Below are 72,089 nucleotides of genomic sequence, written 5' to 3'. Positions count from 1 at the left end.
CAGAGAAAACAGATGAGGATTAACTCGCATGAAGAATTTGGGGTTGAAGAATTTCAGAGAAAGTCTTCAGCAAATTCTTCAAACAATGACAGTAAAAATCATCAACACGCAATCTGAGGAATATAAAGAGTTGAAGAAATAGAACCCGCTTCACAGTGAAGACAATGGTTGATGACCCAGTTCAAACTGCTGTGACAGTTGTACATCTGGTTTGGAGTGGCTTGGTATTGAGACGAAAGGATACACAGTCCCGGGACACACTGTCTCTACCGTCTTCTCCTTGGGCTAAGAACACACAGTCCTCGCCCAACACTTGTGGTATGTATTCAGTGCAGACTTCCAAACCCTCACAAACTTGGTCACCTGGCGATCCACAATTGACTATTGGATTGCTCTAGACCATGACGCCTAACCGTCTGGAGGATGCACAGTCCTTAAAGGTAAAAGGCTTCAGTCCCACACAGGAATAACTTCTTCAGTGATGCTCAATCACTTGGTTTTCGGTTTGTGGTTTGGTATATTTCCTCACTGATGAATTACTCTCGAAGACTTTGAGGAATTTGGGTTGCTCTCATGACAAGTGTCAGTTTCTAATGGAGCAGCCAACCAGCTAATGGTTGTGGGGGGCGGCTATTTATAGCCTAGGAGCATCTCGACATGATTTGACATTAATGCCCTTAAATAATATGACCGTTGGTGTGGATAAGACCAATGATGTGGCGCGACTTTCCATAACGGTCGGTACCCTTCAACTGTGAGAGTCCTCATGTCTCTCATATTCCTCACTTGAGGCTTTTGGTAGGATTAGGCTTGGGTTGAGCATCATGAGGAAATTCATTCCAACGTGTTACTTTGACCCCCTTTAACAGTATGGTGTTCCTATGACTCAAAAGTGAAGAAAATAAAACAGACAGAATAAATCTTCATGCTTCAAATTCTTCAGATTGTTTTTCTTCAGGACACACCGAATTCCTCATCTTCAATTTCTTCATGAGGAATATCAATTTCATCACAATTTCTTTGCGATTCAGTTCTTCAGCTTCAGGCCAATTTCTTCAGCCGAAGATATACATTTTTAGGGGTCGATATTCATCGAATATTTCAAACTCCTCATAGACTTATAGATCCTCTGTACACTAAAGATCACATTAGATACTTAACCTATAAGTCTTCAAACCACCAAAATCACTAAGGGGCACTAGATGCACTTACACCAACAAACACACCGAACAAAAGAATTACAACATATGGATCAAAGCAAAGATGCGATGATCATTGTATTAAAGATCAAGAGAGAGAGAGAGATTGCCATCTAGGTACTACCTACAAACCTAGAGGTTTGTGGTGAACTACTCACACATCCTCATGAGGGCAGCAAGGTTGATGATGAGTCCCCCGTGATCGATACCCCCTCTGATGGGATGCCAGAAAAGAGCTCTAGATGGGCTCCTGTCGGAACAGATACTTGCGGCTACGTAAAAAGTGTTTTGGGACCTCCCTTATAGGTTTTGGAACATTAAAGAATTTATAGTCCAGAGAGTGGCGTCTAGAGAGCCATGAGGGGGCCAACACACATCAGGGCGTGCCCCCCTCGGGCGTGCCCTATTGCGTGCTGGTGCCCTTGTGTGGTTCTGGGCCTCTGTCCAAAGCTTCCAGGTCTTATTTTGGTCTAGAAAAAATCATCAAAACGTTTCACGCAATTGGACTTCGTTTGGTACTGCAAACTTGAAAAGTGAAAACATGCAGAAAAAAACAACTAGCACTAGGCCCTGGGTCAATAGGTTAGTGCTAAAAAGTACTATAAATTGGTAAATAAATGCCCAAAAAGTATCATAGAATGATAATACATCAGTATGGAATAATCAAAAATTATAGATACATTGGAGACGTATCAACCATTGCTGAGAAATTCATCCAATAACGTGAAAGATTCTCCATGAAAAGGCCCTCTTCAAGAAACATGTTGATAGACTGGCGTCAAGGAAATTCAAGGCTATGAAAAGATGAGGGATGACTTGAAGGCTGAATGACAAAAGCATCGTGAAGACGTTCACGAAACCCTTGTGCATCTTAAAAACAAGATTGAACTGATGGCAGAAGCCCACAATGCCAAGCTGAAGAGGAAAGCACTTGGCCAACCTGCTCTTGACCCAAAGTATCTACCAAAGTTAAAGGAGGCTTCAATGTCTTCAAGCGAGACCACCCCCGCAAGCCAAGATATACCAAAGATTATCTTCCCATCTAGCTAGCTCTATAATTCTAGCTCCTTCCTTGGTTGCTTGCAGTAAGAAGACAAAGATGGCCAAGGCCAAAGCTAGAAAGTGCAAAACTTTGCAATCTGATTTGGCCCCACCTTCCAAGAAGACGAAGGCAAAGAAAGCAAAGTCTTTGGGCTAGGCCCATGTGCCTCCAGTTCAATCCGTCGTGACTCCGTCTGGTTAGGAGGAGACCATATTTTTGATGCCAATCTTAGCGAATCCTCCAGCATGAACAAAATTTGAGAGACATGTTAGTCTCCATGAGCCTGCTTTCACACAGGCTCACACAACTAAAGATATCCCAACTGCTGACTTCACCACAAATGAAGACATTGCTCATGACGGAGTTGTTCATGAAGATGATGTAGAACTTGATCCTGAGCCAGCACCACAAATTACTATCTCAATGGTATCATCGCCTCCTCGAGAGGCTAGTGAAAATGTGGATACTAGCTCACCAGCTATGCCAATAGTCTCGGATGAATTTTGGGAAAAGCCGATCCAAACTCACCGCTCCATGAATTCATGCCCCATACTCCTCCCCCCTCTATTTCCACACCATTACTGGAATCACCAGGTTCTCCTCTTGAAGATATGGACGTTGACACTACTAAAGAGGTGCCACCTCTCAAAAGGATGCACGAAGCCCCTAGGACCTCAGCCTTCTCCATGACATGCATTCCAAAGCAGGAAGTACATGCTAAACCGACAACATTAGTCGTTGACACACCTATGGCTAAAGACCTTTCAAGCAAACATGCAGATTCCGAAGCCAAATCTGCGGAATATACTCATGCTGCAATAGTTGATGTCCCATTAAACCCCAACACACTGAAGATAATGGGAGTGAAGCCAATGCTCAATCACCGGATGTCCCTCCTGTCACGACCTCACCATCCATCGATGACAATGCTGATAACATTATGGCTGCTCACAACTGTGAAGGTCAAATGGTGTCTGTCAAGTGGCCAAGGCTTGTTCCTCCACCATGAATGGAACCCCAATATGAGTTCAACATTCATCATTGAACCATGGTTCTTAACCCTTTGCCCAGTCTTCCTTGTGTTCGCAATCAAGGTCAAATGAACCACATGGTCTTCAATATGAAAGGCTTCAGGATGGATAATGCTTTCTTCGATTCTCACCGATACCCATATGATGGGTAGAAGGTTTAATCAAATCACTTTTGGAGCCCAGAATAATGAACTTATTACATGTATGTGCCGTATAGCCAGAACCGGATCTTCCTGCATATGTGCCTCAGCCTGGAAGCCATGAGTGGTCTGCTTTGCTTCGATCAAGCTTTGGATTGTCTTTGGGGTGTTGGATTGCTTCCCTTTGTCGACGACAAGGAAGATTGGAACAAAGAACTCATTATTCACTTTTATGCAACCCTCCATATCTCATGCTATATATAGCAGAGATCTAAAGACATGGGCATTGGACATCATGGTCAGGGATGAACACATCAAGGCCCCTGCTAGTGAACTCTTTGCAACCACACCACTTGCTGCATCCGGAGAAGAGTTCCATCCCAAATTTGCTTCTTATGCTGAAGCCACCAAGAGCACATTCCATGCTGAGACTTATGAAGTCAATGGATCCTGATGCCCCTGTCCCACACATTTTTTGTTGAGGACCTCTAGTATTTGCCGAAGACTATCTATCATATTCTTCGCTACACTCTATGGCCTAACAAGGGACATACATCTTCAAGCAAGCTTGTTGGCGCTCTGAAGACAATGGTCTATAATGTTGTCTATGACATAAGGTTCAATCTTCAAAACTTCTTTCTGCGCCAGCTTGCCGCATCAAGCATGTATATTTTTGAACCAAAGGTATATGATCTCTGGGTCATGCATGTTATTAAGAGAAGATCCAACACTCAATACCCGTCCTCTGCTTGCAACCACATTATTTTTCTTCCTGAGGTCGAAGTCATTCATGAAGACATATATCCCTCCAAAGGCAACATTGAATGACTTCACATTCCAAATGATCCAGATCACGCCAGATTCATTGGTACTATTTGATGACCACAACCAAGGACCACTACTTCCGAAGCCACTGCTAGCACTATGCCTCAACAGCCTCTGCCTAGCTGGGTTCGTGTCATGACAAATAGAGAGCTTCTAGTATCTCTTCACCGAAAGTAGGATCAACACCTTGAATGGACCAAGAGGCAGATGCAGTACCTCGTGTCCAATGTCAATTGCATTCGCAACCTATCCACAAAGGATGCCTTCGTGGCCCAAGAAACATGCAAGCGCATTTGGAATCCATTGACACTTATGGACCATGTAGAAGATCTTCATGAGAATGGCTTCAGAAGGACATTTAAGTTGTGCACTCCTCCAGCCTCCATAGAGCAGTGGTGTAAGATGCCATCTCTTGAAGAAAATGACTATTCATATTCAGCACAAATAGTTCATGCCAACCCCACAGATGATGAATCCAAAGATGTCACTTTTCCACCAGCGCCTGCTCTACACACTCACACTGCATGAGGCCCACCTACACGTGATACGGGGCAAACTCTAGGGTGTTGATATTTTCACACTTGAAGGGAAAATGAGAGAAATCAAATAAACACTCAAGACAATCTTTGATCACACATCCGCTAAATCCATGAAACACTAGAGTGCACAATGATTCGAGTTCAACACAGGATACAACTAAAGGTGATAGTTCCTCCCACTCAAAGATATCGTGCCTTGAATCCGTAGAGGATATTCCCTATAAGAGGGGCCTTGATATCCACTTGGTTCTTCTCACAAAAAGGACATATCCATGGATAAGGAGGAAGCGGAATGATCAATGCTCGACTAACTAAGAGCTAAACATATGTTAACTATAATTCGTCCAAGGGGAAAGGTATATATAGTCTATGACGAGATGTGTGGGAGAGAGGGGTACATGGGCCTCAGGCCCGAGTGACTGCGCGCATGCAGGCTATAATTTCAGGGCTAGGCCAGAAGGTCCGGATAGGTTCCGGTCGGGGTTCACGTTGAACAGAGAGTTTGCATGCCTGGGTACACCCAAGGACAAAAGTTATGAGACAATGTTCGGGAAGGTTCTGGGCTGAACAGAGAGTTTGCAAGCTCCAGGTTCAATCCTATACACCTGGGAGGCCGTATTTTCTAGGCTGGCAGGAAATTCTGAGTTGGCTGATGTCTACTACACAGCCTTCTTCTTGTAGACTTGTGTTGGGCCTCCAAGCGCAGAGTTTTGTAGGACAGTACCAAATTTCCCTCAAGTGGATGACCTAAGGTTTATCAATCCGTGGGAGGCGTAGGATGAAGATGGTCTCTCTCAAGCAACTCTGCAAACAAATAACAAAGGGTCTCTTGTGTCCCCAACACACCCAATACAATGGTAAATTGTATAGGTGCACTAGTTCGGCGAAGAAATGGTGATACAAGTGTAATATGGATGGTAGATATAGGTTTTTGTAATCTGAAAATATAAAAACAGCAAGGTAACAAATGGTAAAAGGGAGCACAAATGGTATTGCAATACTTAGAAACAAGGCCTAGGGTTCATACCTTCACTAGTGCAAGTTATATCAACAATACTAACATAGTTGAATCATATATAAATCCCTCACGTGCGACAAAGAAGTCACTCCAAAGTCACAAATAGCGAAGAACAAACGAAGAAATTATTGTAGGGCATGAAATCACCTCAAAGTTATCTTTTCTGACCAATCTTATGAGCTATCCCTATAAGTGTCACAAACAACCCTAAAGTTCGTACTAAAATAACACCTTAAGATACACATCAACCAGAACCCTAATGTTACTTAGATACCCCAATGTCACCTCGAGTACCCGGAGGCTTGATTATACGATATGCATCACATAATTTTAGATTCAGCATGTTCAATCCAACACAAAGAACTTCAAAGAGTGCCCCAAAGTTTCTACCGGAGAGTCAAGACGAAAACATGTGCCAACCCCTATGCTTAGATTCCCAAGGTCACGGAACCCGCAATTTGATCACCAAAATATACATCAAGTGCATCAACATAACACCCCATTGTCACCACGGATATCCCATCGCAAGACATACATCAAGTGTTCTCAAATCCTTAAAGACTCAATCCGATAAGAAAACTTCAAAGGGAAAACTCAATTCATCACAATAAGACAGAGGGGGGAAAACTCCATATGATTCATCTATATTAATAAAGCTTGCGATACATCAAGATTGTGCCATCTCAAGAACACGAGAGAGAGAGAGAGAGATCAAACACATAGCTACTAGTACATACCCTCATCCCGGAGGGTGAGCTACTCCCTCCTCGTCATGGAGACCGCCGGGATGATGAAGACGGCCTCCCGTGATGGTTTCCCCCTATGGCATGGTGCCGGAACGGGCTCCCGATTGTTTTTTCATGGCTCTAGAGGCTTGCGCCGGTGGAACTCCTGAGCTAGGTTTCTTTCGGGGGTTTCTATATTTATAGGAATTTTTGGCGTCGGTCTCACGCCGAGAAGGTTTGTGAGGAAGTCACAAGCCAGGGGGCACGACCTAGGGGGGTCGTGCCCTGCAGGTTTGTGGCCTCCTCATCCACTTCCTGGCCTAGCTCTGGTGCTTTAGGGGTCTCTTTTGGTCCACTAAAAATCACCATAAATTTTCAGCCCATTCCGAGAACTTATATTTCTGCAAAAAAAACGACACCATGGTAGTTCTGCTGAAAACAACGCCAGTCCGGGTTAGTTCTAATAAAATCATACCAAAATCATATAGAATCATTGTAAACATGGCATGAATACTTCATAAATTATAGATACGTTGGATACATATCATCATCCCCAAGCTTAATTCCTGCTCGTCCTCGAGTAGGTAAATGATAAAATAAATAATTTATGAAGTGTGAATGCTAGCATAGTGCATAAAAATGATCAATGATAGTTCCAAACACTTTTGCTAGCATAATTTTATATCATAAACAGTAGCTCATCTCATAAGACTTTTCATGATGAAGTAACAAGCTATTCACGTGTTAAAGTGTAGACAATAAAGTAACAAACTATGCTTTCGGTCACCAAACAATTGCAATTCATCTTATTTTTAGGAAGGGCTATGTAAGAGCTTCGATTTAGCAAATTCCACATACTCAACTATCATATAGTCTTCCATGATTGCTAACACTCAAAGCATATTTTTAGAGCAAATGGCATCCATCGAACATAGAGAAAGATAGTGGCTTAATATTTTGCCTCCCAACTTATTTATCATGTAGATAATTTTCAACAATAATAATTCATGATCAAATATATTTGTGTGGATATATATGTTTGGATCTTTCCCTACCATATGATGCTTGCCGACTAATACATTGAGGTTGGAATAAGAATTAGACTTAACAAGAATAGTAAATAGACTGGCCCTTCGGAGAGGGAGGTACTGATTTGCATATGTGCCAGAGCTTGAGCTTTTAAAACACAAATGAATCATAATTTTGAGTGGTATGCTTTCATTGTGAACATAAAAACCAAGAGATCTTGGTATCTTCCATGCAAGATACATTATAGGTGGTTCCCAAATAGGATGGTAAAGTTTTTAATCCCCTCCACCAATCAATCACACTCCACTGCGAGCCGAATCCACGAGTACCGTCCATACAAACAACATTCCTGGGGGAGTTTCATTTAATTATTTGCATTTTTTGGGATTTGGAATCCGTAATATGACCCACTTTCTCGTGAATGATAGTGAATCAATACATATCGTGAGAATAATCCACCTAGCATGGAAGATACTGACAACCTCTAGTTACTACATGAGCGATTCAGGCATACAAAACATAATATTATTTGAAGCTTTAGAGTTTGGCACATGCAAATTTACTTGGAACGACAGGTAAATACCGCATATAGTTAGATATAGTGGACTCTGATGGCAAGAAATTGGGTTTAAGGGTTTTTGGATGCACAAGTAGTATCTCTACTTAGTACAAAGTGTTGGCTAGCAAAAGGTTCTAAACAAGCACCACATGTTGGAGGATCCATAACAATATAACTTCTATGCAAATATACCCGAACATAACTCATTAAGTTGTCTTCCTGGTACAACTTCAACTAATTTTCTCAAGTTTGAAAAAAATTAATGGGGCTCACAATCATAGAAGATGTACAAGATAGTATATTTATATGTGGAATCTCTCTTCCTTCAATATTCTTTCATGAATTGTTCAAGTGACAAATGCGGTGTTTGCTAGCTTTCAATAAATTTTACCACCTATACTTATTATATGTGAAGTCGTTACTCCCCATGGAATAAGAATATAAAATATATATAATTTCATGTTTATGATATTCAATTCATTCAACTATTTACTCATAGGATATAAGTGAAGCACGAGAGTAAAAGACAAAACTACTCCAAAACATATAAGTGAAGATCAATGAGTAGTCAAACAATTAAGTAGCTATGTGAGCACTTTATCTCTCTCTCTAAACAAAGATTTTTAGATCTGAGTACTTTATTTAAACAACAAGCAAAAGAAAAAAATTGCTCCAAGAATATCACGCATCATGTGAACGAATAAAAATTTAGGCTCAACATAGGCTAACCTATAGTTGACGAAGAGAGGTGGGATGCATAGCATCCCCAAGCTTAGATGCTTGAGATTTCTTGAAATATTTACTTCGGGTGCCTTGGGCATCCCCAAGATTGAGCTTTTTTATCTTGTTCGATCCTCTCGTATCCCGGTTTCACCTATTCTCAAAAGCTTCATCCACACAAAACTTGAAAATAACTTGTGAGATAGGTTAGTGCACATAATAATAAATCAACTCTTTATGTACTGCCAAGACAAGTTGTATAATATTTGTCAAACATCATCTACTGTTTACTATCATTTCCATAATATATGTTGGGGAACGTTGCATGGGAAACAAAAAATTTCCGACGCACGCGAAGACCTATCATGGTGATGATCATCTACGAGAGAGAGATGGGATCCACAAACCCTTGTAGATTGCTAAGCGGGAAGCATTAAGAAACGCGGTTGATGTAGTGGAACGTCTTCGTGATTCAAATCACCGTCGTCCCACGTTCCGTCCTGATCTAGTACCGAACGGACGACACCTCTGCGTTCAGCACACGTACATCTCGATGACGATCTCCGCCTTCTTGATCCAGCAAGAGAGACAGGGAAATAGATGAGTTCGCCGATAGCGTGATGGCGCGCCGGTGGTGGTGGTGAATCTATTTCTGCAGGACTTCGCCTAAGCACCGCAGAAAACCGATCTAGAGGAGAAACTGTGATCTAGAGTTGAGGTAACACGTGGCCGCAAAATTGTCTCTCAAAAAACCCCCAAACCTCTAGTATATATAGGAGGAGAGGAGGGAGGCGGTGATGTCAACTGTTCTTCCCCTTGCAACGGCACCAGAAGAATGCTGCTAGCACTCTCCGGCAATCAAAATTAGAAGAATGTTGTTGATGGCCCACCACCGTGTGGGATCGTAGCAGTTTTCGAGGGTAGAGTATTCGACCCAAACTTGTTGGTTAGCCAGACAGGAGGTGAGAGGATACTCTCGAGTATTAGCAGCTGAATGCGTCAGATTCAACCACACCTGAAAAATTAGTATCTGCAAGCAAAGTAGTAACAACAAAGTAGAGCAAGACAAGTAACATCAGCAGTAGGACAAACTCGTAGGCAATGGGTCGGTGATTTGTTTGGATGATATTCATCATGCAACAGTTATAACACGGAGAGATATGTGGCTAGCTCCCGTTCGTCAATGTGATGTAGGCATGCATTTCGTGTGTCGTCATACGTGCTTAGGGAAAAGAACTTGCATGACATCTATTGTCCATCCCTCCCGTGGCAACGGGGTCCAGAAGGAAACTACGAGATATTAAGGTTGTCCTTTTAATAAAGAACCGGACCAACGCATTAGCACTTGGTGAACACATGAACTCCTCAAACTATGGTCATCACCGGGAGTGGTTCCGGTTATTGTCACTCCGGGGTTGCCGGATCATAACACATAGTAGGTAACTACAACTTGCAAGAACGGATCTAAAACACACATATATTGGTGACAACATAATAATTTCAGATCTGAAATCATGGCACTCGGACTCTACTGAAAAGCATTAAGCATGGCAAAGTAGTAGCAACATCAATCTCAGAACATAGTGGATACTAGGGATCAATCCCCATCAAAACTAACTCGATTACATGATAGATCTCATCCTACTCATCACCGCCGAGCGAGCCTACGAATAGATTACTCACGAACGACGAAGAGCTTCATGGAATTGGAGAGGGAAGAAGGTTGATGATGACGATGGTGACGATTTCCCCTCTCCAGAGCCCAAGACGGACTCCAGATCTGCCCTCCAGATGGTGGTGGCGCCTCCGTTTCGTAAACGTGACGAAAACTTCACTTTTTATTTTTTCTGGTACGAAAGGGAACTTATAGAGCTGGAGTTGGGGGCAGCAGAGCCGTGTGGGCCCCACAAGCCTGCCAACCGCCACCAGGGGTGTGGTGGCGGAGCCAGGTCTTGTGGCCCACTGGCCCACCCCCTCAGGTGGAACTTGGCGTAGATATTTTTCATATTTTCCAAAAATGCTCCCCGTAAATTTTCAGGACGTTTGGCGAACTTTGATTTTTGCACAAAAATAACACCAACGTAATTCTGCTGAAAACAACGTCAGTCTAGGTTAGTTCCATTCAAATCATGCAAATTAGAGTCCAAAACAAGGGCAAAAGAGTTTGAAAAAGTAGATACGATGGTTGTCCTCAAGCAACTCAGTTGACAAACTGAGAGAGAAAGAAAAACTTTGACAAACTCTGTTTGATCTTGTTGTTGCAACTATGTCTAACTCATAACCAGAATTTCAGCAAGATCACAAGTTAACCATATAAGCAAGTGACACAAAGGTCTCACAGTAAGCTAATATCAATGGCATAATCAGCTAACGAGCAAATAATAGTGAGTTTCAAATACCAACACTTCAACAAAACAAGCATGAAGCAATATGAATAGGTGGTATCTCGCTAGCTCTTTCTGAGACCGCAAAACGTAAGTGCAGAGCACTTTCAAAGATCAAGGGCTGACTAAACATTGTAATTCATAGCAACGAAGATCCATTCATAGTCATACAAATATCAATGAAAAGCAAAGCATAAAAATGACAGAGGTGCTCTACAATTGGTGCTTATATAAGAGGAGGATGACTCGACAGGAAAATAAATAGACGGGCCCTTCGCAGAGGGAAGCATTGATTTGTAGAGGTGCCAGAGCTCAAGCTTTGAAAACAGAGATAATAATTTTGGGTGGCATGCTTTTATTTTCAACGCAATGACCAAGAGTTCTCAATATCTTCCATGCTACTCATGCTATAGGCAGTTCCCAAACAGAAAAATAAAGTTTTAACTCCCCCACCACCAATCAATCGCACTCCACGGCTAGCCGAATCCTCGGGTACCGTCCATACTAACATCAATCCGGGGGGAGTCTTGTTTTATAGTTATGTTTTCGATTTAAGCGTGGAACTGGGCATTCCAATTACCGGCCCCTTTCTCGTGAATGACAGTGAATAAACATATGTCCAGGATAACACTCCTAGAGAATGGCACATGCAAATTTACTTGGAACGACAGGTAGATACCGCAAATATGTAGGTATGGTGGACTCTCCTGGAAAAACTTTTGGGTTTGTGGAAGTGGATGCACAAGCAGTATTCCGCTTATTACAAGTGAAGGCTGGCACAAGACTAGGAAGCGACCAACTAGAGAGCGACAACAGTCATCAAGATGCAATGAGTTTGACTAACATTAAATGCAACCATGAACAGGATATAAATCACCATGAACACGAACATCCTTGAGTCTATGTTGATTTTGTTTCAACTACATGCATGAACATGCGCCAAGTCAAGCCACTTGAAACATTCAAAGGAGAATACCATCCTATCTTACTACATCATAGTCATTTCAAAATCTATGTTGGCATTCAAGACAAACCATTATAGGCTCTCAGCTAAGTAAGCATGGCATCAGAAACTATGATTTCTAAGTTGTCATTGCAAACATGGTTCTCTCACAAAAAAGCTAAATTTGGGTCGACAAGCTAGTCATAATTACAAAAACAAAATAGGTAGAGTTCATACCAGCTTTTCAGTCTCAGTCACTTCATCATATATCATCATTGTTGCCTTTCATTTGCACGATCAACGATGTGAACAATAATAAGAGTGCTCGTGCATTGGACTAAGCTGAATATGCAGGCAAACACAAAGGAGAAGACAAAGTAATATGGCTCTTTGAAAGCTAAACACGTAAGCATGTAAGAACCAATAAACATTGTAACCAATATCTTCTACCTTGAGCCAAAGAAAAAGAAAACTATTTACACGAGAAAGCTCCCAACAAGCAAAAGAAGAAAGAAAAATCTTTTTTGGGTTTTCTCAGAGGACACAAAAGAAGAAAACAAGAAAACGAAAATAAACTAGCATGGATAATACAGTGGCAAAGTGTAAACACCGGCTAACAAAGCGAAAGCATAAGCATGAATGTAAAGTTGGTGAGAACACATACTCCCCCAAGCTTAGGATTTTGGCCTAACTTGGTCTACTCCCAAGGTGGGAAATAACCGGCTCCAGGATACTCCGGCGCAGACTATGGATGCCACTGCTGTGTGAGCTCCTCTGGCTCCCACTAATAAACTGGCGTCTGGTACTCGACTGGCGGCTCGGGTACGGGCGCCTGTGGTTGGGCCAAGCCCCGATATGCGTAGATGTCCGAGGGCATAGTAGTGTACCTGCCTGCATGAAGATCGAACAAAGAAGGAGCAGGCAAAGTAATAGTCTCTCGAGTACCCTCACTAAATACCAGGTTATAAATCATCCGTCTACTAGCATCTCTATCCAGAAAATCATGGCGAACCATGTTGTCATAATCTAGATATTTCTCAGGGAGAAGAATCTCTCCTTCCTCTCCCAGTCTAATAGGTATCTCATAGTGTCTGGCAAGACGGGTAGCATAGATACCTCCGTAGACAACACCTTTACAACGGTTCAGGTTCAACCGTTGAGCTACTATAGCGCCCAAGCTATAAGTCTTATCGTTATAAAGGCCTTCGTGCAAAACCGTAAGGTCTGGAGAACTAAGTGATCCGGCCTCCCCGCGGCCAATCAAACATTTTCCCACAAATAATGAGAAGTACCGAAGCATAGGAAAATGTATGCTAGCAATTCTTGCCCGAGACACTCCTCTCTCCTCTCCAACAGCAATAGTACCAATGAAATCCTCCAAGTCCCGTGGACGAGGGTCACGGATATCCCCAACATAAGGTAATTTGCATACATTGCAAAAATCCTGCAGCGTCATGCACTGGGGGACATGGGAGGATTCTTCCTTGGATAAAAGTTGAAGCTTTGAACGAAAATATTGGTGAGGAGGAGGTACTGTGAGCACTTATCTTCAACGAACGCAGTAAGACCTACGTTCTCCACCAAGTAATAGAAGTCCTCATAATGTCCGGCGGCGCACAAAAATTCATCACTTGGCCACTCGCACGCTCAAACTTCTGTGACTCGAGGGACTACGTACTTGGGGTGGTTCTTCTCATCCTCCTTGGGGTTACGGCTTGAAGAGCCTCTCAAGAACCTCCTCATCTTTTCCTTTTTCTAGCTCTGAAAAATTCTGAAATTTTTAGAGACTTCGAAAGAAAAGTGAACAAGGATCAACCCAACTTGTAGCAACTACTCCTACTAGTGCCTAGAGACCGTATCACGCGCTAAAACTACTTGGGACCAGCTAAAACCAACCTTTCTAGCTTAAGAACAGGGTCACCAAGGTGGCAAGAATACGCGAAGGATAAAGTACTAGAGCAAAAACTAATTAGACCAATGGAGGAGTCAGTTACCAAAGAGTAATTTCCCCAAAACGGTTCGAAGAATGGTGCTTTGAGCAAGGAGATCGAAAATGACAGCCAAATGAGCAAGAACACGGGTTTGAGCTGCGAAACAATTTTTTTTGGAGGTGGAAGAAGAGGCTGGGAGCTGGAATGAGTGGAGGGGGTCCCTGTGGGCCCCACAAGCTTGCACTCCGCCACCAGGGGGGTGGGTGGCGGTGGCAGGGCTTGTAGCCCACTAGTCTGCCCCCAGGCCAGCTCTCAGGAAGAGTAATTTTCAAAAATTCCAGAAAAAATCATACTAAATTTTCAGGACCATCGGAGAACTTTTATTTTCGAGGTATTTTTCTCCGGGACGCTAAAACAGAAAACAGGAAAAACTAAACTAATTCTATCATTTTTCTTCTAAGCAACAGAAAATGAAAGCTCAAAACAGAGGTATGTGACTCTTTGACTCATCTGCTTCATGGTCATTGAAAGAAATCCGTCAATGGGATTGATCAAGTCCTCATGACAAAACCTTCTCGAATCGCAAAAGAGAACGGAGAATTTTCGAATATCCACTAAGTCACCTCAATGGGGATATGTATCTCCCCAACAAGCAAATCATACTTCATCTTGACACGAGGAATAGGGCATTCAAAGCTCCCAATAAGAATCGATGAAGTCTTTCCGATAGCATTGATGCAATGTACTTGATATCGTTTCTTCGGAAAGTGCACTGTGTGCTCATTACCGTTGACGTGGAAAGTGACATTGCCTTTGTTGCAATCTATAACAGCCCCTGCAGTGTTTAAAAAGGGTCTTCCGAGGATGACAGCCATGGCATCGTCCTCGGGAATATCCAAGATAACAAAGTCCGTTAAGATAGTGGTGTTAGCAACCACAACACGCACATCCTCGGAAATGCCGATAGGGAAAGAAGTTGATTTGTCGGCCATTTGCAGAGAAATTTCAGTGGGTGTCAACTTATCCAACTCAAGTCTACGATAAAGAGAAAGCGGCATAACACTAACACCGGCTCCAAGGTCACATAAGGCAGTTCTTACGTAGTTTCCTTTAATAGAGCAAGGTATAGTGGGCACTCTGGGATCACCAAGTTTCTTAGGAGTTCCACCTTTAAAAGTGTAATTGGCAAGCATGGTGGAGATCTCAAGATCTGGTATCTTCCATTTATTAGTCACGATATCTTTCATGTACTTGGCATACGGAGGCATCTTGAGCATATCAGTTAACCGCATCTGCAGAAAGATGGGTCTTATCATCTCAACGAAGCGCTCAAAATCTTCATCATCCTTTTTCTTGGATGGCTTAGGAGGAAAGGGCATAGGTCTCTGAACCCATGGCTCTCTTTCTTTATCATGCTTCCTAGCAGTAAAGTTATTCTTATCGTATTTTTTAGGTTGTGGGTTATCAGGATTAACCGTAGGTTCAATCTCCACATCCTCATCATTGCTAGTTTGAGCATTATTATGAACATCACTGTCCATATTGTCACCAGGTTCATGTTCATCTCCAGATTGTGTTTCTGCATCAGACGCAGAAATATCATTAGATTCTTCCGGTGTGACAGTATTTGGTGAACTGGCATGCAGGCTTCTATCATCCTTCTTCTCTTTGGATGACTAGGTGTATCAGCATTGATTCCTTGAGAATCTTGATCAATTCTCTTGGGGTGGCCTTCTGGATACAAAGGTTCCTGAGTCATTTTGCCTCCTCTAGTAATGACTCTGACAGAGTTGTCATTTAATTCATTGAGCAAGTCATTCTGAGCTTTAAGTACTTGTTCTACCTGAGTAGTAATCATAGATGCACATTTACTCAGAAGCTTCAGATCATTGACATTTTTGTCTACGCAAGCACTTAAATGGCTAAGCATAAGAGTACTTTGTTCCAAATGTCTGCTAACATAATCATTCAAACTCTGTTGTTTGGCAACAAAGTTGTCAAATTCATCAAAGCATAGGCTAGCAGGTTTATCAAAAGGAATATCACTCTCATCAAAACTACGCAGAGAATTCACTTTTACTACCTGTATCGGGTTATCGAGACCATGGATCTCTTCGATAGGTGGTAGATTTTTGTCATCTTCAGATCTAATGCCTTTCTCTTGCATAGATTTCTTGGCTTCTTGCATATCTTCGAGACTGAGGAATAGAATACCTCTTTTCTTCGGAGTTGGCTTAGGAGGTGGTTCGGGAATAGTCCAAGCATTATCGTTGATCAGGATGTTATTCAGTAGAGTCTCAGCTTGTTCTACAGTTTGTTCCCTAAAAACACAACCGGCACAACTATCTAGGTGGTCTCTAGAGGCATCGGTAAGTCCGTTATAGAGGATATCAAGTATCTCGTTCTTCTTAAGAGGGTGATCAGGCAAAGCATTCTGTAGCTGGACGAGCCTCCCCCAAGCTTGTGGAAGACTCTCTTCTTGGAGTTGAGCAAAGTTGTATATTTCCTGCAAGGCAGCTTGCTTCTTATGAGCAGGGAAATATTTCTCACATAAGTAATAGACCATCTCCTGGGGACTAATCACACATCCAGGAGCAAGAGAGGTGAACCAGGCTTTAGCATCATCCTTTAGAGAGAAAGGAAACAGCTTAAGGATGTAGTAGTGGCGGATCTTCTCCTCATTAGTGAAAAGGGTGGCTATATCGTGTAGTTTGGCAAGATGGGCTACGACCATCTCAGACTCATAACCGTGAAAAGGATTAGATTCGACTAGAGAGATTATCTCAGGATCGACAGAGAATTCATAATCCTTATCGGTGATAAAGATAGGTGAAGTGGCAAACTTCGGGTCGTATTTCATCTTAGCTTTCAGAGATTTTTCCTTCCACTTGAGAAGTAATTTCTCAGCATCATAGGCATCCTTACACGCCAGAAAATCATCAGCTATCTCTCCCTCCATAACGTAACCCTCAGGTATATCAGGCAATTCATATCTAGGAGAGCTAGATCTAGCGGGAGCAAAAGCAGGTTCTATCTCAATAGTATCGGCAGTATCAGAAGCATCACGAGCATTGGTAGTAACTCTAGCAATATGAGCATCAAGGAATACCCCTAGTGGAACATCAGGCAAACTAGTATCTCTAGCAGTATCAAGCATAGCATCATCAAGCATAATAGCATCTCTAGCAGTATGAGGCATAGCATATCTAGCAGTATCAGGCATAGAATCAAACATAGTATCAAGCATAGTCTCATCATGCATAGTATCAAGCATAGCATCTCTAGCAGTAGCATCATAAGCATCATCAAGCACAGGCAACATATCAAGATTTCTAACAGGAGGTGATGTCGCAAACTTACTCATAACTGAAGGTGAATCAAGTGCAGAGCTAGATGGCAATTCCTTACCTCCCCTCGTAGTTGAGGGCAAGACTTTGGTCTTCGGATCCTTCAGATTCTTCATAGTGCTCAGCAGATTAAAATCCCAAGTGACTCAGAGAATATAGCAATACATCCCCGGCAACGGCGCCAAAAAAATGCTTGATGTCAACTGTTCTTCCCCTTGCAATGGCACCAGAAGAATGCTGCTAGCACTCTCCGGCAATCGAAACTAGAAGAATGTTGTTGACGGCCCACCAGCGCGTGGGATCATAGCAGTTTTCAAGGGTAGAGTATTCGACCCAAACTTGTTGGTTAGCCAGACAGGAGGTGAGAGGATACTCTCGAGTATTAGCAGCTGAATGAGTCAGATTCAACCACACCTGAAAGGTTAATATCTGCAAGCAAAGTAGTAACACCAAATAGAGCAAGACAAGTAACAGCAGCAGTAGGACAAACTCATAGGCAATGGGTCGGTGATTTGTTTGGATGATATTCATCATGCAACAGTTATAACACGGAGAGATATGTGGCTAGCTCCCATTCGTCAATGTGATGTAGGCATGCATTCCGTGTGTCGTCATACGTGCTTAGGGAAAAGAACGTGCATGACATCTATTGTCCATCCCTCCCGTGGCAGCGGGGTCCAAAAGGAAACTACGGGATATTAAGGTTTTCCTTTTAATAAAGAACCGGACCAACGCATTAGCACTTGGTGAACACATGAACTCCTCAAACTATGGTCATCACCGGGAGTGGTTCCGGTTATTGTCACTCCGGGGTTGCCGGATCATAACACATAGTAGGTAACTACAACTTGCAAGATCGGATCTAAAACACACATATATTGGTGACAACATAATAATTTCAGATCTGAAATCATGGCACTCGGGCTCTAGTGACAAGCATTAAGCATGGCAAAGTAGTAGCAACATCAATCTGAGAACATAGTGGATACTAGGGATCAATGCCCATCAAAACTAACTTGATTACATAATAGATCTCATCCTACTCATCACCGCCCAGCGAGCCTACGAATAGATTACTCATGAACGACGAAGAGCTTCATGGAATTGGAGAGGGAAGAAGGTTGATGATGACGATGGCGACGATTTCCCCTCTCCGGAGCCCAAGACGGACTCCAGATCTGCCCTCCAGATGAATAACAGGTGGTGGCGGCGCCTCCGTATCGTAAACGCGACGAAAACTTATCTTTTTATTTTTTCTGGGATGAAAGGGAACTTATAGAGCTGGAGTTGTGGGCGGCAGAGCCGTGTGGGCCCCACAAGCCTGCCCACCGCCACCAGGGGGGTGGTGGCGGAGCCAGGGCTTGTGCCCCACTGGCCCACCCCCTCAGGTCGAACTTGGCGCAGATATTTTTCATATTTTCCAAAAATGCTCCCCGTAAATTTTCAGGACGTTTGGAGAACTTTGATTTCTGCACAAAAATAACACCAAGGCAATTCTGCTGAAAACAGCGTTAGTCGAGGTTAGTTCCATTCAGATCATGCAAATTAGAGTCCAAAACAATGGCAAAAGAGTTTGGAAAAGTAGATACGATGGAGACATATCAGGTCGTCGGCCCTAGGGTTTCCCCTTTGGGTCGGCCGGCGTGGGAGGAGAGGATGATTCCTCCTCCAATCCTACTCCTAGTAGGATTCCCCTTCTCCCACTCGGAAACCTTCTCCACCTTGTGGTTTTTTTCCTTTATTCTTCATCCAGCCACATGGACCCTTAGAGGTGGCGTCGACTAGCCCACCAGGGGCTGGTTTGCCTTCTCTCTTGGTCCATGAACACCCTAGGGTCGTCACTCCCCTTCTGGTGGTCCCCCGGCACCCTCCCGGCTCTTCCGGTACACTACGAATGAGCCCGAAACCTTTCTGGTGACCAAAACAGGACGTCCTGTATATCAATCTTTACCTCCGGACCATTCCGAAGCTCCTTGGGATGTCCAGGATCTCATCCGGGACTCCGAACAACCTTCGGTTACCAGCACCTATAAATCAACTATACCGAAACGTCACCAAACCTTAAGTGTGTAGACCCTACGGGTTCGAGAACTATGCAGACATGACCTGAGACACTCTCCGGTCAATATCCAATAGTGGGATCTGGATGTCCATATTGGATCCTACTTATTCTACGAAGATCTTATCGGTTGAACCTCTATGTCAAGGATTCATATAATCCCGTATACCATTCCCTTTGTGCTTTCGTATGTTACTTGCCCGAGATTCGATCGTCGGTATCTTCATACCTATTTCAATCTCGTTACAGGCAAGTCTGTGTACTCGTTCCGTAATACAAGATCCCGTGGTTAAATCTTTAGTCACATTGCTTGCAAGGCCTATATGTGCTGTTGTATTACTGAGTGGGCCCCGAGATACCTCTCCCTCACACGGAGTGAAAATCCCAGTTTTGATCCATGCTAACTCAACGGACACCTTTCGAGATACCTGTAGAACACCTTTATAGTCACCCATTAACGTTGCGACATTTGTTACACATAAGGCATTCCACTGGTGTCAGTGAGTTACATGATATCATGGTCATAGGAATGAATACTTCACATGCAGAAAACAATAGCAACAAAATGACACGATCATATGCTTCGTCAACTAGAGCCTCACTAGGGATACAATTTTGTCTAGATATCCACACATGCATTTATGTTTCCATTCAATACAGCTATAGCAAGGATAATCAACGATTATCTTTGAAACATGAAATATAATAATAACTATTTTATTATTGCCTCTAGGGCATATTTCCAATAGTCTCCCACTTGCACTGGAATCAATAATCTAGTCTCACATCTTTATGTGATTTACAATGTAATGAATCTAACACCCATATAGTTTTGGTGTTGTTCATGCTTCGCTCGTGGTAGAGGTTTAGTTAGGGGATCTGCAACATTCAGATCCATGTGCACTTTGCAAAATTTACGTCCTCTCCTTCGACATATTCGCAGATGAGGTTGATGCGTCGTTTGATGTGTCAGGTCCTCTTGTGAAACCTTGGTTCCTTGGCCAGAGAAATCGCACGAATGTTGTCACAAAACAAAGTTATTGGATTTAGTGCACTCGGCACAACTCCAAGATCTATCATGAACTGCTTCATCCAGACACCCTCCTTAGCCGCCTCCGAGGCTGCTATGTACTCTGCTTCGCATGTAGAATCAACTACGACGCTTTGGTGGAACTGCACCAGCTTACCGCACCCCCATTAAGAACATATACGTATCCGGTTTGTGACTTAGAGTCATCCGGATCAGTGTCAAAGCTTGCATCGACGTAACCCCTTACGACGAGCTCTTCGTCACCCCCATAAACGAGAAACATTTCCTTAGTACTTTTTAGGTACTTCAGAATATTCTTGACCGCCGCCGAGTGTTCTACTCCTGGATCACTTTGAAAACCTGCCTGCCATACTTATGGCTAGGCTGACATCTGGTCTTGTGCACAACATTGCATACATGATAGACCCTATGGCTGAAGCATAGGGGACGACACTCATCTTTTCTCTATCTTCTGCAGTTACTGGACACTGAGTCTTACTCAACTTTATACCTTGTAACACATGCAAGAACCCCTTCTTCGATTGTTCCATTTTGAATTTCTTCAAAACTTTATCAAGGTATGTGCTTTGTGAAAGTCCTATTAGGCGCCCCGATCTATCTCTATAGATCTTAATGCCTAATATGTAAGCAGCTTCTCCTAGGTCTTTAATTGAAAAACTTTTGTTCAAGTAATCCTTTACGCTCTCCAAAAACTCCAGATTGTTTCCAATCAGCAATATGCCATCCACATATAATATTAGAAACGCTACAGAGCTCCCACTCACTTTCTTGTAGATACAAGCTTCTCCTACAACTTGTATAAACTCAAACGCCTTCATCACCTCATCAAAGAGCTTATTCCAACTCCGAGATGCTTGCACCAGTCCATAAATGGATCGCTGGAGGTTGCATACTTTGTCAACATTTTCTGGATCGACAAAACCTTTGGGTTGTATCATATACAACTCTTCCTTCAGAAACCCGTTAAGGAACGCTGTTTTGACATCCATCTGCCAGATTATTAATCGAAAAATGCTTTTATTGCTAACATGATTCGGACGGACTTAAGCATCGCTACGGGTGAGAAAGTCTCATCGTAGTCAACTCCTTGAACTTGTGAAAAACCCTTTGCCACAAGTCGAGCTTTATAAACGGTCACATTACCGTCTGCGTCCGTCTTCTTCTTAAAGATCCATTTGTTCTGAATAGCCTTGGGACCTTCAGGTAATACTTCCAAATTCCACACTTTATTTTCATATATAGATCCTATCTCGGATTTCATGGCTTCTAACCATCTGTTTCAATCTGGGCCCACCATTGCTTCTCCATAGCTCGTAGGCTCATTGTTGTCTAACAACATGATAGACAAGACAGGATTTCCGTACCACTCGGGAGCAGTACGTGCTCTTGTCGACCTCGAGGTCCGACAGTAACTTGATCTGAAGCTTCATGATCATCATCATTAGCTTCCTCTTCAACTGGTGTTGCCTCGACAGAAATTTCTTTCTGCCCCGCGCCACCATCTTGTTGAAGGAGAGGTTCTGTAACCTCATCAAGTTCTATCTTCCTCCCACTCAATTCTTTCAAGAGAAACTCTTTCTCAAGAAATGCTCCATTCTTAGCGATAAATACTTTGCCCTCGGATCTGAGATAGAAGTTATACACAACTGTCTCTTTTGGGTAACCTATGGAGAGACACTTTTCCGCTTTGGGTTCCAGCTTTTCAAGCTAAAGCTTTTTGACATAAGCATCACATCCCCAAACTTTAAGAAACGACAACTTTGGCTTCTTGCCATACCTCAACTCATATGGTGTCGTCTCAATGGATTTTGATGATGCCCTATTTAAACTGAATGCAACTGTCTCTAATGTATAGCCCCAAAACGATAATGGAAAATCGGTAGGAGACATCATAGATCGCACCATATCTAACAAAGTACAATTACGATGTTCGGACACACCATTACGCTCTGTTGTTCCAGGCTGTGTCAACTGTGAAACAATTCCACATAGTCTTAAGTGAGCACCAAACTCGCAACTCAAATACTCTCCTCCTCGATTAGATCGTAGGAACTTGATCTTCTTGCTACGATGATTTTCAACATCACTCTGAAATTGGTTAAACTTTGCAAACATTCCAGATTTGTGCTTCATCAAGTAGAAATAGCCATACCTACGCAAATCGTCAGTGAAGGTGAGAAAATAATGATATCCATCACGCGCCTCTACGCTCAATGGTCCCCACACATCAGTATGTATAATCTCCAATAAGCGACATGCACGCTCCATTGTTCCAGAGAACGGAGTCTTAGTCATCTTGCCCAAGAGGCATGGTTCTCATGTGTCAAGTGATTCAAAATCAAGTGACTCCAAAAGTCCATCAGCATGGAGTTTCTTCATGCGCTTAGCACCAATATGACCTAAGTTGCAATGCCACCAGAAAGTGACGCCATCATTATTAACTCTACATCCTTTGGTCTCAATGTTTTGGATGTGAGTTTCTTCACAATCGAGATTTAATATGAACAAACCCCTCAAATTGGGTGCATTACCATAAAAGATATTACTCATATAAATATAACAACCATTATTCTCAGACTTAAATGAGCAACCTTCTTGCAATAAACAAGATCCAAATATAATGTTCATGCTTAACGTAGGCACTAAATAACAATTATTTAAGTTCATAACTAATCCCGATGGTAACTGAAGTGAGACCGTGCCGATGGTGATTGCATCAACCTTGGAACCATTTCCCACGCGCATCGTCACATCATCCTTTGCCAGCCTTCGCTTATTCCGCAGTTCCTGCTTTGAGTTGCAAATGTGAGCAACAAAACCGGTATCAAATACCCACGCACTACTACGAGATTTGGTTAGGTACACATCAATAACATGTATATCATATATACCTTATTTGGCATTGGCCGCCTTCTTATCCGCTAGATACTTGGGCAGTTGCACTTCCAATGACTAGTCCCCTTGCAATAATAATACTCAGTTTCCATCTTAGGCCTAGCCTTGGGTTTCTTCATCGGAGGGGCAACAGTTTTGCCACTCTTCTTGGAGTTACCCTTCTTGTCTTTGCCGTTCTTCTTGAAACTACTGGTCTTATTGACCATCAACACTTTATCTTGTTTCTGGATTTCTGACTCAACGAGTTTCACCATCGCAAATAACTCGCCGGGTGACTTATTCATCCCTTGCATGTTATAGTTCAACACAAAGCTCTTGTAGCTAGGTGGCAGTGATTGAAGAATTCTGTCAGTGATAGCTTCTTGCGGGAGATCAATCCCTAGCTCAGCTAGACGGTTTGAGTACCCAGACATTTTGAGCACATGTTCACTGACATACAAATTCTCCTCCATTTTGCCAGCATGGAATATATCGGAGGTCGCATACCTCTGGATCCGGGCATTCTTCTCAAAGATAAAATTCAACTCCTGGAACATCTCATATGCTCCATGACGTTCAAAGCGTCGTTGAAGTCCCGGTTCTAAGCCATACAAAACTGCACATTGAACTAGTGAGTAGTCATCCTTACGAGCTTGCCAAGCATTCAAAACATCTTGTTCAGCCGTAGCGGGTGGTTCATCTCCTAGCACTGCATCAAGGACATAATTATTTTGCCCAGCTTGAAGGATATGCCTGAGATTTCGAGCCTAGTCTACAAAGTTGCTACCATCATCTTTCAGCTTAGCTTTTTCTAGGAACGTATTGAAATTCAGTGTTACTACTACGCGAGCCATTGATCTACAACATAAAATTTTGCAAAGATTACTTAGACTATGTTGAAGACAATTGATTTTAGCTAATCACATTACTTATAAACTCCCACTCAAATAGACATCCCTCTAGTTATTCGAGTGTCGCATGATCCAAATTCACTAACTCAAGTCCGATCATCACGTGAGTTGAGTATAGTTTCAGTGGTGAACATCTCCATGTTGATCATATCAACTATAAGATTCATGCTCGACCTTTCGGTCTCTTGTGTTCCGAGGCCATGTCTGTACATGCTAGGTTCATCAATTTTAACCCAAGTGTTCCGCATGTGCAACTTTTTTGCACCCGTTGTATGTGATTGTTGAGTCTATCACACCCGATCATCACGTGGTGTCTCGAAATGACGAACTGTCCCAATGGTGCACAGTCGTGGAGAACACAATTTTATCTTGAAATTTAGTGAGGCCTTATAGTGCTACCGTCGTTCTAAACAAAATAAGGTGCATAAAAGGATTAACATCACATGCAATTCATAAGTGACATGATATGGCCATGATCTTGTGCTTCTTGATGTTCATCACCAAAGCATCGACATGATCTTCATCATCATCGGTGCCACACCATGATCTCCATCATCATGAACTCCATCATTGTGCCGCCATCGAGGTTGTCGTGCTATATATGCTATTACTACTAAAGCTACTCCCTAGCAATATAGTAAACGCATCTTCAAGCACAAACGTTAGTTTAAAGACAACCCTATGGCTCCTGCCGGTTGTCGTAGCATCGACGTGCAAGTCGATATTTAACTACTACAACATGATCATCTCATACATCCAATATATGACATCATGTCTTTGGCCATATCACATCACATGCATACCCTGCAAAAACAAGTTAGACGTCCTCTAATTTGTTATTGCATGTTTTACATGGCTGCTATGGGTATCTAGTATGATCGCATCTTACTTACGCAAAGCCACAACGGTGATATGCAAATTTCTATTTAACCTTTCTCCAAGGACCGCCTCGGGCAAATCCTATTCAACTAAAGTTGAAGAAACAGACACCCGCGAGTCATCTTTATGCAACAAGTTGCAGGTTAGTTGATGAAATCGGTCTCTCGTAAGCATACGAGTAAGGTTGGTCTGGGCCGCTTCAATCCAACAATTCTGCCGAATCGAGAAAAGACTAAGGAGGGTAGAAAATCAAACATCAACGCCCACAAAAAACTTTTGTGTTCTACTCGAGATTTCATCTACGCATGAACCTAGCTCATGATGCCACTGTTGGGGAACGTTGCATGGGAAACAAAAAATTTCCTACACACAGGAAGACCTATCATAGTGATGATCATCTACGAGAGAGAGATCGGATCCACATACCCTTGTAGATCGCTAAGCGGAAAGCATTAAGAAATGCGGTTGATGTAGTGGAACGTCTTCGTGATTCAAATCACCATCGTCCCACGATCCGTCCCGATCTAGTACCGAACGGACGGCACCTCCGCGTTCAGCAGACGTACAGCTCGATGACGATCTCCGCCTTCTTGATCTAGCAAGAGAGACGGGGAAGTAGATGAGTTCGCCGAAAGCGTGATGCTCCCCCGGTGGTGGTGGTGAATCTGTTTCTACAGGACTTCGCCTAAGGACCGCAGAAAACCGATCGAGAGGAGAAACTGTGATCTAGAGTTGAGGTAGCACGTGGCTGAAAAATTGTCGCTCAAAAAGCCATCATACCTCTAGTATATATAGGAGGAGAGGAGGGAGGTCATCGTCCCTAGGGTTTCCCCTTTGGGTCGGCCGACGTGGGAGGAGAGGAGGATTCCTCCTCCAATCCTACTCCTAGTAGGATTCCCCTTCTCCCACTTGGAATCCTTCTCCACCTTGTTGTTTTTTTCCTTTATTTCGCTTCCAGTCGCATGGGCCCTTACAGGTGGCATCAGCCAGCCCACCAGGGGCTGGTTTGCCTTATCTCTTGGCCCATGAAGCCCCTAGGGTCGTCACACCCCTCTCGGTGGTCCCCCGGTACCCTCCCGACACTCCCGGTACACTACCGATGAGCCCGAAATCTTTCCGGTGACCAAAACAGGACTTCCTATATATCAATCTTCACCTCCGTACCATTCCGGAGCTCCTCGTGACATCCAAGATCTCATCCGGGACTCCGAACAACCTTCGGTTACCAGCACCTATAAATCAACTATACCAAAACGTCACCGAACCTTAAGTGTGCAGACCCTATGGGTTCGGGAACTATGCAGACATGACCTGAGACACTGTCCGGTCAATATCCAATAGCGGGACCTGTATGTCCATACTGAATCCTACATATTCTACAAAGATCTTATTGGTTGAACCACTATGTCAAGGATTCATATAATCTCATATACCATTCCCTTTGTCCTTCGGTATGTTACTTGCCCGAGATTCGATCGTCAATATCTTCATACCTATTTCAATCTCGTTACCGGCAAGTCTCTTTACTCGTTCTGTAATACAATATCTCGTGGTTAAATCTTTAGTCACATTGCTTGCAAGGCTTATATGTGATATTGTATTACCGAGTGGGCCCCGAGATACCTCTCCGTCACACGGAGTGACAAATCCCAGTCTTGACCCATGCTAACTCAACGGACACCTTCGGAGATACGTGTAGAGCACATTTATAGTCACCCAGTAACATTGCGACGTTTTATACACACGAGGCATTTCTCCGGTGTCAGTGAGTTACATGATCTCATGGTCATAGGAATAAATACTTGACATGCAGAAAACAATAGCAACAAAACGACACGATCATATGCTACGTTCATAGTTTGGGTCTTGTGCATGACATCATTCTCGTAATGATGTGATCCCGTCATCAAGCAACAACACTTATCAATGGCTAGGAAACTTTAACCATCCTTGATCAAGAGGCTAGTCAACTAGAGACTCACTAGGGACACAATTTTATCTATATATCCACACATGCATTTATGTTTCCATTCAATACAGTTATAGCATGGATAACAAATGATTATCTTGAAACAAGAAATATAATAATAACTATTTTATGATTGCCTCTAGGGCATATTTCCAACAATATAGGCTATGGAAACTATAGGATAAGTAGATAACAAAACTACGATAACAAAACTACGACAACAATCTGTCCAAATAGATCACCCTCTAGCAATTTATGAAAACAGTGTACTTGTGTAACTCAAAAAATAATGAAAATTTAGGACATGCTAAAAATTTATATGAAAATACTGTGTAAAAATTTCAGAAACTTTGCACGTTCGAGTAAAATATGAAAATTTAAACACTACAACAAAAATTTCTGTTTTACACAACACCAATCAAAGCATCCAATGCAATCATCCTAATGCAATTCTTGGAACTTTTTATTGAAAAACAAGATTATAAATAACAAATAACATAGAACAAAAAATAAAATTATTCTGCAAGCAAAACTCATATTATGTGACGAATAAAAATATAGCTCCAAGTAAGATATACTGATAATGTTGAAGATGAAAGAGGGGATGCCTTCCGTGGCATCCCCAAGCTTAGGCGCTTGAGTCGTCCTTGGATATTACCTTGGGGGTGCCTTGGGCATCCCCAATCTTAGGTTCTGGTCACTCCTTATTCTTCTCATATCAGTGTCTGCTACGGCAACAGACGACAGCGCCAGAAATTGGCACGTTGACGGAGACTTGGCTTGCGCTGTTTTTTCCCTTGAAGAGGAAAGGGTGATGCAGCACAGGAGCAGTACGTATTTCGCTCAGTTTGAGAACCAAGGTATCAATCCAGTAGGAGAATCTCGTCAAGTCCAGAGTACCTGCGCAAACACAAAAGAGCTTGCACCCAACGCTATACAGGGGTTGTCAATCCCTTCAAGATTGATTGCAAAGTGAGATCTGAAGGCGGAAAGTGCAACGAAGAAAAAGTGTAAGGCTGAAAATATGGTGTGAAGTAGTCCCGGGGGCCATAGTGTCACGAGAGGCTTCTCTCAAAATAGCAAATATTACGGTGGGTGAACAAATTACTGTCGAGCAATTGATAGAACCGCGCAAAGTCATGACAATGTCTAAGGCAATGATCATACATACAGGCATCACGTCCGAGACAAGTAGACCGATACTTTCTGCATCTACTACTATTACTCCACACATCGACCGCTATCCAGCATGCATCTAGTGTATTGAGTTCATCACGAACAGAGTAACGCCTTAAGCAAGATGACATGATGTAGAGGGATAAACTCAAACCAATGATGAAAACCCCATCTTTTTACCCTTGATGGCAACAACACGATCCGTGCTTCGTTACCCCTTCTATCACTGGGTGAGGTCACTGCACGGTATGAACCCAAAACTAGGCACTTCTCCCATTGCCAGAATCATAGATCAAGCTGGCCAAACAAAACCCACAACTCGAAGGAACTCAAATAAGATTCATAGATAATCTGATTATAAATCCACAATTCATCGGATCTCGACAAACACACCGTAAAAGAAGATTACATCAGATAGATCTCCATGAAGATCATGGAGAACTTGTATTGAAGATCCAAGGGAGAGCAGAAGCCATCTAGCTACTAGCTATGGTCCCGTAGGTCTATGGTGAACTACTCACGCATCATCGGAGAGGTCATGGTGTTGATGAAGAAGCCCTCCGTATCCGAATCCCCCCTCCGGCAGGGCACTAGAACGTGCCCCAGATGGGATCTTGCGGAGACAGAAGCTTGCGGCAGTGGAAAAGCACTTTCGATGATCTCCTGATTTTTTCTGGAATTTATGGGAATATATAGGTGAAAGACCTAGGGCAGAGGAGTCCCAGGGAGCCCACAAGCCTGGGAGGCGCAGGCCCCCCTCGCTGCGGCTAGGGGGCTTGTGGGGTCCCTGGTGGCCCCCTGCCTTGGTTCTCAAGTTTCCCGATCTTCTTCTTTTTCGGAAAAAATCTTTTTGGACGTTTCGTTCCGTTTGGACTCCGTTTAAAATCCTCCTCTGAAAGGGGTCAAAAACATGGAAAAAACAGGAACTAGCACTTGGCACTGAGTTAATAATTTAGTCCCAAAAAGATATAAAAGGCATACAAAACATCCAAAGTTTGACAGCATAATAGCATGAAACCATCAAAAATTATAGATGCATTGGAGACGTATCAAGCATCCCAAAGCTTAACTCCTGCCCGTCCTCGAGTAGGGAAGTGATAAAGAATGAATTTTTGATGTGGAATGGTACCTAGCATAGTTGTCCTTTGCAACTTCTTTTGTGTGACATGAATGTTCAGATCCGTAAGATTCAAAACAACAGTTTGTTATTGACATGAAAACAATAATACTTCAAGCAAACTAGCAAGGTAATCATGAACTTTCAAAATAACAAGGCGAAAGAAAGTTATCCCTACAAAATCATATAGTCTGGCTATGCTCCATCATCCCCACACAACTAATTTAAATCATGCACAACCGTGGTATTGGCCAAGTAATTGTTTTCACACTCTTACTTTCTCAAATCTTTTATAACTATCACGCAATACATGAGCGTGAGCCATGGATATAGCACTATAGGTGGAATAGAGTGTGGTGGTGGTTGTGAGACAAAAAAGGAGGAGATGGTCACATTGACTCGGCGTATCAAAGGGCTATGGAGATGCCCATTAATAGATATCAATGTGAATGAGTAGGGATTGCCATACGAAGGATGCACTAGAGCTATAAGTATGTGAAAGCTCAAAAGGAGAACTAGTGGGTGTGCATCCAACTTGCTTGCTCACGAAGACCTAGGGCAATTTTGAGGAAGCCCATCATTGGAATATACAAGCCAAGTTATATAATGAAGATTCCCACTAGCATATGGTGGTGACGAAATAAGAGGCTCTCAATCATGAACGACATGGTGCTATAATGAAGCACAAGTATGGAAAAAGATAGTAGCATTGTCCCTTCTCTCTTTTTCTCTCCTTTTTTTTATTTGGGCTCTTGGGCCTCTTTTTTTCTCTTTTTTTATTTGGGCTCTTTGGCCTCTTTTTTTCCTCACATGGGACAATGCTCTAATAATGATGATCATCACACTTTTATTTACTCACAGCTCAAAGCTCAGAACGATGATGACTCTATAGGAAATGCCTCCGGCAGTGTACCGGGATGTGCAACGATCTAGCTTGGCATATGACGTTGAAACATCTCGCTAGCTATCTTACGATCATGCAATGGCAATATAAGAGTGACGGCACAAGTAATGAGACGAAACAGTGGGAGTTGCATGGCAATATATCTTGGAATTCCTATGAAAATGCCATAGTAGGTAGGTATGGTGGTTGTTTTGAGGAAGGCATATGGTGGGTTTGTGCACCGGTGAGAATTGCGCGGCACTAGAGAGGATAGCAATGGTGGAAGGTGAAGGTGCATCTATACAATGGACTCACATTAGTAATGAAGAACTCACATACTTGTTGCGGAAGTTTTTTATTAGTAATCCAAACAAAGTGCTAAACGCATACTCCTAGGGGAAGGGTTGGTAGGTGTTAACCATCGCGCGATCCCGACCGCAACACAAAGGATGACAATCAATAGATCAATTATGCTCCGACTTCCTAACATAGCGATTCACCATACGTGCATGCTACGGGAATCACTAACTTCAACACAAGTATTTCTAGATTCACAACACCCTACTAACATAACTCTTAATATTACCAAATCCACGTCTCAAAACTAATTGAGAGGAATCAAAACTTCTCTTTCTACTCAATGCACATGAAGATGGAGGTTTTTGTATCCTCTTTGGGTACCTATCACCTTTGGGGACTACTTTCGTAGCACAAGCCAACTACCAAGTCACGCACCGCCGTGCTCTAAAAGATCTAAGTGAAGCAGATAGAGCAAAATTATCTAGCTCAAAAGATATAAGTGAAGCACGATGAGCATTCTAGCAAAATCACGATGAGTGCATGTATCTCTCATAGGGTTTGCAGCAAGGATGATTGTGACACAACAAAAAGAAAAGACTCCTACGATACAAGACGCTCCAATCAAAACACATATCATGTGGTGAATAAAAATATAGCTCCAAGTAATGTTACCGATGGATTGAAGACGCAAGAGGGAATGCCTTCCCGGGGCATCCCCAAGATTAGGCTTTTTGGTGTCCTTCAATTTGGCTTGGGATGCCTTGGGCATCCCCAAGCTTGAGCTCTTTCCACTCTTTATCCCTTTGTCCATGAGAACATCACCCAAAACTTGAAAACTTCACAACACAAAACATAAACAGAAACTCGTGATATCATTAGCACAAGAAAACAAACTACCACCTCTTTACGTACTGTGGAAAACTTGATTTCTATTTATATTGGTGTTAGATTACTGTATTCTCACTTTTACATGGCTAGTACCCCCCGATACTATCCATAGTTTCATCAAAACAAGCAACCAACTCAACAAAAACAGAATCTGTCAAAAAAAGACCAGTTTGTAGCAATTTGTATACTTTGTATAGTTCTGGTATCTCAAAAATTATGAAAACTTACGACTGCGTGGGAAAAAGGCATATCAACCAGAAGCAAAAAAGAATCAACTCAAAAGCTCTTTCTAAATACAAATGAAAATTAATCTCGTGAGCGAAAAGTTTCTGTCTTTTTCCAGCAGGATCAAACAACCATCACCAAGACTAGTCATAAAGGTTTTGCTTGGCTCAAACACAAAAAGAAACACAAAAGACACAATCATAACAAAATTATGATAGTGTGGACGCAAAAAAACAGAAAGAAAAAGATAAATTCATTGGGTTGCCTCCCAACAACCGCTATTGTTTAACGCCCTTAGCTAGGCATTGATAATTCAATGATGCTCACATAAAAGACAAGAATTGAAGCACAACGAGAGCATCATAAAGCATGTGAAAATCACATCTAAGTCTAACATACTTCCTATGCATAGGCATTTTATAGGAAAACAAATTGTCAAGACAACCAATAGATACCAAATGCAAGGAAGAAGAAAGAGATAATGTCAATCTCAACACAACGAGAGGTGGTTTAGTAACATGAAAGTTTGTACCACAATCTTTTCCTCTCTCATAATATTTACATGTGGGATCATATCCAAATTCAACAATATAGCTATCCCATAGAATATTCTTTTCATGATGCACATGCATGCAAAGTTGACGCTCTTCAAAAATAGTGGGATTATCATCAACTAAAGTCATGACTTCTCGAATCCCACTTTCAATCTTATTGCAAACATCATAATCATCATGAGGCTTAAACAAATTTTCAAGATCATAAGAAAAATCATTACCCAATCATTGCAACAAGTAGTGGAAATAGAAAAACTAGCATCCCCAAGCTTAGGGTTTTGCATATTTTTAGCATGATTGACACTAATAGGATTTATAGTGAGACCATTGCAATCATGCTTTTCATTCAAGGAGCCCTCATGAATCACTTCATAAATTTCTTCATCACAATTTTCAGATTCACGCATCTCAAGCAAAACTCCATAGAGAAAGTCAAGTGCACTCAACTCACTAGCAATTGGATCAACATAAGTGGATCTCTTAAAGAGATTAGCAAGTGGATGAGGATCCATATCACTAGATTTTCAGCAAGCATATTGAAGGCACATAGGACACAAGCAACAGAAAGCAAGCGAAAGAAAAGGGCGAACGAAAAAGGCAAATATTTTTGTAAATTTTTGTTTTTCAGAAGTGGGGGAGAGGAAAACGAGAGGCAAAAAGGTAAATGCAAGAGATGAGTTTGCGACACTTACTTGGATGAGTTCTTGACTTGATCCTCCCCGGCAACGGCGCGAGAAATTCTTCTGCTACGGCAGCAAACAACAGCGCGAGAAATTGGCACGTTGACAGAGACTTGGCTTGCACTGGTTTTTCCCTTGAAGAGGAAAGGGTGATGCAGCACAGGAGCAGTAAGTATTTCCCTCAGTTTGAGAACCAAGGTATCAATCTAGTAGGAGAATCTCGTCAAGTACAGAGGACCTGCACAAACACAAAAGAACTTGCACCCAACGCTATAAAGGGGTTATCAATCCCTTCAAGATTGATTGCAAAGTGAGATCTGAAGGCGGAAGGTGCAACGAAGAAAAAGTGTAAGGCTGAAAATATGGTGTGAAGTAGACCCGGGGGCCATAGTGTTGACTAGAGGCTTCTCTCAAAATAGCAAATATTACGGTGGGTGAACAAATTACTCTCGAGCAATTGATAGAACCACGCAAAGTCATGCCGATATCTAAGGCAATGATCATACATATAGGCATCACGTCCGAGACAAGTAGACTGATACTTTCTGCATCTACTACTATTACTCCACACATCGACCGCTATCCAGCATGCATCTAGTGTATTGTCTTCATGACGAAAAGAGTAACACCTTAAGCAAGATGACATGATGTAGAGGGATAAACTCAAACCAATGATGAAAACCCCATCTTTTTACCCTTGATGGCAACAACATGATGCGTGCCTCGCTACCCCTTCTGTCACTGGGTGAGGTCACCGCATGGTATGAACCCAAAACCAAGCACTTCTCCCATTGCAAGAATCATAGATCAAGATGGCCAAACAAAACCCACAACATGAAGAGAATTACAAGGATATGAAATCATACATAAGAGAGATCAGAAGAAACTCAAATAAGATTCATAGATAATCTGGTCATAAATCCACAATTCATCGGATCTCGACAAACACACCGCAAAAGAATATTACATCGGATAGATCTCTATGAAGATCATGGAGAACTTTGTATTGAAGATCCAAGAGAGAGAAGAAGCCATCTAGCTACTAGCTATGGACCCGTAGTTCTATGGTGAAGTACTCACGCATCATCGGAGAGGTCATGGTATTGATGAAGAAGCCCTCCATATCCGAATCCCCCTCCGGCAGGGCACCAGAACGTGCCCCAGATGGGATCTCGTGGAGACAGAAGCTTGCGGCGGTGGAAAAGCACTTTCGATGATCTCCTGATTTTTTCTGGAATTTATGGGAATATATAGGCGAAAGACCTAGGGCATAGGAGGCCCAGGGAGCCCACAAGCCTGGGACACGCGGCCCCCCCTGGCCGTGGCTATGGGGCTTGTGGGGTCCCTGGTGCCCCCCTGCCTTGGTTCTCAAGTTTCCCAATTTTCTTCTGTTTTGGAAAAATCTTTTTGGAAGTTTCGTTCCATTTGGACTCCGTTTAAAATCCTCCTCTGAAAGGGGTCAAAAACACGGGAAAACAGGAACTGGCACTTGGCACTAAGTTAATAAGTTAGTCCCAAAAGATATAAAAGGCATACAAAACATCCAAAGTTTGACAGGATAATAGCATGAAACCATCAAAAATTATAGATACGTTGGAGACGTATCAGTGTCTCACCCAAAACTTGAAAACTTCAATCACACAAAACTTAACAAAACTTTGTGAGATGGGTTAGTATAATAAATAATGACCATTGACTTAGGTACTGTGAAGACAAGATTCATAATTGTTACTAGATGATACCTACTGTATTATACTATTCCCGTAATTTATATCACTGAATATAAGCTATGGGAACACCAAAAGAAACAAACTATGCATGCAAAACAAAATCTGTCAAAAAACAGAATAGTTTGTGAAGATTTGTAGTGTAACTGTACTTACATGTCTTAAAAAATTCTGAAAACTTGGGAGAATCGAGGAAATTTGTATATCAATCATGTGTAAAAAATTCAGATCAAAAGCACGTTCCACTGGATTTACAAAATTCCTGGACTTAGAGCAAAAGTTTCTATTTTTTCACAGAATCAAGTCAACTATCATCCACACTATTCCAAAGGCTTTACTTGGCACTTTATTGAAATAAAAGGCATAAAATATGATTACTAGAGTATATTAATCATGTCAACACCAAAAAACAGAAAGTAAAAGTGTTGGGTTGTCTCCCAACAAGCGGTTTTCTTTAAAGCCTTTTAGCTAGGCATGATGATTTCAATAATGCTCACATAGGAATAATAATTATAACATGCAAAAGAGCATCATGAATCTCATGACAAGCACATTTAAGTCTAACCCACTTCCTATGCATAGGGATTTTGTGAACAAATAATTTATGGGAGCAAGAATCAACTTAGAGAGCAAACTTGATGTTATTGCAATTCCTACAAGCATACGTTCCTCCCTCATAATAGTTTACAGTAGCATCATGAAGGAATTTCGCAATATAACAAGCACATAAAACATTCTTTTCATGATCTACAAGCATAGAAGTTTTACTATTCTCCACAAAAGAAAATTTCTTCTCATCAATAGTAGTGGGATCAAACTAAACAAAATAACTATCATGTGAAGCATAATTCAATTGAAAATTAAAATCATGATGACAAGTTTCATGGTAATCATTATTCTTTATAGCATACATGTCATCACAATAATCATCATAAATAGCAACTTTGTTGGCATAGTCAATTGAAGCCTCTTCCAAAATAGTGGACCAGTCACTAAATAAAGTCATGACATCTCCATATCCACTTTTATTATTATGACAAGATTCAACACCCTCCAAATTAGTGGGATCAGTAGTACCTCGAGTCGACACTCTTCCAAACCCACTTTCATCAATATAACCATCATAAATAGGATGCATGCATTCATCATAATAAATTTTCTCATCAAAACTTGGGGGACTAAAAATATCATCTTCATCAAACATAGCATCCCCAAGCTTGTGACTTTGCATATCATTAGCATCATGAATATTCAAGAAATTCATACTAACAATATTTCTATCATGCTCATCATTCAAGGAATTCTTATCAAGTATTTTCATAATTTTTTCCTATACCAATTGAGCACAATTTTCTGAATCCTTATTTTCACGAAACACATTATAAAGACGATACAAATGATGCAAACTAAACTCTATTTTTTTTGTAGTTTTATTTTATAAATCAAACTAGTGAAAAAAAAGAAAGTAAAAGACTTAATTGCAAGATCTAAAGATATACCTTCAAGAACTCACCTCCTCGGCAACAGCGCCATAAAAGAGCTCCGTTTACGGGATGTGAGTGTTGCTTACCTAGCCTCCCCGGCAACGGCGCTAGAAATTAGCTTGATGTCTGCTACACAACCTTCTTCTTGTAGACTCGTGTTGGGCCTCCAAGCGCAGAGTTTTGTAGGACAGTACCAAATTTCCCTCAAGTGGATGAAATAAGTTTTATCAATCCGTGGGAGGCGTAGGATGAAGATGGTCTCTCTCAAGCAACACTGCAAACAAATAACAAAGAGTCTCTTGTGTCCCCACGCACCCAATACAATGGTAAATTGTATAGGTGCACTAGTTCAGCGAAGAGATGGTGATACAAGTGTAATATGGATGGTAGATATAGGTTTTTGTAATATGGAAATATGAAAACGGCATAGTAACAAATGGTTAAAGTGAGCACAAATGGTATTGCAATGCTTAGAAACAAGGCCTAGGTTTCATACTTTCACTAGTGCAAGTTCTCTCAACAATTCTAACATAGTTGAATTATATATAAATCCCTCAAGTGCGATAAAGAATTCACTCCGAAGTCACAAACAGCGGAGAACAAACGAAGAAATTATTTTAGGGTACGAAACCACCTCAAAGTTATCTTTTCTGATCAATCTTATGAGCTATCCCTATAAGTGTCATAAAAAGCCCTAGAGTTCGTACTAAAATAACACCTTAATATACACATCAACCAAAACCCTAATGTCACCTAGATACCCCAATGTAACCTCGAGTACCCGTGGGCTCGATTATACGATATGCAACACATAATTTTAGATTCATCATGTTCAATCCAACACAAAGAACTTCAAAGAGTGCCCCAAAGTTTCTACCGGAGAGTCAAGAAGAAAACATGTGCCAACCCCTATGCTTAGATTCCCAAGGTCACGGAACCCGCAAGTTCATCACCAAAACATATATCAAGTGGATTTATAGAACACACCATTATCACCACAGATATCCCATCGCAAGACATACATCAAGTGTTCTCAAGTCCTTCAATCCGATAAGAAAACTTCAAAGGGAAAAATCAATTCATCACAAGAAGACAGAGAGGGAAAACTCCATATGATTCATCTATACTAATAAAGCTCAAGATACATCAAGATCGTTCCATATCAAGAACACGAGAGATAGAGATCAAACATATAGCTACTTGTACATACCCTCAGCCCCGAGGGTGAACTACTCCCTCCTCGTCATAGAAACCACTGGGATGATGAAGATGGCCTCTGGTGATGGTTTACCCCTCCGACAGGGTGCCAAAACGGGCTCCCGATTGGTTTTTCATGGATCTGGTGGTTTGCGACGGCGGAACTCCCTATCTAGGTTTCTTTTTGGGGGTTGTCGTGGTAACGATTCCGACAATAGAAAGAGGGTAGGGTAACGGAGCATGATCTATCAAGATGCACATGGGTGACACGGTGGTTTTAGCGAGTTCAGGCCTCTCATAGTGGAGATAACAACCCTACGTCTCGTGCTCCGGAGAGGCTTCGTTTTATCTATCACGGACATGAGTTACATGGTATAGAGAGAGCCAGAGCTCCATGGAAGGAATGAGCCTGCAGAGGGAGAAGAAAACTAGCCCCTAGCTATGTGGAGGGGAGTGGCTTATATAGAGTGCGCCACCTCCTCACCTCTTATGTTACAAGATGGGGCATTGATGCCATAATGTTAGCCCACTACAGATGTCTGGCCGACTGTTGGTATTTGCATGACTGAGTGAGTCATACGGGCGAGTGGTTGACTGTCATCCGAGTGGATTAGATGTTGTCATGATCCGGTAGGAATTTCCTTTGTAGTCCTTAAACTAATAATGAAGTGCCCTTGGGTAGGACGTATTGGTCAGACCTATGACCCTACCCTAGGGCTATATCCCCGTCATTAGCCCCCGAATGGATCAGGGTCCGAGTGGTGAAGGTATCGATGTAAATCATGTAGCCGCAGACCAAACTTGAACGTGCTTCAGGGCCCTACAGAACTGTGCGTCGATTGAAGTATCCATCATTCGCCCTGATCGATTCTGCTGAGTAGTATGTCCAAGTGAACTTGAGAATTGAAGTAGATCCGAGTGACCAACATGATCTTGAGACTCTAAATGATTGTTGGTAGTTGGTTGGAGTCCGTTGAATCTGTTGAACTTGAATGTTGTTGCTGGACCTGACCAAGCAGAATGTTTTTTTTGTATTTCTCTTCCTATGGGGGCTCGCTCAGTGCACCCACTGGGTGTAGTCCCCGAGCCTCTGTCGGACTAGATGAGTCTGGCAGAGGGTTTAAGACTTCCAGTGCTTGTCATGTTGAATGTTTGATGAATCTGCATTATATGATTTCTGGATCAAAGTCAAGCCTCCGATTGTATTTTTAAACTTAGGCGATACGGGGCCGCAGCTAAGTTCCTGAGTGTGGAGCGTGTCTGTACTCGGAGTAGTTTTTACTTAGGCGATATAGAGTCGCAGTGAAGCCCCCGAGTGCGGAGCATGTCCGCACTCAGAGTTGTTTTTAACTTAGGCGATACGTTGTCGCAGCTAAGCCCCCGAGTGTGGAGCATGTCCGCACTCGGAGTAGTTTTAACTTAGGCGATACAGAATCGTAGCTAAGCCCCCGAGTGTGGAGCATGTCCGCACTCAGAGTTGTTTTAACTTAGGCGATACGGAATCACAGCTAAGCCCCCGAGTGTGGAGCATATCCGCACTCAGAGTTGTTTTTAACTTAGGCGATACGGAGTCACAGCTAAGCCCCCGAGTGTGGAGCATGTCCGCACTCAGAGTTGTTTTTCACTTAGGCGATACGGAGTCGCAGCTAAGCCCCCGAGTGTGGAGCATCTCCGCACTCACAGTTGTTTTTCACTTAGGCGATACAGAATCGCAGCTAAGCCCCCGAGTGTGGAGCATGTCCGCACTCAGAGTTGTTTTTAACTTAGGCGATACGGAGTCACAGCTAAGCCCCCGAGTGTGGAGCATGTCCGCACTCAGAGTTGTTTTTAAATTAGGCAATACAGAGTCGCAGCTAAGCCCCCGAGTGTGGAGCATGTCCGCACTCAGAGTTGTTTTTAACTTAGGCGATACGGAGTCGCAGCTAAGCCCCCGAGTGTGGAGCATATCCGCACTCAGAGTTGTTTTTAACTTAGGCGATACGGAGTCGTAGCTAAGCCCCCGAGTGTGGAGCATGTCCGCACTCAGAATTGTTTTTAACTTAGGCGATACAGAGTCGCAGCTAAGTTCCTGAGTGTGGAGCGTGTCCGTACTCGAAGTAGTTTTAACTTAGGCGATACAGAATCACAACTAAGCTGAGTGGTGGTGGGCGGGGCAGCCAAATGATGAAGACGTGCCACACGGAGTGGCAATGCGCATAGCATCCGAGTGAGGTAGACGATTCTGGCTGAGTGGCAACGCGCGGGGCGGCCAAGTGATGCATGTCGAGGAGGCGTCCGACCCACCGACGGCACGCGGGGCGGCCGTGTCCACTACGTCATTGAAAGGGCTTCCGAACACATGAAAACGCATGAATGATCGTTGTGGCGACTGAGCCTGAGCAGCGACGAGGATGGCGCACGGATGCGTCGAGTATCCTGTGTATAAAAAATAGCACAAGCCAGCATAAAAAGTTATCAAAGTAATATGATCTTTTCTGAAATAGTTTGTGTAAATTGCACCCATAGACACCCAGTGGGTGCGCCACGTGATTGCTGGTTCGGAACCAGCAAGAGTCTAAAAGAGTGAAGGATCCGGCTGAACTCATTTGAGTACTGGACCCAAACGAAGCGGAAGTGAAGTGTTCCCACATAAAAATAAAAAACCGAGTGCAGAGGTACACTCGATGGCGTGACCTCCGAGTGAACGTCATACGCGACTTACTTGACACTCGTTAATGCAGAAATAATTATTTAACTGAATGCACTGTGTGAAGAATGACTTAGCTGGCTAACGACGCGTGAAGCAGTCGAGTGCTGACGACACGTCTGACTGAGCATGGCATGCAGGGCGGCCGAGTGGTGACGACGCGTCTGACTGAGGGGCGGCGCACGGGGCGGCCCAGTGTTGACGACGTATCCGACTGAGGGACGACACGCGGGGCGGCGGTGTGATGACGACGCGTCCGACTGAGGGGCGGCGCACGGGGCGGCCCAGTGTTAAAAACCCGTCCGACTGAGCGACGGCGCACAGGGTGGTCGAGTGTTGATGACGTGTCCGACTGAGGGACGGCGCGCGGGGCGACCGATTGATGACGACGCGTCTGACTGAGCAACGGCCCATAGAGCAGCCGAGTGATGACGACGCGTCCGATTGAGTGATGACGCCTGGGGCAGCTGATTGATTCCGTCGTGTTCGATTGTATGGCGACGCACGGGGCGGCCGAATGATGAAGACTCATCCTATAGAGTGGCGACATGCGGGACGGCCGAATGATGAAGACTCATCCTGCAGAGTGGCGATGCGTGCGGCGGCCGATGGATGTAGACGCGTTCTGTAGAGTGGAGACACGCGGGGGCAGCCGACTCGCTGCATGTTGCTCGTGTTTACATAAATTTCATCTACGCGTCATTGTATTAGTAGTTCGAATGAAATGCCCGTCCGAGTAAACCGTTGTCCGCAGACGACGACGGACGAGTGATCTTCAAGTTAGTAGTAACCATAGCTACGAATATTTTTTGATGGACTAAGTGTCCTGTATAGTTGCTAATTTGCAATGAATAAAAACCACAAATGAATATGCATGCATGCATGCATGCATGAACGATTGGCCGTTGATGGAAACAGTGTGGCAGATGTTTTGGCCGCACTAATTAGGAAACCGATGTCATCAATCCTCACCTGATGAGCCGGTTAATGAGGCCATTACCTTATGCAAACCGTCAGCCCATCCCATGAAGGACTATGAAGACCACGTTCTTCTGTTTCCGTTTTTCCTGCATGCAGTTAATCTAATCAAGGAACAGGCCCACGTAACGCACGCACTTACGAAGCATTGGATGGCCATCGGTTGCAGCCTTGCAAGTCGAGGCTGATTCGTAGGTCGCCGTTGCTGTGCGCCTCGGTCACAGAGAACTCGTCGGTGGCCGACTTTGAAGGAAGAAGCGTTGCGCGCCCGCACTGCACGGAGCGCGCGCTTCCACCGTGTAGGTCGCCCTCGAGTGGCCGAGAACACAAGGCTCATGTCGACGACAAGGTGATCGGTGGCGGTGGTCGTGCGTGGGGGCACAACGTGGTTGGAGACGACGACGAGGCAGACGGCGCCGGGGGCCGCACATCACGACGATAAGGCGACCGTTGCTGGTAGCCACGCGTAAGTGCTTAACGACGAGGTCGCAGACGAGGTGCAGTCGGTTGTGCCGAGGTCGATGATGGCGGCAGGATGGACGACATCGGTGGCAACGCATGACGACCATGAGGTGGACGACGCCGGTGATTGAAGAAATAACCATATGCATTATGGCTCGATAGACGCCATAGCCCCACGGTGGGCGCCAAATGTCGTGGTAACGATTCCGACAATAGAAAGAGGATAGGATAACAGAGCATGATCTATCAAGATGAACATGGGTGACACGGTGGTTTTAGCGAGTTCAGCCGTCTCACGGTGGAGATAACAACCCTACGTCTCGTGCTCCGGAGAGGCTTTGTTTTATCTGTCATGGACATGAGTTACATGGTATAGAGAGAGCTAGAGCTCCAGGGAAGGAATGAGCCCGCAGGGGGAGAAGAAAACTAGCCCCTAGCTATGTGGAGGGAAGTGGCTTATATAGAGTGCGCCACCTCCTCACCTCTTATGTTACAAGATGGGGCATTGATGCCATAATGTCAGCCCACTACAGATGTCTTGCCGACTGTTGGTATTTGCATGACCGAGTGAGTCATACGGCCGAGTGGTTGACTGTCATCCGAGTGGATTAGATGTTGTCACGATCCAGTAGGAATTTCCCTTGTAGTCCTTAAACAAATAATGAAGTGCCCTTGGGTAGGACGTATTGGTCAGACCTATGACCCTACCCTAGGGCTATATCCCCGTTAGGGGTTTCTGTATTTATAGGAATTTTTGGCATCGGTCTCACATCCAGAAGGTTCCCGAGGATGTCACAAGCCAGGGGGTGCGGCATAGGGGGCATGCGCCCTGCAGGCTTGTGGCTTCGGCATCCACTTCCTGTCCAAGCTCTAGTGCTATGGGGGTCTCTTTTGGTCCATAAGAAATCACCGTAAATTTTCAGCCCATTCCGATAACTTTTATTTCTGCACAAAAAAGACATTGTGGTAGCTGTGCTGAAAACTGCGTCAGTCTTGTTAGTTCTAATAAAATCATACCAAAATCATATAGAATTATTGTAAACATGGCATGAATACTTTATAAATTATAGATACGTTGGAGACGTATCAATGGCCTAGGAGCATCCCTTGACGCTCGTCTTGTCTTTGTCGTCTGGTCCTTCTCCTTGCGCTAGCAGGCTCCGTTGGTGGTCGATGTACATGATCATGCACAATATCTTTGCCTGAGGTAGTGATAGTCGACATGTGCACATGGTTTAGTTGTATCCTTTTTGATGTAAGAGTATCGATCCCGCATAGAGCACCAGAATCAGAATTTTTGCCTCTTCTAGAGAATTATGTAACTTTGTGTGTGCAGATAATTGTAGACTTGAAGCAGAGTGAGGGCTGATTCAAATAAGGATTGATTAGAATGGTGACATGTAACTAGATTAGATAAAAATAAACAAAAGACAATAGTAATATATGACAGTAAAACAACAGAATTAAAAAGGCGTTCTTAGGGAGTGTGAAATCTTCATTGGTATGTTTCATTACTTCTTTGCATAAGCATAGGATGGAGTGGATATTCGAGCCATCGTTAACGAATATGGTAGGTGGAGCTGGGTACAAAATACATTTTGTTCGTGGCAGACTTCGTGCCACGCATGCCACCATCCTAGTATCCCCCATGGGTTACAACTCATGATAATTAAGGGTTTCCCCATGGATGCGGCCTCACCAAGGGTTCTCCGTAAGCCCCTAGTCATTTGTAAAGGTTAGGAGCAGTGGGCTTTTATTGTCACCTCGAATTTCCTCCACATACTAAACCTATGCAAAGATATTGATATACTTCATGGCCAGCAAAGGCACAAATGCTGAGTGGGTCGCCTTCACAACATCCACAAAGTTATTAAACTAAGCATTCAACATAGGATCTCATATCCATAATAAACGTTTAAGATCCTACATGTACCAAGGTTCATCCATATCCCCGAGAACTAGGAATCTACTCACACATGGGAACAACAATCATCAGATACACCAAAGGATCCACTAGGATTCTTGATGTTGCAGATGATAAGGATGCAGATGATGATGATGATGGTGCTGATGTAGATATTGATCATGATGTCGTTCCCCTCATGGTGAGAGGAACCCCCTTCTTCTCTCCATGAAAAAAATATTGCTTCAAATGGAATTGCCTAAAGGATTATCAACAAAAATAAGTGCACACACGCGGTCAAATTCCACAAAGCCCACCTTGTAGGCACAAAATATAAAGGAAAAACATCATGTAAATTTGACTCATCACTCCCCCATGATTAAGTCTTGCTCGTCCCTGAGCAAGTACCGTGGCTTGTAAAGAACAAGGTCACCCTTGTGTTCGTAAGATATGGATATCAAAAGGTATGAGTCCTTTACTCCCAAGATGAGCATTTGTTGATGAGTATACATTGCAAACAATAGCCCATGCTTACTCTGATAATGGTCTTGTATGCATCAACATCTTGTCATTAAATTTTATTTCAGAAACTACCAACTTCATTTTTCTATTATAAGTTTTTTATGACAAAGGGCAAACCATTTTGTTTTCTTCCTCATTTTTCTATTATAAGTTTTTATGACAAAGGGGTTCAGTCTCTCTTCACTTAATCATACCGAAGGCTTAATGAAAACTTGAAGTGTAAGCCATCCTTATTTCTCAAAGAGACTTCATTTCCTAAGGTAATTTTAGATGAGGATTAATATGTTTGTTTGCCCTTAGATAAGTTAAACCCTTCAATGAGCTAGCATATATAATTATTTTATCTCCCTTGAAAAATCCACACAACTAGATGTGAGGGACTTATAATCATTATGTAAGTAACCAAGCACTACTATTCAGATCACACAACCATCAAGCATGTTCTTCAAAGGAAAACAATGATCTCACACATCAAGATATCCCTAAACAAATTGGAAAGGATGGTCCCTTATTCAAGAGGAAAAAAATGATAGTTTAACCTTATTGAAAATAAAGCTTATTCTCTAGTTTTGAGGAAAAGTAAATGCAAAAAAGTGAAGATACAAAGTGCAGTGAATCTCCCCCAAGCTTAAAATCAAGTCAGGGAGATCCAGGCACTAAGAATTTCATGCTCACTCATGTAATCCCTTTAAGGAAATACATATGTTCTTAAGCTTGTTCTTGAGTTCCTCGATCACGGCTTGCTGACCATCTACGACCTAACAAGGGGATAACCCCGGGGTAGGAAAATTCGAGAACTTGCCCCACCCTCCTTCAAAAAACAACACAGGGCGGCCTCTTCTACCCGGAAGGCCGGTTGCCCCTCGCCGGTTACGTAGCCGAGCCGACTCGGGGCAGAGCCATTCACCATCCGGTTCGACTACATCCCGCTAGTCGGCTTGTCAGCCCTAGTCACATCGCCCTGACAAACGCGTCAGGGATGCATCATCAAAGACGTGGCTACAACGTCCTAGGTACCGCTGACCTGACCGTGCGTGGCTACAGTGCAGGCGATCATAGCATTGACCCTCGCCGACTGCCAACAGTCGAGGCGGCACAGTGGCGTCACGCCCCCATCCATCCATTACCTGCCTCAGCGTGGCTACACTGCAACCGGCCATACCGCTGACTGCACCAAGCTGCCATAAGACGACGCCACATAGTGCGGCCCATGCCGCTGCATGACGAGCATGCAGAAATAGCAGTGACTGGTCGGTGGGCCCAGCTCCCGACGGGACCCTGCAGCCGGCAAGAGCTACACGATACAAGACCCGTCAATAGGTGCCCCCTGCCCGGCTCGAGACGCTGCCACCCGGGAACCCCGGTACCCTTTATGCTTATTATAAGCCACGGGATTGGCCTATAAAACCTCCTGGTACCTCGCCATGTAAGGGGTCAGCCTATCACACGCGCATACACCCATATAGGAGAGGTAGAGAAGGCTACCAACTTCTTCTTCCTCCTCTGTCATACAGCTCAAGGAGCACCGTTGTAACCCCATCCGTTTCATCAACGAAACCAGAAAGACTAGGAGTGTTACCGCCTGTCCCCGATCCCGTCTCCGGAGCCGTCCAGCGTCCTTATGGCCCCAACCACCCTCGATCAGCCACCCCATGGAATTTGTCGCAAGAAAAAGACTACAGTTGGCGCCCACCATGGGGCCGTCCGCGACACCGGATGAAGTCAGGCTCCGGGCGGGACCCCTCGCTAACCTTGCGGGGCGCATCACGTCTGGACTGATCGGCACGCCCGTGGAGCTCGCCCTCACGGAAGATTCCGTGGCGCTAAACCCCGGCTGCACGTGCTACGCATGCCTCCCCAACGGTTCCTTTGACGAGCCATGTCATGGCCACGCCTCGTTCGACGTTGATGATCTCTGCATGGTCTTCAGCAAGTTGCGGCTCGACACCGCGCTGACGTTCGACGAGTACCCAAGCCAGGTGCTCAACTACACCGACCCGCCATCATTCGCAAGGGCGACCATCTCAAGCAGTGCCAGCAACCTCCGCATCCTCGTGGAGGTAATGGCCACTGGCTCCTTCACTTGCTCTAGTAGTGCTAGGGCATAGGAGGACGCAGCTGCCGATGCGTCTCGCTCTAGGGGCGACGCGCACATGGCCACCACCGCAGCTCGTCCTGGTCCCTTCGATCCTGTCCGCTGCACTATTCAGGGGATAAGCACTCCCATCGCACCAACGACCAACCCGGCTGCAACCACGACCAAGATGGATACGACCCACAAGCAGCTGCGCGTGGAGGCCACCTCCCTCGGGACCGCACAACGCCGGATGGAGTCCGTGCAGGGCGAGTACAACTCCACTTACGGTCTCACCCCAGATGGCAACGAGCCCAGCTAGCGCGGTGAGGTTCGTAGCTGTGGCCGTGTAGTCGCCGAGATCCTAGGCGGTAGGCTGCCCACCTATGACACCCCAGCAGCCAACATGAGGGCCACCCAGGTGGCCTATGAAGATTTGGCCACCATGGAGGGTGAGGAGCGTGCGCAGCAGGAAAAGCACATCCAAGACCTCATCACCACTGCCAACGTGCAGGAGGCTCGCCTCGTCCCGGCCCATACAGGCTCCGAGTCTCCTCACCTCGAGGACGTGGACCAGCGGGCCACCATCGGGCGCCAGCATGCCCAACACTCTTCCTCCGCACGCCCAACACTCTTCCTCCCCGTGGCTCTGGTAGGCGCGCCGATGGGAGTCGCTGTAGGCACTCCCAACATGGGATCGAGCAGCTGACGGTCTCTAACCGGCGCAACGACGCCCCCGAGGGAGGTGGCCAGTCGGCTTGTGCCTGCACCCCGCCTGTGCGGTAGGAGCGGGCGCGCTCACCGACTCCATCTTTCGGGGCCAAGCTCATGGCCTGGCTCGGGCCATGTGTCCCTCGAAGCGAGAACGACGCCGGCCTTTGTCTCGACCGGCTGGCGCAGTCTGCCCTCCTGGAGGAGGAGGGCCCAATCGGTCCGGCATGCTTCGACCTCGGATGCATGAGGAACCATTTCCCACTGGCTTCATGCTTCATTGAGACACTCCAAAGTACAATGGGATGCCCAAGTGAGAAGACTAGCTGATCGACCACACCACCACAGTCGACATTGCTAGGGTAAACAAGCGCGTCGCGATGTGCTACGTCCCCCTCATGTTGACTCGTTGAGCCTAGACTTGGCTTAACAACCTACCGGTCGGCAACATCAACACTTGGGTGGACATTGAGGAATTGTTTGTTCGCAACTTCACCGACACCTACAAGCGCCTCGATCATTCCCTGAGCTAGCCTTGTGCGTCCAAGTAGCGGACGAGCCCCTCCGTGACTATATCACGCGCTGCACCGAGTTGTGCAACTCCTGCAAAGGGGTGCATGAGGTACATGCCATCCAATACTTCATCGAGGGCTACAAAGACGACACCCTCCTTAAGCATAAGCTCAGGTGCTCAGAGCTGGCCAACCCTAGAAGAGATCATGGACAAGGCAGGCAACTATGCCACGGCTGACTCCGCGATGCGGATCAAGGGCACCGCAACCGGCAAGGACGCCTTGCCGCTAGCTTCCCCACAACCGGCTGCCGAGAGCCTAGCACAACAGAACAACAAGCGGAAGATCGACAAACTGGATCGCCGGTATGGAAGCAAGAAATTCTCCACCACCCAGAAGGAGTAGCCGGCTACCCAGGCCGCCATCCAGCGTGAGCGAGCCGACAAGGGCACCTAGAACCCCAAGCTCACCTTCGAGCAGATGCTCGACGCACCCTGCAAAATGCATTCTGGGACGAAGCCGTCTACGCACATGCTCCGGCAGTGCATTTTCTCCCAGCGACTGGCCTAGGGTGAGCGCCTCCCGGCTCCCCCACCTCCGACTCCTCAAGTTCTCGCTCCAGCGCTGGTTCCGGATCCGTCTCCCCCAATGACGTCCGCCTCCGCGACTAGTTCCCCGACCAGGACGGGGATTACGTCGTCTTCACCAGCGAAGGTAGCGGCAAGCATAGCCAACGTCAGCATCATCATGAGGTGAACGCCACCATGTCCTCGGTCCCCCAGTACGTGCATTGGTCCGAGAAGCCGGTCACCTAGACCCAGGCGGACCACCCGGCCGTGATGCCAAACCCTGGCAGCTACACCCTTGTCCTCGACCCCAGACGGTGGCCGACTTCCTTCTCGACTAGGCCGAGACCCAGTTTGTGCCACTGCCTCCCGACTCCATGCACTGGCGCATGTACTTCAACGGTACCAAGATGCGAACCGGCTTGGGCGCCGGGATCATCCTGTCGTCCCTGAAAGGGGACCAGCTCAAGTATGCCCTCCAGATCCATTTCACTACCTCCAACAACGTGGCCAAGTACGAGGCACTCATCCATGGCCTCCGACTCTCTAAGGAAATTGGCATCCTTCATTTCGGCGACTCGGATCTCGTGGCGCAGCAGGTCTATGGCGAATGGGAAGCTAGGGACACCAACATGGTCAGCTACGGCTTCATCGTGCAACCTCTCACTGACTCCGTTGAGGGCTGTGAGTTCCACTACGTCCCCTCAGTAGACAATGAGGCAGCAAACTCGCTGGCGAAAATTGGCTCCACTCGACAAGCACTTCCAGCCGACGTCTCCCTCGAGTAGCTGCACAAACCGTCAATCAAGCCATCTCCAGAGTCGGCGTCCATCTTAGTGCCCACGGACCCCCTCTGGCTCCCCCTCGGGCTCGGGGGCTCCGCCGGCTCCGTCCATGCTGCTGACTCCAAAACGCATCCGTCATCATTGTGGAAGGCGCGTCCGCCTCCGCCATGGTCCTGGGGGCTGAAGGCTCCGCCTCAGGGTCGCTGACGGGGAACCTGGGGGCTCTGGCTACTCCAGTTCCTCTACTCGAGCCAGCGCCGGCTCCCATCTTGGCCCCTACCTGGGCCCATACCATCCTCACCTATCTCATGCGCATCGAGCTCCCTCACGATAAGGCTGACGCCTGGAAGATCCACCACCGGTACTCCGCCTATGCTATCGCCAACTGTGAGCTGGTTCGGCGCAGCACAACCGGCATTTTTTAGCGCTGCTTTGAGTCGGAGACGGGGGATGAAATCCTACAAGACATCCACTAGGGCGAGTGCGGGCATCACACCATCTCGAGGACCCTGGTGGCCAAGGCTTTCCACCACGGGTTTTACTAGCCAACGGTCGTAGAAGCAGCAAAGCAGCTTGTCGACGAGTGTGAGGGGTGCCAGCGTTTTAGCATGCACAACAACCTGTCGGCTAAGGCCCTCAATACCATCCCCCTCTCATGGCCTCTTGCTGTCTGGGGCTCAACATGGTGGGACGATTCAAGACCGCTCGAGGCGGGATGATGCACCTCCTAGTAGCCGTCGACAAGTTCATGAAGGGGTCGAGGCCAGACCCATCAATAAGCTGGACGACCCCATCGTCGTCCTATTTATCAAACATCTCATCATCCGCTACAACACCCCCCACATCATCATCACCCACAATGACACTAACTTTGCCAAAGGCGTGATGGCGCTCTTCTGGTCCAATGAAGGAATCTGGCTGGACCTCGCATCAGTGCTCACACGTAGTTGAATGGCCAGGCGGAGAGAGAAAACAGATTGATCCTAGGCGGCATAAACCCACGGCTTGTATCGCCACTCGTCTGGTCAGCTGGCTGTTGAATCAAAGAATTGTCAGCTGTCCTATGGAGCATCCGCACCATGCCCAACTGATCAACCAGCTTCACTCTATTCTTCCTTGTGTATGGGTCTAGGGATGTCATCCCCACGAACATCGAGTTCAACTTGCCTCACGTCACCTTGTACACGGAGGCAGACGCAAAAGAAGCAAGAGAAGACGGTGTTGACCTACTCGAGGAAGCGCGTGAGCTGGCCTTGAGCCGGACAACCATCTACCAACAGAATCTCTGGCACTACCAGAGGAAATGGATCAGGCCCCTTTCCTTCCACGAAGGGGACCTGGAGCTCAGGCAAATCTAGTGAACCACCGGCCAGCACAAGCTATCCTCCACATGGGAGGGGTCGTTCCTCATCAGCAAGGGGCTGCAGAACAAGGTGTACTACCTGATACATGCCTAGAAGCTGGAGATACGCAAGAGAGACACCTCCAACGAGGAGTTGGAGCGCCCCTGGAATGACGCTCCTTTGCCTGTTCTACTGCTATGAGAGAAAAAGCCACTGTACATATGTATCCCCTACCCTTTTGGGCTTGATGAATGCAGCAGGTGTCCCAAGTCGATGCTTGGAGCATACCATTTGGATTCCATTAAAAAGCATGTTGTTTCTCGGGCGAGCACCCCGGTCCGGCTCCTTGGACCCGGGAGCTCGCTGGCTGGCCCAAGCTCTCTCTCTCTCTCTCTCTTTCTCTCTCTCTCTCTCTCTCTCTCTCTCTCTCTCTCTCTCTCTCTCTCTCTCTCTCTCTCTCTCTCTTCGAAGCCGGTCAAGTAATGTGGGCCGAGGAAAAACCCTTACCACCCCGTCTGGCTAAAGCCCGACTCTCGACTATCTGGCTAGCGGGACTCTGGGACAAAAGGCTTGCCACACACGAATGCCGACTGCGAAGGAGTAACCGGCTCGGGCTAGTCGAACCCATGGTTTTATCTAGCCGACCTCTATCGTACTCGTCCTAGTCTAAGTATCCCTGCAGCTCCAAAAATCCATGGCCACCCCAAAGGTAGATGCCCTATCCAAGTCACAGATCGGCTCCTGGTTGTCCGGCTGGCGGGGCAGAAGACGAAGAGGGCAAGGCTTTGGGTAGCCAAAAACCAAAAGGATAAAAGGCTAGGAACGAGTCGACACGCACAAAATGTTTTCGGACAAACTTCGAAGCATGCATTTAATACACAAAAGCATAAAGGCCCATGAACCATGGATTAACTAATGTAGGGAAAAGGAAAAAAGTTCTAGCCCGTGGTGGCTCTACCCTCCACTCCAGCATCTCCTACGGTGGTCGAGGTGGAGGCCCCATCCTTGGCTCTGGCACGCCCCACAACAGCTAAGGTGCTCACTCGCATCCTCCGATCCTCCAACCACCGCGACAACCTACTCATGGACTGCGGCTCCACCGCATCCGGCCAGAGGGTGCAGAACATTGCCAGCCCAACCTTTTGGAGCCGATCCATGGCCCACAATTGCTAATTCAGACGGGCCTTGGCAGCAATCCCCACCTCAACCATGGTCCAGCTAGCAAACACCCCGATATGGGCGCCCAATGTCCGTTGCTCCTCATGGTGGGCCACTACGGCCGCCTCCGCCTCATCCTACGTATTCGGGAAGAGATCCATGGGAGGGTGACTAGCGCGTTGCGTAAGAAAAGAAAAAAGGCCAAGCCCAAGGAACCGCAAGAAGAAAAAGTCAAGACAAAGAAAACTTACTGGAGAGAAGCATGTCCACCTAATGTGCCTTCCCCTGCAGCTCTCGGTCCTTCGCCGTCCATGCTTTGGCCTGCCAAGCATGCTATTCCGGTGCAATCCGCGCCGTCTCGGCTGCCTTCGCTAGCTAGTCGTCCTTGGCCTTCAGGGTCTCGCAGTGGGCCGCCTCCCGGTGCTCCAGCTCCGCGTGATGAGCCGCGTCCTGCTTCTCCAATTCCACATGATGGGACGTCTCATGGTCCTTCTTCTCCGCCTCGAGGAGGTCTATGTCCTGGCGCAGCCGGATGTAGTCCTCTTGCAGGAGATCCTGCTGCTGGCCGGCTTGGGTCAGCCGGCTCTAGAGATCAGCAGACTGGTTTTAGCCTCCTAGTACCGACCAAACAACGTATTGTAGGCGACCACCCGGCGATCATGTTGGGCATGCAAAGAACAAAGGAAAAAAGTTTGCCACGGGTAAGACTCGACCCGGCTGATTCCCAGCTGGCCCGACTCTTGGGGGCTACACCTAGTGGGTGCACTGGCGCGCCCACACTGAAGAAAAAGAAAATTCGAAAGAGAAAGAATGAACGGGCATAATTCTTAGCTCGACGGACTGCTCAAGGTAGAATAGCCGCTCCCGTGTCGCGTCGGTTGCTTGCTTGCCTGGTTGCGGCACTCAGTGAATTCTGCAATGAGCGCGGGGACCCCTCCTCCTGGTAAGCTGGGAACCCCTCCTCCGGAGTTCCTGCCGGCTATGGCCCAGCTCTCCAGCGGTCGGGTCCTGACGCCGTTGCCAGTTCCGGCTGCAGGCGAGTTGAACGCCAACACGACAATGGCCCCGTCTACTAAAGACGCGCCCCAGGCCGACTACTTCGATGAGTCATCCTTGTGGGCATCCTTCGTTGTGGGGACCTCGACCTCCGGTGCCCCGTCTCCCGCCTTCGCAACCAGTTTGCTCGCGGCGGCCGCCTTGCCGCCCGAGAGCCTCTGTTCCTTGAGGCGGTACCTCGACCTTCGGCCCGACTTCGGGCCCCTCCGGCATGATGTCAGGTTTAGTCGGTGTGTCGTTGGCCCTCTACTCCGGTCCCTTGGCGGCATCCGTCGTGCTCGCATCTGCGCGTGCCACTTTGTTGGCCCGGCATCCGCCTCCGACCGCCGCCGGTAGGAAAATTCGAGCATTTCCCCCACCCTCCTTTAAAAAGAACACATGGTGGCCTCTTCTATCGGGAAGGCCGGTTGCCCCTGGCCGGCCACGCAGTTGATCCCACTCAGGGCAGAACCGTTCTCCATCTGGCTCGACTATGTCCCGCCAGCGAGTGGGTCAGCCCTAGTCACATCACTCTGACAAACGCGTCAGGGAGGCATCGTCAAATACATGGCTACAGCAGCCGAGGAATCGCTGACCTGACCATGCGTGGCAAGAGTGGAGGTGATCGTACCACCGACCTTCGCCGTGTGCGGCCAGTCGAGGCGGCACAGTGGCGGCACGCCCCCATCCACTCCATTACCTGCCTCAACGTGGCTATAGTGTAGCCGGTCATACCGCTGACTCTAGCCGGCTACCAAAAGACAACGCAAGATAGTGCAGCCCGTGCTGCTACATGACGAGCATGCATGAATAGCAGCGACTGGCTAGTGGGCCCCGACTCTCGATGGGCCCTACAGCCGGCGGTCCCTACACGCGACAAGACCCCTCAACCGATGAACCCCCTGGCCGGCTAGAGAGGCTGCCAACCAAGTCCCCCCGGTACCCTATATGCTTATTGTAAGCTAGGGGGTGGCCTGTAAAACCCCTTTTGGTACTGCCCCATGCAAGGGGTCGGCCAATCACATGCACATACACCCATACATGAGAGGTAGAGAAGGCTACCAGCTCCATCTTCCTCCTCCGTCGCACAACTCAAGGAGCACCATTGTAATCCCATCTGATTCATCAACGAACCCAGCAGGACTAGGGGTGTTGCCTCCCACGGAGGGCCCCGAACATAGGCACATCATGTGTCTCGCACCATTTTTCTCTGATCCTGTCTCCAAATCCTGTCGGCGTCCTTATGTCCCCAACCACTGTCGATTGGCCACCCCATGTCATCTTTCGTGATAAAACAATGACACGACCTGGGTCAAAACTCAAGTTGTGTAGTGTTGTTATTAAGAGTATCAATCATATGCTTTATTCAAAGAAAAAAGTATCAATCATATGCCCGATCTTATGGAAAATACCATCGACTCTTGCTTCCAAATCCTTGTGCATCAACTAGTAAGAGTCAATCCCATCTCTGATCACATTAACACAAGCCTTAGAAACTTCCTCCAACTCCCGAATATTTTTCTTTATCTCCTCTAGTGTTGGTGGCTCCTTTCCCACTGAGATTGAGCTGACACTAGAGGAAAGAATGGAATTGATCCGTGGATATTGAATTGGCAGGTATTAGGAGTGTAACACCTAATATGCGGTCCTATCCTCGTGGAAACTAAAAAGTCTCAACAGGGATAGCAGTACATATCGGTGTCGCTTCTCAAGATGGAAATCGTCACATTACATGTAATGAAGAGATGAGTATATGGAATTGGCTTACACTCGCCACAAGCTACATCATAAATATGTCAAATACATCCATACATAACAACCAACATATAGAAGAATAGGATCTGATTATGGATGAAATGAAACAAAAAAGAGATGACACCCACCCTGCTAATCCAAGGCTGCTGACTTGGAAGCCATCCTATGATTGTCGAGGAAGAAGAATAAGAACTTCAAATAGAATAAACACCGCTCTCACGTCTGATACGTCTCCAATGTATCTATTATTTTTGATTGTTCCATGTTGTTATGTTATCATTCTTGCATGTTTTATAATCATTTTATAGCAATTTTATATAAGTTTTGGGCCTAACCTATTGACATAGTGCTTAGTGCCAGTTGGTTCCTTTTGCTGTTTTTTTCCTTCACAGAAAATCCATATCAGATGAGTCCCAATTGCCATGAACTTTACGGAGACTTGTTTTGGACCAGAAGGAAACTTGGGAACCAAGAATGAGCAGCAAACGAGGCCCATGGGGCCACTAGACATCAGGGTGCCCCAGAGGCCCATGGCGTGACCTCGTGTCTAGTGGGGCCCTCGGGAAGCTTCTCCACCGCCTATGAGCTCTATAAATACCCTAATATTCAGAAAACCCTAGAGGAGTCGATGAAAATTGTTTCAGCCGCCGCAAGTTCCAGAGCCACGAAATCCAATCTGGAGCCCGTTCCGGAGAGTAACATGATCACACAGGGGTTCACTATCCTCACTGGCGCTCTTCTGATGATGCATGAGTAGTTGATATCAGACCTACGTGTTCGTAGGCAGTAGCTAGATGGCTTTCTCTCTCACTTTGTTTCTCAATACAATGGTCTCTTGGAGATCCATATGATGTAACTCTTTCTTTTACGTTGTGTTTGTTCGGATCCAGTGAATTGTGAGTTTATGATCAGATCTATGAAAACATATTCATGCTTGATTATGATAGCCTTGTATTTCTTCTCTGTTATTTGGTTTTTTTGGCCAACTTGATCTTTTATCTTGCAATGAGAAGATGTGCTTTGTGATGGGTTCGATCTTGCGTTGCTCAATCTAAGTGATAGAAAGAGACATGACACACATGTATCGTTGCTATCTAGGATAAAACGATGTGGTCTATTCCAACATGAATAGATATTGTCTACATCATGTCATCGTTATTAATGCATTACTCCGTTTCTCTATGAACTCAATACACTAGATGCATGCTGGATAGTGGTCGATGTGTGGAGTAATAGAAGTAGATGCAGGCATAAGTCGGTCTACTTATGTTGGACGTGATGCCTATATACATGATCATTGTCTTGAATATCGTCATAATTATTTGCTTTTCTATCAATTCCCAACAGTAATTTGTCTACCCACCGCTTGCTATTTCTCTAGAGAAGCCACTAGTGAAACCTACGGCTTCCCGGTCCACTCCACATCATCTATTTGCAATCTCTACTTTGCTATTTGCGTTTCTACTTTAGTTGCTCTTTAGTTTTCAGATATATATTATAAAAAAACCCAAACATACCTTCTTGCGTTCTATTTGCTATCACTCTTCTTTGCATCTATCGATCTATCCTTACTTTACCAACGAGGGATTGACAACCCCTCCATGCGTTAGGTTGCGAGGATTTGCTATTTGTGTGCAGGTGTTGTTTACATAGTCTTGTGGATCTTCCTACTGGATTGATATCTTGGTTTCTTAACTGAGGGAAATACTTTCCGTCACTGTGCTACATCACCCTTAAGCTTGAAGGGATAACCAAGGCACATGCGAGGAGTCAAGATTTGTGGCGCCGTTGCCGGGGAAGAACAAGTCAAGATTTCTGGCGCCATTGCCGGGGAAGAACAAGTCAAGATCTATCAGGTTCCTACATACAAATCTCATCTCCATGCAATTGGATTATTTTCCAATTGCTTCTAATTTTCCTGTCCCCCACTTCACAAAAAATTGCCTTTTTATTTGCCATCTTTCCCTTGCCGTGTTCTTGCCGCATCTCTTGTTTCCTTGATCATTATGTCTTGCATTACTAGTCCTCCTTTGTCACCATATTTTAAAGTCTTGTGCTTCAAACAGAAACAAGGAGAAAATTTGAAAGCTCTCTGGTATACCTTGATGGAATCCTATCCTGTTTACAATTTAAAAGGAGGTGCAAAAAAATTGCTCCACAATTTTTATATAGGATTGAACATGCATCACATAACTATTCTAGATTTTGCCACTAAAGGGTTTTTATTGAGATTGATGCTAATGCTGGTTATGAAATAATAGAGAGAATACTGGGGGTGCCTCCATTAAAAAAGGGATTTAATTTTACACAAGAAGGAGCTCCACCGTGCTACCCTTAGTAGAAACATCACAAAGATGCAACTTGTACCCTTCTTTCACTAGGATATATAAATTCGCCAAGTTGAACCTACTACAACACAACTCTATCACTGAAGAAAGATCAATCTATTTGGCCAAAGCAAATCAATAGATCAGAAAGAATTACAAAGCTATAATGATCATGAAAATAAGAATCATAATAATTTCGGAGAAGAATCAAATACTTTTAATGAATAATCTAAACATAAACCCACAATTTGTTGGATCCCAACAAACGCACCGCACAATAGAATGACATCGGATGGGTCAAAGCGAAGATGCGATGATCATTGAAGATCAAGAGAGAGAGAGATTGCCATCTAGGTTCTAACTACGGACCCGTAGGTGTGTGGTGAACTACTCACACATCATCATGAGGGAAACAAGGTTGATGAATAGGCCCATCGTGATTGATCCCCCTCCTATAGGGTGCCAGAACAGAGCTCCAGATGGCATCACAACAAAACAGTGACTTGCGGGGATGGAAAAAGTGTCTCAGGACTGCCCTTAGGGTTTTTGGAATATATAAGAAATTATTGGCGACAGAACGGAGTCAGGAGGGCCACCAGGGCTTCACAAGACAACTGGGCGCGACCACCCTCCCTGGCCATACCTGGTTGTCTTGTGGGGCCCTCGTGTGGCTGGCGGCCTCCTTCCATAGCTTCCAAGTCTTATGTTGGTCCAGAAAAAATCATAAAAAAGTTTCAGGGCAATTGGACTTCTTTTATTACTGTAACTTGAAAAGGCAAAAAAATGCAGAAAACACCAGCTAGCACTGGTCAGTGGGTCAATAGGTTAGTGCTAACAAATAATATAAATTGGTAAAAAATACTCCAAAAGTATCCTAGAATGATAACATATCAGCATGGAACAATAAAAATTATAGATCGTTAGTGACGTATCACTACCACGTGCCCCTACAAGCCCTACCTAACAGTCTACCCGCTCTAAATCTCATTGATGGGTGACAATCAACCCGTTGCGGTGGAGAGGTGGCGTGGTAGTGGGATCCTGCCGGGCATGGAGTCTGTCGGGTCTTCTTCTTTGGCAAGAGGGATTGCCAATGGCTTGGTCTTCTCTTGAGCTGTCTTGAGCACAGTATCTTCCCAAGAAGGATTGTCGAGCCGGAGGTTGCTACCGTCTGTGCACTAGTCAGGGTACTAAAGGACCCATTATTTAGTACACCAATAGGAGCTCCCGGGCCTGTGCCACACTTAAGTCCATAACACTGTTGGCTAGGCCCAAGACAGTGCAGAAACATAGTTGTCCATCTTTTACCGTGGTTGTAATGATGACTTTTACCACCCACCCACGACGCGCATTAAATGCGGGATGTGGGAGAGGTAGAATGAAATGACGCCTCGGGCGCGCGTCTAAGAAGGCATGGCCATGCCAAACTTGGAGAGCCAGCCCTAGTGTACCCTTCCTTATTAGAATGGATTCGTGGAGGCGCTTCTCACCCAAACCGTCATTCCCCAATCTAGGACCGGCAAGGAGGCCACTGAGGAAACGATGCCGGAGGTGTACAAAGACATTGAAGACATTTTTGTCTCAGGAGCGCCTGGCGGGGGCATGCTCATCGGGGCGAGAGAGGATGGCAAGGCGGATACCGAGCCATCGACTTCTAAAGTGCCTCCTCCCAACAAGTACCTCAAGGCCAGTGACCTACAATTTGTCAGCATCCCTGGCAAGGCAATTCTCCAACCTTTCTCCGAAGAGGGTTCCCTTGATGATGTCATCACTACAGTTGGAGGAGCGGTTTCCGTCGATCCCTTTGGCAACAACAATGAGTCCAAAGAGCACACCATCCTTGCTTCTGTTGGCAAGGGCTTCAACCAGTTCCAGGCTCACTACAGCAGCCAGAAAAGTTGGACCACCGGGAGGCCCTTCTTGCCGAAGCAGAGGCTAGATTCTAGGAGCGTCTTATCGAGACACACACTTGGTTCATGAACCGCAAATACCTCACCGATTGGGACGCTTACCTCACCAAAGTTGTGTCAGAGTTCATACAACAAAAAGGCATGGCGGAGGCGGCATGGGAAGAGGCTGATTGGAGCATTGCTGCCGTTGATGCAGAACTCATCGAGCGCAAGGCTTAGCTCGATTCCCATGAAGTGTAACTCCCCGTGTGGGAAGCTGCCCTCGCCGCCAAGCTCAAGACTCAACTGGAGAAGCATATCCAGGAGTTGGAGCACAAGCGCAAGGACGCTCTCGAGAAGAAGGCATTAGAGTCGCCGTCAGGCTTCAAGAGGCCGCCACGGCTATCGAATTTTCCCAAACTGCCAAGCTGAGTTTTAGGGAAAAATACAACAACTTTAATCTGATCTTTCCATCTCTGGCAAGGAACTGTCGAGGTTGAAAGACGATATAGACAAGACAACTTGGACCTTGGTGGATCTGCAGGTGGCACTCTCCGACAAGACCATAGAATTGTGTGCCACCATGGACGTGAACACCGATCTTAAGGTGAAGGTGAGCACTACGAGGACAGTCTTGGGGCCGCCAAGTCCAGGGAGCAAGGTCTAGTTGACGACCTTTGGAAGGAGAAAGAGTTGCGCAACTCTACCACTCATGAATTCAATGAACTAAAGAAAAACCCGGAGCTGTGGACAGAGAAACTTGTCAACATCACCAGCAGGCTCTCCACCCAACTTGCAACCATGGGCTTGGTGGAGTGTGCATTTTGCCATGACGATAAAGAGGTGGCAATCGTCAGGCTATCTGTATTCTTCGAGAAGATTGTCAGGGCATTGGAGGACTACAAAGAAGGGTCAGCCGACAACTTTGTCATGAGTTCCCGCGAACTATGTCATAGTTTCCTCCACAAGATTCTAGTGAAGGTAGCTTACGACAACCCCGGCATCGACTTGACCAAGGCCTTCTCCAAGCTGCTGAAGGGCACTGATACCAGCGACCTCGATGCCCTTGTCGCTCCTATTTGTGAGAGGGTTGGCTCCGTAACCTTGAAGAAGTGAATTCATTTCCCTCCATCCTTCTCGCCAATGCTATGCTTGTATCAAATAAATTTATCTTGAATCAACATTATACCTTTGCTCTGGATGTAATATATTTTGTTTGCTAAAATGAATGGCCAATTTCCCTCATGTTTAATTCTATGCTTGTATTTTTTCAATCCCTATGATTGCTAGAAATACTTGCATGTTCACACATCCTTGCCCCGAGCACTTTAGGAACAAATCGTTAGTAGCCTGTTTGAAATGCCGCTACGAGAAAATTTACCTAGATGTTCTTCATGCAACTACTTTGGTTGTTGAGCATACTCGAAATAGCTTAAGAGCGTAAACAATCTCGACAAGGATCCTTTGGGTGTAGGTTTTCTCATAAAAATGTTGAAATCATTCAAGGGAAAATAGCTACAACAAAGAACTTTAAAGTTTATATAACTTCGCTTTTCTTTGATGTACTTCTTGTCGTAAAATGGTCAACCTTGAATGCATTTGGGGTATCCACACCATAACTCCCCGTGGAAGACTTGCAAGTGAAGGCCACTTCCGTCCTTTCAACAAAGAAAGAAGATAAAAGAGGAGGGTAGCAACCTTGTTGGTTGAACAACCAATTCACACAAGTTATTGTGATCAGAACATTTCATACAACATTCACAAAATAAATATGTACTTTGACAAAAAGTTGCAGAACACTTAGCTTTATTGATTTTTTGCACAGGGTCTTCACGTGGCTTTGTACAAATGTTTACATGCCTTGCCGGAAAACTCGTACAAAAGAGGGTTATCGGGCGACCCAACAATTGCGCCTCACTAGTAGAACTTGCGAAGATGCTTGATATTCCACGAGTTTTGCACCGGGGTGCCATCTTCGGTCTCCAGGCGGAGTGCACTAGGCCTAGTGACTTGTAAAACCCGGTAAGGGATTTCCCACGTCAGTGTCAAGTTGTTCGAACCCTTCGTAGACAGGATCTGACGAAGAACAAGATCACCTTCCTCAATGCTTTTGGCATGCACGTTGAGGTTGTGATAGCGCCACAAGGCATGCTAGTACCGAGCGACACATATGGCAGCTTGAAAACGATCTTCCTCAAGGAGCATGGCATCATCTTGCCGCCGTTTCTCTTGTTCATCTTCATCGAAGGTTTGCCCTTGAGGTGACCGTATGTGAGTTCTGTGGGGAGCACCACCTTTGCACCATACACTAGGGAGATGGGTGTACCGTAGGTGGCTCGATTTGGTGTCGTCTCGAGTGACCAAAGAACCGTCGACAGGTCATTAATCCAACGCCTTCCGCACTTGTGTAGCTTGTCGAAAGTTCTCTTCTTAAGACCCCGCAACACCTCAGCATTCGCCCTCACAATTTGCGCATTGCTTCTAGGGTGAGCGACGAATGCAAAGTAGATCTTGGCGCCTAGTGATGATCCTGTTGGGTACACCAAATCGCTAGACTATTCCTCTGAAGAACTTGTTCGGTGCTTGCATTGGTACCTTCCTCACTGGTTCCACCTTGGTCCACATTGTAAACTTGTAGCTTGCTTCGAACAATAATTCAAAGCCCCTAGTAGCATGGGGTAAAGGGCCGACAAAGTCAAGTCCCAGACTGAGAATGTGTAGGAGAGTGGTATAGTCTGGAAGGCTTGTGAGTGTAGATGTATTTGCTTGGCGTGGAACTGGTATGCTTCACATGTGGTTACCACCACCAAGGCATCTTGAACGGTTGCTGGTCAGTAGAATCCTTACTGGAGTGCCTTGTCAACGAGAGCGCAGTACCCGGTATGGGAACCACATATCCCTTCACATATCGGCGCCAATAATTTCTGTGCATTTTCCGGGGAAACACACTTCAATTTCACCCCATTTGGGTTTGTCTTGTACAAAGAGATGTCCACATATTGGTACATGCTTGATTTCCGAGCTACTCTTTTAGCTTCTTATTGTTCATCGAGAAGTTCTCCTATATGAAGATATTGCACAATTTGATGTGCCCATGCTAGAGCCTATGTCTCGGCAACAAAGACTAAAGGCATTTATTCTGCTGTGGGAGGGTTGGCTTCAACGACAAGGATTTGAGGTCCTGTCAGAGCTTGCTGCTCACCGACAAGCAATGTGTTGCTTCCGACAACTTTCTTGGTGGAGATTGGTAGCTCTGCCGAAAAGTAGTCACCATAACTGATCTTTCTTTTCTTGGATTGTTGGACTGGTGGTGTCATGGATGGCCAAGTTAGTTGGAGTACAAAAGTGCCTGGTTCCACATGCAACTTTTGAGCAGCTTGTTTTGACAAGTCATCAGCAATGTTGGTTTCCGCACACGAGATGTGCTTCGTTTGCATACAATAAAAATGCTCTTCCAACTTCCTCACTCCATCCACATATGCTTCCATCAAAGGTCTCTGATAATCTTTGTTAACTTGACGGACAACAAGCCGAGAATCTCCTCAGACGATTAGCTTTCTGATGCCAAGGACAACTGCAATCCTCAAGCTGACAAGCAATCATTCATATACATCAGTGTTGCTGGTTGATACCTCCCGGGGAAAATGCATCTGGATTACATAATTGACGTGTTCTCTGGTGGGTACGACAAACAACACTCTGGCAGAGGCGCCTTGCAGCAAAAAGGCTCTGTCAAAGTACATAATCCACTCCTGTGGTGCTTCCTTTCTCGAGAGGGTTGTTTCTGGAATTTCTTCATCTTGCATTGGTGTCCATTCTGCATTGAACCATGCCAAGGCCCTCCTCTAAATGGTTGTTGTTCTTTCAAAACTTAGATCAAAGCTGGCGAGCTCCAACACCCACTCAACAATCCTGCCAGTGGCTTCTTGATACGGGGCAGACCCGTGAGTGTTGATATTTCATGAATTGGAGGGGGATTCCTCAAGAACACTAAGAACACGATGATGAACATGGAGAAATCACAAGGGGAAACACTCAAGAACGAGTCCAATCACACATCAACTAGACTCACCACACACAAGATCCACAAGGATACATGAACAACCAAGGGAAAGTAAGATACATGGTAGAGTTCATCCTAAATTCCATGGGGAGATGGGCCTTGAATCCACTAGGGGATCTTTCCTCGTAAGGGGCCTTGGCATCCACTACGTGGTCTTCTCACATGGAGGCATCTCCATGGGAGGAGGTAGTAGATGGAGATAAGCTCAACAAGTAATTGTCAATCAGTAGCTAACACTAGAAAGGAGGAGGTGGAGGTCTATTTATAGTCCAAGGCACGAAGGGGTAAGTGAGAGTGAGAGAAGGATACATGGGCCTCGGGCCCGAGTGGTTGCACACACAGAGGCTGGAAGTTCCAGGGTAGGTCCGGGCAGGTTGCGGGTTTTCCCGGGAGTTGGCACACTTCGGGTGCGCTGCGAGCGGAAGTTCCGGGCAGGCCAGAAGGTCCAGGATCCAGAGGTTTCGGGCGAGGTCCAGATGGGGTCCGACTATCTAGAGAGTTGGAGCGTCTGGGAGCTACTGTGGTCGTCGGAGGCTGAAAGGTCTGGGGTTCAGAGGTTCCGGGCAGGCAGGAAGGTCCGGGCCATCCAAAAGTTGCCCTTTCTTCTTCTTCCTTCTCTTCCAAGCTTCCCTCGCGGATGGTGTAGTCCTACGTAGGTGCTGGCACTCCTCCTCGTCCTCCATGAATCTCCAGCAATACCTATGTATGCACACGAGAGGAGTGTCAAGTAGTATACCATCCTCAAAGAGGTCAAGTGAACATGTGTAAAGGAGATGATTCACCTTTAAGTATGTGGAGTTGATGTCGCACGTGTCACTTGCGAAACATACTCTTGTCATGGTGATGCCCGTAAGATGCTCCCCATCATCCCCTCTCCCTTGGGAAAGATCCACCCTAGGATCAAAATCCAAATCACCTTAGGAAGGAGATGGCATCGTCGTGTGAAAGTGGACGATCACCAAGCTCCCATCATGTAGAAGCTCGAAAAGGGCACTCTCCAATGTCTCACCATCTTGTATTTCCTTCAAATGGAGCAAACACGACAAACACGTGGAAAAACTAATGTAGTTAGTGTTACAGAAATGTCAAGCATTCAAGTGGTGGATCACCGAACAAGTGTTGTCATCATGTATATTATATGGTGTGACAAAGGATTGTGGCATGGCATGTAAGAATATAAACTGAGCACAATATAAGGATCATGGGGACATGCATGAAAACGTGAGGTAGAGATGCTAATATGTGTTATAATATAACAAGCATCTACCTCATGGTCATAGCAGTCATGCACAAAGTGCTCAATGAATGGTGTATGGAAGGCATAGGAATCATTCACAACACCAAATAAAATGATGTGTCTACATGGAGCAATCCACAGTGCAAGGCAATCCAGGCATAATGTGCACATGGTGGAGTGAATATAGTGTAGCACTCAACACAACAAAAAGAGAAATTGGCCATCATGTGTGAGGCAAGAAAGTCAAGCATGTAGCAAGCAATATGGCATGAAAAATGTGGAGAACGTACATTGTTGCAACCAAGCATATGATAAGAGCAAACAGTCCACAAGTTGGATGCAACACACGAGGCATATATGCTATGAGGCATGGAAATGTGGCAATCGAGAGGAAAAGCAAGAGCACTAGCATGTGTGCAAGTGAGTGGGCGAAGATGACCAATATATGTCATGGTACAAGAAACACAAGTAGGATGGGCCACAATATGCATGCTCAAGAAGGATGTCACCTCAAAAATGTGACCGTGTGCATGTGTTACAATGTCGATGTGCAAGCAAGTGCGATGAAGAAATGCGTCGGTGTAGCATGGATCACTCTCAAGAGCTCGAATAGTCAACTCACATGAAGTGGAAGTTGACATGTAGTCAAAGCATCCTACACATACACACAACAAAGCAAAGAATGTATGTGCATGGTAGACAAACACATCATCCATCATGATGGTTCTCTTCTCTTGCACATAACTGTTAGGATCACAAGTGCATGAAGAATAAGATGCAACAATGGCAATATTCATGGCACTAGTCGTATGGTGCAAAGACGGAAGGAAAGCATGCTTCACATCAAATATGTCAAAATCTCCAATAATATGAGAGAAAGCTATGGGCGCAATCTCATTAAGAGGATTAGAAGCAATTTTGCACTCAATAGATGACAAATCATCTAGCATGAAAGAGGCAACACATGAAGACATATGTCAATAAGCAATATCAATCATGTGCAAAGCATGGTAATGGTTGTCATCAACCACATAAAAGGAGCAAGTATGAATCATCAGTGATGCAACATAAGAAAACATAGTGATCATGTCGTGCAAACTAGTAGTGCGAAGATGCAACATACTAGAGGAAATTATGGGAATCATGTCATGTGTGCAACCAGTGGGCATAAATAATGCACATGCCATATTGCGAGCACGAAAACAAGATATGATCAATATATCATCATAGTCACGGGGCACAAAGCAAACATGTCAATAACAAGTAATATCTCCGCCAAGCTTGCAAATATACATACAAATATGAGAATGAAGTGTCATGTGAGATGCAATACATGGGTTTTAAATGCATGTCAAGATCATATAAATGAGCATATCATGCATTGTGAACATGGCAATATGGGCATAAGAAGTGTAATGAGTAAGAATCCATATACATGTGAGAGCCATGTAGAAGAAATGCGCGGAGTATTTGCGCAAAGAGGGTGGATGGAGGGTAAGCACTCCATGGTGGCACACGTCTTTGTTGCTCTCTAGAGCTTGTTTCGATAACTCGTGCACTTGCGAGGTTGACGAGGAATCACGTGTACCTACACAATAAGGAGACACACGACACAAAGTGTGTGCGTGGTAAATGTACACATCATCCATCATGATGTGTATGTGCACATGAGAGTTATCACAAGATAAGCAATGCTCAAATAAAGTTGAGGCATGGTATAGGAATACTTCATCCATCATGCAATGATAGGTATTATGCTCAACATGAGTGGGCCACAAATTATAGCAAGTATGTGGCACATGCATATTATTCATGGGGATCATATTGTGCACACAAGTTTGGGGATCATGTAATGGATGGGATGGAAAAAAAATGTCCTAATAGGTATGAGTAAACTATGGGGGTCTCTTTATGTGCAATAGCAGAAGCATAATTCAGAGAACATGGAGAATATGGACAACATCCAATACAATGCATTTGCAAAGCATGGAGGTCATGGCCTGGAATATGTGAACAATTGCCCAAATGATGCAAAGGGAGCATGGAAATATTATCACAAGAAAAACAAATGCCAATAACCATGCGCTTGTCATCTATGCTATACATGCAAATTGGGATTATTTTAATGGCATATGCATAGTTACTACGATGAGATTGCAAAGATGCAATATGGGTGATCTCATGCACAGCATATGACAAGTCAAGTGGATTGAAAAACATGATGTGACCTATAGAGTTCTTACAAGATATCATGTGCAACAGGGCATCACAACTAATAGACTCCACATGAGGATCATGAAACTCATCATAAATGAGTAATCCATCGCATGTGAAAGTCGTATAATCATGAAACATGGCAACAGGGGAATCATCATCATGCAAGCAATCAATATACACTAGTGGGACAAGAGCGTCACCTTCACCTATGTTACCTTTTTCATGCCACTCATGCGGTGTAGCTGACATGAAAAATACTAAATCGTGGTCATCTTCATCGTGATGGAACCATGTGGCGGTGCATCATATTCCACCATGGTCATCATCCAGTCGAAAGGAGGTACAAAGTAGTCGAGGATTGCTACCTCTTGAGCTTGCGTTGATTTTTCCCTTGAAGAGGAAAGGGTGATGCAGCACAGTAGCAGTAAGTATTTCCCTCAGTTTGAGAACCAAGGTATCAATCCAGTAGGAGTATCAAGATGAGGCACCAATGTACCTACGCAAAAACAAACAAACTTGCACCCAACCCTACAAAAGGGGTTGTCAATCCCTTCACGATTATTTGCGAGGAGAGATCAGAAGGTGGAAAGTGCAGCAAAGTAAAAGTGTAGATCTGAAAATATGATGTGAAGTAGACCCGAGGGCCATAGTGTTCACTAGAGGCTTCTCTCATGATAGCAAGTATTACGTGGGTGAACGAATTACTATCGAGCAATTGATAGAATCGTGCAAAGTCACGATGATATCTAAGGCAATGATCATACATATAGGCATCACGTCCGAGACAAGTAGACCGATACTTTCTGCATCTACCACTATTACTCCACACATCGACCGCTATCCAGCATGCATCTAGTGTATTGAGTTCATAACAAACATAGTAACGCTTTAAGCAAGATGACATGATGTAGAGGGATAAATTCATGCAATATGATATAAACCCCATCTTTTTACCCTTGATGGCAACAACACGATGCGTGCCTCGCTACCCCTTCTGTCACTAGGTGAGGACACCGCACGGTATGAACCCAAAACCAAGCACTTCTCCCATTGCAAGAATTATAGATCAAGTTGGCCAAACGAAACCCACAACTGAAAGAGAATTACAAGGATACGAAATCATACATATAAGAGATCAGAGGAGACTCAAATAATATTCATAGATTATCTGATCATAAATCCAAAATTCATCGGATCTCGACAAACACACCGCAAAAGAAGATAACATCGGATAGATCTCCATGAAGATGATGGAGAACTTTGTATTGAAGATCAAAGAGAGAGAAGAAGCCATCTAGATACTAGCTATGGACCCGAAGGTCTGTGGTGAACTACTCACGCATCATCGGAGAGGCAATGGTGTTGATGAAGAAGCCCTCTGTGTCCGAATCCCCCCTTCGACAGGGCACCAGAACGGTCCCCAGATGGGATCTTGCAAAGACAGAAGCTTGCGGCGGCGGAAAAGTATTTTCGTGGCTCTCTCTGGTGGTTTTGGATTTTTAGAGAATTTATAGGCGGAAGAAGTAGGGAAAAGGATCCACGGGGGGCCCACGAGCCTGCAAGGCGCGCCCCCAGGCCGCGACTAGGGGGCTTGTGACTTCCCCCGAGCTCCTTTGCCTTGGTTCTCAAGTCCCCTGCGTATCTTCTGTTATGGAAAAAAATCATTCGCTGGTTTTATTCCGTTTGGACTCCGTTTAATATTCTTCTCTCAAAAAGGTCAAAAACACGGAAAAAAAACTGAAACTGGCACTTGGAACTGAGTTAATTGGTTAGTCCCAAAAAAGATATAAAATAGCATAATCATGCATACAAAACATCCAAAGTTGACAAGATAATAGCATTGAACCATCAGAAATTATAGATACGTTGGAGACGTATCAAGCATCCCCAAGCTTAACTCCTGCTCGTCCTCGAGTAGGGAAGTGATAAAGACTAAATTTTTGATGTGGAATGCTACCTAACATATTTGTCCTTTGTAACTTCTTTCTTGTGGCATGAATGTTCAGATCCGTAAGATTCAAAAGAATAGTTTACTATTGACATGAAAACAATAATACTTCAAGCATACTAGCAAAGTGATCATGAAATTTTGAAATAACAAGGCCAAAGAAAGTTATCCCTACAAAATCATATAGTCTTGCTATGATCTATCATCCCCACACAACGAATTTAAACCATGCACAACCCCAGTATTGGCAAAGTAATTGTTTTTGCACTCTTACTTTCTCAAACTTTTTGAACTCTCACGCAATACATGAGCGTGAGCCATGGATATAGCACTATAGGTGGAATAGAGTGTGGTGGAGGTTGTGAGGCAAAAAGGAGGAGATGGTCACATTGACTTGGCGTATTAATGGGCTATGGAGATGCCCATCAATAGATATCAATGTGAATGAGTAGGGATTAAGATGCAACAGATGCACTTAGATCTATAAGTGTGTGAAAGCTCAAAAGGAGAACTAGTGGGTGTGCACCCAACTTGCTTGCCCACGAAGACCTAGGGCAATTTTGAGGAAGCCCATCATTGGAATATACAAGCCAAGTTATATAATGAAAATTCCCACTAGTATATGGAAGTGTCAAAACAAGAGACTCTCTATCATGAAGAACATGGTGCTATTTTGAAGCACAAGTGTGGAAAAAGATAGTAGCATTGTCCCTTCTCTCTTTTTCTCTTTTTTTGTTTGGGCTCTTTGACCTCTTTTCATTTTTTTGGTGGGCATCTTTGGCCTCTTTTTTTTATTTCCTCACATGGGACAATGCTCTAATAATAATGATCATCACACTTTTATTTACTCACAACTCAATACTTAGAAAAGTGATGACTCTATAGGAAATGCCTCCGGTAGTGTACCGGGATGTGCAACGATCTAGCTTAGCGTATGACGTTGAAACATCTTGCTAGCTATCTTATGATCATGCAATGGCAATATGAAAGTGACGGCACAAGTCATGAGATGGAACGGTGGGAGTGGCATGGCAATATATCTTAGAATGGCTATGAAAATGCCATAATAGGTGGGTATGGTGGCTGTTTTGAGGAGGTATATCGTAGGTTTGTGCACCGGTGAAAGTTGCGCGACACAAGAGATGCTAGCAATGGTGGAAGGTGAAAGTGCATCTATACCATGGACTTACATTAGTCATGAAGAACTCATATACTTATTGCAAAAGTTTTATTAGTAATCGAAACAAAGTGCTAAACGCATACTCCTAGGGGAAGGGTTGGTAGGTGTTAACCATCGCGCGATCCCGACCGCCACACAAAGGATGACAATCTATAAATCAATTATGCTCCCACTTCCTAACATAGCGGTTCACCATACGTGCATGCTACGGGAATCACTAACTTCAACACAAGTATTTCTAGATTCACAACACCCTACGAACATAACTCTAATATTACCAAATCCATATCTCAAAACTTAATTGTTAGGAATCAAACTTCTCTTACTAATCATGCACTTGAATATGGAAGTTTTTATTATATCCTCTTTGGATGCCTATCATCTTTAGGACAACTTTTATAGCACAAGCCAATTACCAAGTTATTGAGAGAGAGCACTCTCAAAAAGATATAAGTGAAGATCGAGAGTTTTTCTTTCTTTAAAATATGACACCACCGTGCTCTAAAAAGATCTAAGTGAAGCACTAGAGAAAAGTTATCTAGCTCAAAAGATATAAGTGAAGCACATGCGAGCTAAATTGCCTAACTCAAAAGATATAAGCGAAGCTCTATGAGTATTCTAGAAAATTCACGATGAGTGCATGTCCCTCTCAAAAAGGTGTGCAGCAAGGATGATTGCAACAAAAAAAAATAAAAGACTCCTATAATACACGATGCTCCAAGCAAAACACATATCATGTGGTGAATAAAAATATAGCTCCAAGTAATGTTACCGATGGATTGAAGAGGAAAGAGGGGATGCCTTCCCGTGGCATCCCCAAGCTTAGGCTTTTTGGTGTCCTTGAATTTGGCTTGGGATGCCTTAGGCATCCCCAAGCTTAAGCTCTTTCCACTCTTTATCCCATTGTCAATGAGAACATCACCCAAAACTTGAAAACTTCACAACACAAAACTTAAACAGAAACTCGTGATATCATTAGCATAAGAAAACAAACTACCAACTCTTTAGGTACTGTAGTAAACTTGATTTCTATTTATATTGATTTTAGATTACTGTATTCTCACTTTTCCATGGCTAGTACCCCCCGATACTATCCATAGTTCCATCAAAATAAGCAATCAACACAACAAAAACAGAATCTATCAAAAACATACCAGTCTGTAGCAATATGTATACTTCGTATACTTCTGATATCCCAAAAATTCTGAACAATTATGGCAATAAAGGAAATTTGCATATCAACCAGCATTAAAAAGAATCAAGTCAAAAGCTCTTTCTTTATAGGAATTAAAAATAATTTCATGAGCACAAAGTTTCTGTCTTTTTCAGAATGATCAAGCAACCATCACCAAAACTAATCATAAAGGTTTTACTTGGCACAAACACAAAAAGAAATACAAAAAACACAATCATAACAGAATTATGATGGTGTGGACACAACAAAACAGAAATCAAAAAGCAAAGATAAATTCATTGGGTTGCCTCCCACCAAGCGCTATTGTTTAACGCCCTTAGCTAGGCATAAGGCGATAGAATCAAGTATCGTCGTCTTTGGTGCTCAAACCATAAGTAGCCCTTATCATGGATTCATAAGGCAATCTTATTTTCTTTCTAGGAAAGTGTTCCATGCCCTTCTTTAATGGAAATTGAAATCTAATATTCCCTTCCTTCATATCGATGACAACACCAATAGTCCTAAGGAAAGGTCTACTAAGAATGATGGGACATGTCGGATTGCAATCAATATCAAGCACAATGAAATCTATGGGTACGTAGTTCCTATTTGCAATAATAATAACATCATTGATCCTTCCCATAGGTTTCTTAACAGTAGAATCCGCAAGATGCAAATTAAGAGTGCACTCATCAATCTCACTGAAGCCTAGAACATCACATAAAGACTTTGGAATAGCGGAAACACTAGCACCTAAATAACACAAAGCATTACATTCATAGTTTTTAATCTTGATTTTGATATTAGGTTCCCACTCATCATGAAGTTTTCTAGGAATAGATATCTCCAACTCAAGTTTCTCTTCAAGAGATTTCATCATAGCATCAACGATATGATCGGTAAAGGCCTTATTTTGGCTATAAGCATGTGGAGAGTTTAGCATGGATTGCATCAAGGAAATACATTCAATCAAAGAGCAACTATCATAATTGAATTCCTTGAAATCCAAAGTAGTAATTTCATTACTACTCAACATTTTGATATCCTCTATTCCACTTTGAGTGCTTTTAGCATCAAGATAAATAGACTCCGAATCATTGGGGCATTTTTCAACCAAAGTGGATTCATATCCAGCCCCATCATCATTAGGATTGACATTAGAAAACATGGATTCAATAGGAGTCACACCAAGCACTTTAAGATCTTCGTGATTCTCATCACGAGAACACGCCTTTTTCCATTCATGTCTAGCACGAATTTGGGCGGTTCTTTCTTTACTCTCATTCATGGAAACACGCATAGCTTTCAAAGTTTCATCCATATTAATCTTGGGAGGAGCACATATCAATTTCAAAGCATCAATATCAAGAGACATTCTATCAACGGTCCTAGCCAAGTCATCAATTTTGAGCAGTTTTCCTTCTATGGACGCATTGAAAATCTTTTGCGAGTTGATAAGCTCTTTAATATCACTCTCAAGATCAGAGGGTAATTTATTGTAATTTCCATGATCATTTTTGTAGGAATTGCCAAAGTTATTAGAGGGATTACTAGGAAAAGGCCTAGGAATAAAGTTACCTCTATAAGCATTGTTGTTGCCAAAATTATTCCTACCAACAAAATTAACATCCAAGCTTTCATTGCTATTCGCAATCAAGGAAGACAAAGGCATATCATTTGGATCTAGAGGAACACCTTTACTAGCAAACAATTTCATTATCTCATCCATGTTAGCACTCAAAGAGTTAATTTCTTCTATAACATGCACTTTTTTACTAGTAGGTGACCTTTCCGTGTGCCATTGAGAATAGTTTGTCATGATATTATCTAGGAGTTTTGTGGCTTCTCCTAGTGTGATTTCCATGAAAGTTCCACCGGAGGCGGAATCCAAGATATTTCTAGAAGCAAAATTCAAACCATCATAGAAGATTTGTATAATCATCCAAAGACGAAAGCCATGAGCGGGACAATTTCTAATTATCAATTTCATTCTCTCCCAAGATTGTGCAACAAGTTCATGATCTACTTGCTTAAAATTCATGATATCATTACGGAGAGAGATAATCTTAGCCGGTGGAAAATACTTTGATATATAAGCATCTTTACACCTGTTCCAAGAATCAATACTATTTTGGGTAAAGATGAAAACCAAGTTTTT

The sequence above is a fragment of the Hordeum vulgare genome, chromosome 1H, assembly GCF_904849725.1.
Source record: "Hordeum vulgare subsp. vulgare chromosome 1H, MorexV3_pseudomolecules_assembly, whole genome shotgun sequence".
NCBI lineage: Eukaryota > Viridiplantae > Streptophyta > Magnoliopsida > Poales > Poaceae > Hordeum > Hordeum vulgare.
This window is presented reverse-complemented; position numbering follows the sequence as displayed.